General features: G+C 49.9%; 1 pseudogene across 1 annotated transcript; it reads right to left on the reverse strand.

Annotated features, from left to right (window-relative positions):
• Positions 1 to 26,716: 26,716 nt before the first annotated feature.
• LOC307063520 (developmental pluripotency-associated protein 2-like) lies at positions 26,717 to 60,139 on the reverse strand (annotated as a pseudogene). The gene is made up of 3 exons: positions 59,486 to 60,139; positions 28,448 to 28,647; positions 26,717 to 26,884 (listed from the first exon to the last, which is right to left on the reverse strand). The product of its transcript is annotated as a developmental pluripotency-associated protein 2-like (transcript).
• Between the last annotated feature and the right edge of the window lie 809 nt (positions 60,140 to 60,948).

The raw sequence follows: 60,948 nt of genomic DNA on the forward strand, positions 1-60,948 counted from the left end.
CGGTCACTGTGACCCTTCCTCCCCATCTAGCCCTGCGCGTGATGCCACTCCCCCATCCTCCACCAATTCCAGCCATGCTCTAGGGCTGCCGGGGCCTGTTCCTTCTGCCTGGAACACTGTCTCCCCAAGAGAAAGAAAGATAAATGAGCTGGATGACAGCACCCAGCCCAGAGCCGGCACAGACAGGATGTTTTTTGAATGGTGTTTGAATAAATGAATGACTCAGTACAAAGGGCCTGGTGCCCAATATTTTGCCTGCTAGGCCGCACTCACCCTGAGTGTGCCCCTCGAGGTCACCCCCCATCCCCAAAGGTCACCTAGGCCCACATCCTGCCCTTCCCACGAGCTCAGCCCAGGTTCACCTGGGGTCTCTGGGCCATCTCCCAGGATGGGTGGGCACTGGACCCGTCCAAACCAGGAGGCCCTCACCTTGGGTTCTCAGACACCTCACCGGCGCCCAGGACACAGCCTGTGTGTGTGCCAGGAAGCCACAAGGATGCCCAGCCAAGGCGTCTTGATGGGCAGGGAGAGTGGACCCTGCAGGCCATGGCTACAAGAACCAGTCCCCATCTCAGCTCAGACGCAGGTCACCTTCCCACGGGGCTCCGGCTGCAGGGCCATCGGCTGAACTGACACTGCGGATGGAACGCTGTCTCCGCGTTAAGAATTTTGACATCCACGCTCATGTTCTGTGCTGTGCTGATAAATGCTTAACAACCGGCTCTCTGGGGGGAGGTGTGCCCATAAATATATGTACATACGTTTAGTATAAATTTTACTACAAATAAGTGCTTGATTACCATCCACCTCAGCAAAAGAAATCATTCACGTCATTGAACAGAGAGTGCTGTTCTGACATGGAAGTTGATTAATATTTCCACTTATATTAATGCATGAGGAAGAGTGAAACAGTGAAGATATACATCGGAACTTCACTTTTTTGCTGAATTGCATCACAGTGTTTGAACACAGGAAGAATACGTCCTTAATTGTTTGTGCTCTTCACGATGCAGTGACCCGAGACACAACTCACTTTCAAGTTTAACCTGCATTATTACCATTTTTCCCATCACTTTCTTAAACCTAGAAAATCAACAAAACAACAAAGCAAGCCCTGACTAATAGAGTTTACCCACTTCCCTGGTGTAAAGCTTCCACCAAGGCTGATTCCAAGCCACTAAGGCAGTGTCACTGACCATGGAGTTGAGAAGAGACACATAGCAGCCGCCGTTGTACAATGTTTCCACCATGCAGATGCAACAGACATAAATAACCTCCAGAGCACAGACAATAGTAAAATGTAGTAAAATAATGAGGAAGTGATGAGTTTTGAGTATTTGCTTTGTTTTTAACATAATTTATTGAATTGTAAGTTTGTAAAACTGAATCGTTCACGATGGCCATAGTTAACCTCTGGCTCACGCAATTCCTGAAAACCGACGATTCCACCCTCATGAGCCGGTCCAAGCTGGCTCCAGCAATCCAGTGAATGCACACCTCATCCCCCTACAACTCTGAAAGGGTAGGATTTAGTCTCCCTGCTTCACAAATCAGGAAGCTGGGGCTCAGAGGCCACAGGACAAGGGCTTGTGCCCAGGACCGTCTGATGCCATGGCTCAGTGGGGCTGACGTGAGCAGGGACTGCACAACAGGTGTGTCTGGGGAGTTGCTATTGTGTCAGGAATCCATGAACACACTCCTCTCAGTCTGGTGTAGCCTGCAGACGTCACAGCCCCAGCACGTAGAATCCACTAGAACAAAGTTAACAACAGGAGACTTTCAAAAGAAGATAACATGGTGGCAGATTTTTCCTTTCCATAACACAGTACAGGAGAGCTTTGCCCATCTATTTCTAAAAAGAGGGGTCAGGGGCTTCCCTGGTGGCGCAGTGGTTGAGAGTCCACCTGCCGATGCAGGGGACATGGGTTCGTGTCCCAGTCTGGGAGGATCCCACATGCCGCGGAGCGGTTGGGCCCGTGAGCCACGGCCGCTGGGCCTGCGTGTCTGGAGCCTGTGCTCCGCAACGGGAGAGGCCACAGCAGTGACAGGCCCGCGTACCACAAAAAAAATAAAAAATAAATAAAATAAAATAAAAAGAGGGGTCAAGTCTCATAACCCAAATGCTGAAGCTCTTCAGCCAAAAATATTGAACAGTTCAAAAGCATGGAGTCAGGCCTCAGGGTTCCTCAAGCTCAGGACTACTGACATTTGGGGCTGGTCATTTCTTTGTTGTATTGAAGGGAGCTGTCCTGTGCATCAGAGGATGTTGAGAGGTATCCCTGGCCTCTACCCACCAGATGCCCTAGCACCCCTCCACACCCAGAGTTATGGCTACAGCCAAAAGTGTCTCCAGACATTGCCAGGAGAGGAGGGAAGAACCATCCCCATGTTGAGAACCGTCGGGCTTGGGAAAGGAGGAGCAGGGAGAACCCAGCTCAGAGTGGACACTTTGAGGGCGCAGACTGATGAATGGGCTACATGTGCCCTGGGCCCCAGAGTTGGCCTTGGTTGCTGGCTGAGCAGCAGGAAGGCTTGGCAAGAGTGGGAGGACCCCGGCATTGGGAGGGGCCAGCAAAACACCCTCCGACATATCTGCCATCCTGGAGTCATGAAGTCTGGGCTTTTTCCAGAATGGCAGCCATAGGGATTTGTGGGAGAGAGAGGCCTGGAACAGTGGACTTCTTTCAGACTCACCCACTGTGTCTCTGATTAATTTAAGAGCTATGGAGTCCACTGGGTGCCTGGCACTGCCAGATGCTGGGGATACACAGCTGAGAGGGGAAGAGACCCTGCCCACTGTCCCCTGCTGGAACAAAAGCTCCACGGGGACAAGAATGTTGGGTTTTGCAGAACCCATAGTAGGTGTTCAATATATACCTGCTGAATGGAGGAATGAGAGATGGGAGTTTTCAGCCTGGCTGGGGGACGGATACATAAACAGATAATTATACGGAGCCAAGGAAAACTTTGCGGACCCCTGAGCGGAATCAGGAAGCATTGGAAGAAGCCAGCCAGCTAAGAGTGCCAGGCAGAAGGCACAGCATATGGGAAGACCTGCAGGTGAGAGAGAGAGAGAGAGAGACAGGGCATTGCTAGCTGAGTGTATTAGTTTCCTACTGCTGCTGTAACAAATTACCACAAACGTAGGCACTTAAAACAACATAAGTTTACTCTCTTGTAGTTCTGGAGGTCTGAAGTCTAAAATCAGTCTTGCTGAATGTTATAGACTAAATTGTGTTCCTCCTCCCAAATTCATATATTGAAGCCCTAACCCCCAATGTGACTGTATTTGGAGAGAGAGAGGGTCTTTAAGGAAATAATTAAGGTTAAATGAGGTCATAAGGGTGGGGGCCTAATCCCATAGGACTGATGTCCTTTCTCTTGGCCACGCTGCACGGCTTGCAGCATCTTAGTTCCCCGAGAAGGGATTGAACCCTGGCCCTTGGCAGTGAAAGGGCAGAGTCCTAACCACTGGACCGCCAGGGAATTCCCAGGACTGGTGTCCTTATAAGAAAAGGAAGAGATACCAGAGAGCTCTCTCATTTTTTCTCTGTATGCACAGAGAAAAGGTCAGGTGAGGGCACAGCAAGAAGTCAGTCATCTCCAAGCCGGGAAAAGAGCCCTCACCAAAAATCAAATTTTCCGGCTCCTTGATCTTGGACTTCCAGGCACCAGAACTGTGAGAGAACAGATTTCTGCTGTTTAAACCACCTAGACTATGATATTTTGTTATGGCTTACCCAGTAGACCATACCTAAGGCTAAAAGCAAAGTGTCAGGGTTATGTTCCTTGTGGAGGCTCTAGGGGAGAATCCATTGCCTGGCCTTTCCCAGCTTCTAGAGGCCACCTGCATTTCTTGGCTCATGGCCTCTTCCTCAATTCGCTCCAGCCTCTCTTCCTGTTGTCACCTCTCCTTCTCTGACTCTGACTGTCCTGCTTCCCTCTGATAAGGATCCTTGAGATTACAGGGGCCACCGGAATAATTCAGGATACTCTCCCCATCCCGAGGTCCTTAACTATAGTCACATCTGCCGAATTCCTTTTGCCATGTGAGGGCACATAGTCATGGGTTCTGGGGACTGGGATGTGGACATCTTTGGAGGACCCTTATTCTGCCTACCACACTGAGGTCAGCCAAAGAGAAGCTTGTGCAGTGTGTGTGTTAGGGGCTGGGGGTGCCATGAGGACACAGAAAGAATCTGGGTCAAGACTTTGTGTACCAGGTCCAGTTGTTAAAAAAATCAACTTGCATCAGTTCCTCCTGAGGACCCAAGCCATATCCAGCAGAGTGGCGCAGCAACAGTAACCCCTGTGGTCTTCTCTCTTACTTAATAGTACCAGAAACCCAATTCATTCCAGCTTAAAGGGGGAAAAACCTATGAGCTCTGATCTGAAAACTTCACGATGGGCCAGCTTCAGCTTCAGGTACATCAAGATCTATGAGGTCAAATGATGTCATCAGGTCTCCATCCTTCTCTAAGATAAAGTCTCTCTAGGAGCAGATTGGGGGGGCATGGGGGCACCTGAAACCTAAAACTTGCCGTTTTTCCAATTCACCTGCCCTCACGAGCAGGAAGGAGAGCTCCTGCCCAGCAGAAAATTCCTGGGAGGGCTCTCATTGGCCAGCTTGGGGCATGTGCTTATGCCTAAGCCAATCACTGCAGTCAGAGGTGTGAATGGGTACCTTGATTGGCAGGCTCTGAGTCATGGGCCCACCCCTGAGGAGAGGAGGCCGGGTCTTGGAAATGCTGGGAACAGCGTGATAGTGGGCTGCTGCTATCAGGGGATGGGAGGGGTGCTGGTCGTGCAGAAACAGCAGTGCCCCCTGGTTGGGGTGGGCTTGTTGAGGCTCCTCCCAGCTTTAGCTGTGCAGTCATCCTTCCAGTGGACCCCCCTGTCTCTGGGGACCTTTCTGTCCCTGAAACCAGAAGAGTCTGATCACAGCACGTAGGGTGGTTCAGGCCTCCTTCCTCTGCCTTCTGGGTCACCACCTTGTCCTGGGTGAGTGGCCACCTTGTGGGTTCTGCTACTGATTCTGGGGCACCTTGGTGTCTGAGGCCCCCTCGTACCACCCACAAGGATGTTAGAAATACAATCTCAACCTAAAATAAACGTCTAATAGATTAAAGGGAAGTCGCTAAGGAGTTTTACTTAAATTCCAACACACCAGGCCTAGACAGGAGGCCAGGTCTACAGAGCATCACTCCATCCCCTGAAGGGCCTAAGACGTAAGAGACAGCATCGCTCCAAGTCTAGGCTAGAGGTGAGCAGTGGTATGACAGAGGTTTCCTTTGAAAACAAACCATATATTCTGCATCCAGTAGGTGATTAGCAGATGTTTTCTGATGGATGTAGGCTGTTAGAGAATGGAACCAAAATAATCTCCATCACTGAAAAATAAAAACATGGCCATGCCCTGTGCCACATCCCCTTGGGCCTTGGGGAAGAGCATCTATTCTACAAAAGTACTCTGAAGTTCCTCTGTGTGCCAGGCTCTGGAGGGCAGTGCAGAAGGCAGTGCTTGGGTGCTGCGTCCCTCCCTCCCATGCCTGCTCTGGTCCCTGGTCCCTGGTCCCGAGCCCAGCCTCCCCACCCTGTCCTCACCCTGACCCAGCAAGCAGGGCTTGGCTGGCCTGACCTGTTTTGCCTTCTAAGTGGAAACAGTCTGCTGAAAAAGAAAGTCAGCTCAGGGCAGAACCCGGTAACTCTTGATTCATGTTCACCTCTGACCAAGACAGAAACCCAGCTGTGGTTATCATAGAACAAGTGAGAGGCTGGGAGTGGGGGTGGGGAGCAGAAGGAGGAGGAGGGGTACGGGGAGGGATGTTGGGGGGAAGAGAGAAGTTCTGAATCACGGGATCTTATTCATGGGGCAGACGTGGCCACAGGATGGGATGGGGCGAGAGTAGGGGGTCCGAGTCCTATGCCGAGGGCAGGCTGCACGGAGCAGGGCTTCTGCATCCCCTGCCTCGCTCCTGCCCCCCTCCCCAGAGTGCACGGCATCTCCAAGGAAGAGTGCAGGCAGCAACTATCCCTGAGATCAAGGGGGTGAATCAGTCAACAGACACCTGAATCCTGCTAGCAGATTACCAGGGGACCAAGGAGGTGGCCTTGGCAGAGCCCTGGAGCAAACGTCCCCAACTGAGCAGGGCAAGGCCGGGCAAGGCCCAGCAGGCCCGGGACCCACAGAACCCCCAGGGCCAAACCTGCCTGATTGGCCAACCCATGGAACTGAGATGGAAACCCCCAGCCTGTGGCCAACAACTGCCAAAACCATTTGAAAGGGAAAGTCTCCCACTGGCTAGAAACTTCAGACTTTGCAAAGGTCAGGATTAATTAGCAAATCAGTTGCTTAGAGATCCTTAGAAAGGCAGTGGAGGGAGAGGACCAGGACCTAGGGGCCAGAATGGAGAAGGTGGGCCTGGGGGCAGCCCTTCAGCAAGCTGGTTCCCGGGGGGCAGCTCTCAGGTTGGCGGTGGTGGCCTCACCCTAGCCCGAGACTCCATGCAGGGAACAGCTCTCGTCCCTGGAGCCTGAGCCAATGTCCTAACTCTTCCCATAGCCACAGGAAACTTCCAAGGAACTGGGACCTCCAAGCCCAGAGAGAAAGCCTCCAAAATTCCTTGGGATTTTTCTTTTCTAGTCAACCGAGTGTCTATTTATAGACGTGGAAATATGCATGGAGAAAGGACTGGAAGGAAATACGTAAAATGTTAACATGCTTGTTTTCTTCTTTTTGGTGCTGTTTTATAAATTTAAAAAAAGACTCTCAAGATAAGAAAAAAGATTTTTTTTAATAAAATTAATCTTGATATAAGTATTCAAGCTTGTTATAGAAAAGTGGAAAGGAGAAATCAGAAATCACCCACGGCACAGTCAACCATTAACACCTCACTGTGTTTTCTTTCACTATTTCTCCTATGCAGACATGTCTGATGTAAGGCTGTTGTTTGTTTCACATAGCCGTGATCACCTTACATTATTACAAACCTTTTTCATGTGACCACAAAATCATCAAAGCACCTTTTAAAATGTCTATCTAATATTTATGCAGTAGATAATACCATTACTCCTGTAGCCATTCTCCCATGTTAGCATATACAGGTAGTTTCCAGTTCTTCGCGGTTATAAATAACACTGCTGTGAACATCTTCATCTGGAAAAGCCTTTCATTTTTTGGAGGTTATTGTCTTCAGATTCTCACATTTCCAGATGTGGGATTACAGTGTGAAAGGTGGCCACACATGAAGCAACAGGGTGAACTTGAACCCAGTTAGTCTCCCTCCCAACTCCCCAGCCTTTAATCCTAACAAAGGGTGTTGAAAGAAAAATAGGAATGAGGCTCCTCTGGGGACAGGGCAGGGGTGGGATCTCTCCTGCCTCCCCCATGCCCCCTCCCCGACCCCATCCGCCCAACACGTGTGGTTTTTATCATTAGCAGTGGTGTCGGCTGTGAGTCCAGCCCTGCCACATTTGACAGGATGCTGTGGGGGGTGAAGAGGACTGAAAGACTCCCCAGTAGAGTTGGGGAGCTAAGATCCTAAGAATGAGCAGCTTGGGCCACGAGGGAGAAACCCCTTGTGCCACAAGTGGGAAGGCTTCTCACACTTGATGCACCAGCCACATCTTCCAAGGTGAGTAGGGTTCCTGCTGACAGAGTCAAGGAAAGCACACTCCCAGGGCTGGGGCCCCGGGGCCCCGGCTTGGCAGTTAGTTAGGGCCCATGCAGAGGAACCCAAGAGGTAAGAAAGCAGTGAGAGGCCAGGCTGACATAGGGGCAAGTCAGTTCCAGGTGGGCACGTACGGAACTTATCCCCCAGTACATCCCCGGGGACGTGAGACAAAGCCCCGCCCCCCCTCTTCAGTGTCTTGGAGCATTTCCGAAGTTTCTTCACCTTGCAAGCATCCCAGCCCCTGGTCTCCCCCACCCCACTCCAGGCCTATCTCCCACCCCACCCTCGCAGCCACTGCCTCCCTCAGGTCCCTCCCTGGTCCCCGTTGTTCTGTGGAGACCACAGCATCCTGTCCTGGCCCAGGAGGGCTGCTGCATATGCTGAGGGTGAGCGACTTCCTGTCCCAGCCAGGCTCCGTGGGAGGTCCTGTCTCCTGGCTGGCCCAGCCACAGAACAGAGGGCAGGCTCACACTGACACACACACACTCACTCCCACCTTCACACACCCTCTCCACCCTCCCCGTGGCTCAGAACACCTGGCCCTGCTGCCCCACGAGAGAAGGGTCCTGGTCAACGGGACCAGCTGGCTGGTGTCCACTGCCCCCAGCAGCTGCAGCCCCCGCCTCGGCTCCTGCCCCCTCCATGGACACAGGGGGACATGCCCAGAGGAAGGACCCAGGTCCCAACCCCGGTCCCACCACTTGGGAAGAGACTGGGCTCGGAGCCTGTTTCCCTGCCTGCAGGAAGCTTGGGCAACTAAAGTACGTAACGTGTGCTAAGGGCTGGGCATGGTGAGAGCTATGCGAGTCACACGGCTTGGACTGTAAGTGGCAGAGTTAAATATCACCACCATTAGAAGACCTCACACGTTAGGTACCAGGCCGGCGCCAGGGCCCCGGGGCTGAGCGCCCTGCCGCTGCTCTCTGTGTCCCACGCTGAAGCCCAAACCCAGCAGCCCGGGCCCTGCCCAGCTTTCTGCCAGCCAGACACACCCAGACATCACTCATCCCCAAACTGGGGCAGCTCCGCCCTCGATCTGGGGACCCCTCGGCCCCTCCCGCCCAAGGGCCTTGATCAATAAGCATTTTATAACTCCCCTCGGCTCTCCCTCTTTGCTCTGATCACCGTGGTGCTTTTCTTCCCTCTAGCCCTGGGGTGCACGCTGCCCCCTCCCCCTTTTCTGGCCTCAGAGCCCCTTTCTGCTCCATCTTTCCCTGTCCTCTCTGTCCACACCCCACCCCGAACCGCTTCGCCACTTCACACCCATCCCCGCCTCCCTCTCCCCCCGGCTTCCTCCACACCTGCAGCCTCTTCCCATGACCTCCTCCCCGTCCCCTCTGACGGCTGACCATCCTCACCACCTAATCAGACCAAGCCAGCTCCCTGGAACCCGGCCCAAATTTCAGCCCAAGAGAGTCCTCTCCTTGGAGCAGTCTCTCCGCAGACGAGGGCTGCGGTGGGGAACGAGGTGATTCCAATGGGAGCGTCAGGAGACCAGAACTGGACGTGACCAGTGTGAACCGGGCTCAAGGGCCACACCTGCGTCCATCCTGCCGGGAGCCCCAGATGGCTGGGGAACTCTCGTTGGATCTGCCTTCCCTCTCTCTGGGGCCAGGCGGTCATCCGAGAGGCGCATGTTGGCGCAGACTGGGCTGAGGCCTCCTGTGCCTGTCCTGGAATAGCGCTCCCGCTACACTTGGAGAGATGCCCACAGCCAGGGACAGCGCAAGCACCCAGCCCCTCCTGCAGAGCCGTGAGCCCATCCCAGGCTGATCTGGCCCATGGCAGCTGGGAGGCCCGGCTCTGCCCCCAGCAATCTCTCCAGGACCTTCCTGTGGGCTGCAGGTGGGGATCCGTACCTTGGCTGGGAAAATTCTACCCTGGCCATGGTGCCCAGGGCACACTCACATTGGTGGCAGGCATTTGAAATTCATCTGCCCAGGATGGTTCACCTCGTGTGGGGCTGCTTATCATGAATTCGGTGCCACCAGGTGAGAAACACAAATGCAGTTCACTCTGCTTCGCACTCTGTACAGCATGGAAGCCAGGTTTGGGACCAGACAGACGTGAGTCTGAGGCCCAGCAACGCCTCTTCTTAGCTGTGTGACCCCAGCAAGTTACTTAACCTCTCCGAGCATCAGCTTCCTCATCTGTAAAATGGCGACTGTCAGAGAACGTACCTCTAGGATTTGGAAAGTGAAATCAGCTCGTGCTTCTAAAGCCAGGCACAGGGTGGGCACTCCAATGTCTCCTCGGAAAGAAGTAGAAGTAGCTGCTGTCATTGATATTATTTCTCAGCTCGGAGTATAGGAAATGAGGCATTGTCCCAGACACCCAGGCGGGGACAGCAGCCTCAGAGCCCCAAGCCAGGACCAAACGGTGGAATTTGAGCACGAGGCCTGACCCAGGCTTTCCCCATCTTTGCAACCTGGAGCCCAGCCTCTCCCACACCCCAGAGATAGAAAGGGAAAATGAGTCCATACCCGGTTTGTTTCTACTCGCCCTCAAAGGAACAGCAGGCCAAGCTCTGCTAGCTGCCCATTTGCTTTTGCCAGCATTGCTGTTCTATAAGGCTGTTGTCACTGGATGAAGCATCGCGGTAACCCTGCTGGTTTCCAGGGCTTGCGGGGGAGATAACACCCGACTTCCGCTCTGCTTCTCCTGCTTCCAAGAGGCCTGTTTCCTTCCATCCTTCCTTCATCCTTTGCTTCTCCAAGAGGTCCCAGGTGGGAAACGGGTGGGTGGATAGACATCACAGTACAGGTGGAAGCGGGAACCGATTGCTGTGAGAGATAGAACCGTCCTTCTAGTTTCACCTTCTTTTCCTATGTGAGCCTTTGCCCGGCAGAATTAGGTATGAGAAAACCACTCCCACCCACCACATACACGCACCCCAATTTAAAAAAAATTTTTAACATCTTAATTGAGATATAATTTACTTACAATAAGCTGTACCCACTTAAAGTGTACAATTCAATGAGTTTTAGCAGATGAATACGCCTGTGAAACTACCACCACAGTCAAGATAAAAACCAAATCTATTTAATTGGCTATGGGTGGCCCATTTGTATTATTCACGGCATTTTTACTGGCAGATGGCAGGAGCTCAACTCACACTACCTAGGCAAAGAAAGGGGAATGCTGATTTGTGTAACTGGAACATTCAGGAATAAATCACCTTCAGGTATGACTGGATTCAGGAGTTCAAGTGACATCATGAGTGTCCCTTTGCTCACTTGCTTTGTCTCTAAGAAATCCTCTCCCTGTGGCCGACAAGATGGCTGCTGAAAGCCCCAGAATAACATACTATCTCTTTATCAGTGCCAAGGGAAAGAAGTGGTCTTCTCTGATAGCCCTAAGAACTCTGATACAGCACCTCTGGGTCACGTGCCCATCCCCGGATGGGGCAGAATCAGCACCACTGATGTGCCGTGAAGGTTCAGTGATGACATGTTTGTAGCTTGAAACTGGCCATGGTGGGAGCACAGGCAGACCTCAGAGATATTGCGGGTTCAGTTCCAGACCACTGCAATAAAGCAAATATCACACTTAAGCGGGTCACGTGATTTTTCGGTTCCCCAGTGCATATAAAAATTATGTTTACACATAATTTTTATATAATTATGTAGTCTATTATAGACTACATAATTATGTAGTCTATTACGTGTGCAATAGAATTATGTCTTTAAAAACAATGTACAGAGAGAGGCATGGACATATATACACTACCAAACGTAAGGCAGATAGCTAGTGGGAAGCAGCCGCATAGCACAGGGAGATCAGCTCCGTGGTTTGTGACCAGCTGGAGGGTTGGGATAGGGAGTGTGGGAGGGAGGGAGACGCAAGAGGGAAGAGATATGGGAACAGATGTATATGTATAGCTGATTCACTTTGTTATAAAGCAGAAACTAATACACCATTGTGAAGCAATTATACTCTAATAAAGTTGTAAAAAAAAAAAGTACAAAGCTTAATTTCAAAATATTTTATTCCCCAAAAATGTTAACCATCTTCTGACAACGCCAGGTTGCCACAAAACTTCAATTTGTAAAAAACACAGTATCTGTGGAGCGCAATAAAGCAAAGAGTAATAAAACGAGGTGTGCCTGTATTTACACCATGGAAATTGGCAAACGCTAGAAATCAGGGCTTCCCCACTCCACCCCCCACAGCCGGCTGTTGAACACAAACACGCCACGGAGTCGGCCTACCTAAACCAATGAAACAGGTTCTCCTGAGGAAAGACACATTCTGTTACCGAAAGAGGGGAAGTAGAGGGGGGTCAGAGAGAAAGAACAGAAGAACTCCACTTTGTTCATGCAGAGCTGCCGAGAGCAGATTTCAGAAAGGAATCTTCCAGGGTTTCCTCCCACCCAAAACCCTCGTGAGAACACTGACCAGGCCAAGGCTGGACCCGCCACAGAAACAGTCCAGCCAACGTGCAGGAGAAGTGTCCAGGCTCTGTTCCCCAGCCTCCACCTCCCCTCACCACTGCCAGTCATGGAAAATTCAGGAACTTTCTGAGCCCGCCACTTTCTGCAAAGCCATACCAGCAACCAGACCCATGATTTTCAGCTTGTTCAGCTATTTTAAAACAACTCTTTCAAAGCAGCCCAGAGATGGGGGCTGTGGCTTGATTTGAGGTTAAACAAATAAGTGCCCTTTATCCAGTGACACTCTAGGAATGAGAGATGTCTTAAGGCAAATTCCCCAGCTATGTGCTCCAGAAAAACTGCTACCCCAAATTGCTGGGTTCTAGTCCACTGTTCTCCATTTCTGAAGATATTTGGGTTGCTTTCGGCTGCACTCTGCACAGAGCACTTGGACTGAGGGTGGGCTTGGCAGCCAGGCACACAGCCTCTAGGCTGTGTCAGCCTCCCACCCAGTGCCCACAGGACCCTGGAGCTCTGGGGTATTTCTTGGCCCGCTGGCAGATGGCTCCCCTCCAGCCAAGGGAGCCAGGCCAGACTGCTGGCTATTTGAAGCAGACTGCTTTTCTTCCCATGTTTTGAGGGTAGGCAAGAATGAGAAAAAGGAAGAAGAGAAAAAAAAAAAACCAACAACCACATTCTCAGACAAATAAAACTCAGCTCTACGAGACAGGAAAGCCGAGCTTCTCAGCACATAGGGTGCAGGAGCAACTCAACAGAGAAATTTTCCTTTTCTCTCTGAGAGATACCAGTCTTTGGGCCCTTGCTGGAAATCTGGGTCAAGAGTTTTCAGCTCTCCCTACTCTACACACGAAGTACCCGGCAGCAGAATCAATGGTGCTCCCCAAGTATGCCATTTGCTCCCCTGCCTTTTCCAGCTGTGCCGTGTGACTAGTTTTGGCCGATGAAATTGAGCAAAAGGGATGCATGTCATTGCAGGCTGAAACAGTAAAAAGCCCAGGCCGTGATGTCTAGTCTGTCTTTCCTGGCCACTCTGACCACGGAAGCCAAGTGTTCCAGATAGTGTGGCTATAAGATGATGGAGATTCCGCCCACCTGGGTCCCTGAGTGAGTCTGTGGAGCAGAACTGCCTGCTGATCTGCTGGGAGGTACAGCGTGAGCAAAACCCTTGTTGTGTTCAGCCACTGAGACCCAGGGTTGGTTTGTTATTGCAGCATTACCTGGCATGCCCTGACTGATCCAAGCTCTGGTGTACTTTGCCATGTTGTCACTGGGAGAGCCCAGCATGCAAGAGGTGGAAAACCATACTTCCTCCCTTTCTGGCCAACAGCCTTCACCCAAAGGATTGCTTATATTCAGGGGCCCACGATTCCCTGTCTCACCAAAGATTTAAGGAACTTCTCTGAGGCTTGGGCCTGGGTCTGTGCCTTCCTTTGAATTTCTGTGCAGCACTTGGATGAACACAAGCACAGAAATGGTCATCTCTCACATTCTCTCATTGAACAGGAAATGAAGCACTGTCAGTGGTGATCGCCCATGAGGAAGGTGGGACTGCCTTAATTCCTATGTTAAAGATGAGAATATTGAAGCTCAGAGGGAGTTAATGTCCTCCTGAGGTCGCACAGCTAATTAAGGAACTTGAACCTAGGTCTGTGGTTGTCATCACAACACTAGTATTTCTCAAAATGTAGCTCACAGACTCCAAGGTGGGGCCTGGGAATCTGCATTCTCAGAGCCCAGCGTGCTAACCATTACACCATGGAACTGCACAGGATTCTGCATTTTCAAAGCTCCTCAGGCAATAATGATGCTCGCTAAGTCTGAGAACCTTTACACCACCTGCTTCCGTCAGACAAAGCCACCATCAGAGCAGTGGGGTTTGAGGGGCGCAGCAAAGGACCACCTCTCCAACTAAAACAACATAATGTCTCCCCTGCCAGACAGCTCGTGAAATTCTCCCCAAAGAGCCCTTCCTTTGGGTTCAAATACAAGTTGTCCTAGAAACACGTGAGGCTTTCTCGTGAATTAACTCAGATTCCCCAGCTAGGAACAACCGTCTGTAAGACGTCACTCTGCAAGGGAAGTTTGTGCAGGGAAACAAGACCTTGCTCTGGAAGCGTGCATCCAGCTGGAGGCTGCAGACGGGGATGTCCTGGACTGCAGGAAGAGGCTGAGCCTCATGGGCTTGGGGGTGGGAGGAGGACTCCAAGGAGAAGAAAGAAATGCAACTGCAGGAGATGGTTAAACCCTCACACACGAGAAAGAGTCAGAAAGAACTGGAGTAAAGTCTCAGCCTTACTATTTACTACCTGGGTGAACTTGCAAGTTACTTCATCTCTCTGAGCTTCAGTTTTCTCATCTGTGAAATGGAACTACTCACAGAACCTACCCGTAGTTAGGCTGCTGTAAGAATCAAATGCATTTGCACATTCATAAGAGTTATCATTTATCCATCCCTTACCATCTGCCAGCAGCCGTTCTAAGTGATTCACATATATTAACTCACTTAAACATCACAACTATCCCATGATGTGGTTATTGCTTTACCCATTTTATAAATGAGGCAACAGAGGCACAGAGAGGTAAAGTAACTTGCCCAAGGCTGCAGAGCTCATAAGTGTCAGAGTCAACATCTGAACCTTGTTGGTCAAACTTCAGAAGCAATGACCCTGGGGACTTCCCTGGTGGTTCAGTGGTTAAGACTCTGAGCTTTCAATGCAGGGGGCGAGGGTTCAATCCCTGGTCGGGGAACTAAGATCCCAAATGCTGTGCAGTGCGGCCAAAAAAACCCCAAAGAGGCAATGACCCTAATGGCTACATTCAGGGTGTAAGTGGAAGCCTTATCTCAAAGGGAAGGATGCCGCTGGAGGAGGGCTGGAGTGGAGTCTGTTGAAGGCTGGAGTCCCTGTTGCCCATGTCCAAATGCAGTCTGAATGGCAGCAATAATTATCAACACAAATACCAGCACTCTTGCCCTGCCTCCAAACCAGGCAGTGTCCTGGGAACAATGTTTTGGTTGTTGCTTTATCTCTTTTGCCTTTTTAGTGCATCCCCTTAAATAAACTGCAGTGTTGCAAGTAGAAAAGCGAACCAGCATCTCTTGAGCAGTTACTACAGGCAAGATTCCATATCAGGCGAATCCATGTGTCTCATTGGGCCTCACAATTTCATGAAACAGATATTATTGTCTCCATTTTACAGATGAGGAAAGTGGGCCTAGAGAGGTTAAATGACTTGCAGCAAATCAGTAGCACGGTGCTGCTTCAAACCCTTGTCTGTTGAATCCAGAGCCACTTATGAGAAGTGATGGCAAGCCAGGGCTTTTAGATCCAACCCCTGAAGATGAAGTTCTCTGTTCCTCATCCATCCCTCCACGTGCTGAGTGTTTTTGAACGGCTGCTCTATGCTAGGCACCGGCTTAGTGACCGTGGCAACCCGGCTTCGGCTTCATTCTATTCAGCAGGGATGCAGGTCTATCTTAGTAGTATATTTGGGGCTTCCCTGGTGGCGCAGTGGTTGAGAATCTGCCTGCCAATGCAGGGGACACGGGTTCGAGCCCTGGTCTGGGAAAATCCCACATGCCGCAGAGCAACTAAGCTCGTGCACCACAACTACTGAGCCTGCGCGTCTGGAGCCTGTGCTCCGCAACAAGAGAGACCGTGACAGTGAGAGGCCCACGCACTGCGATGAAGAGTGGCCCCTGCTCACTGCAACTAGAGAAAGCCCTCGCATAGAAACGAAGACCCAACACAGCCAAAAATAAATAAATAAATACATTAAAAAATATATATGTATATATATCTTTAAAAAAATAGTATATTTGGAGAGATTTCTATTGTCCCCGGGATCTGTGAGGGCCGACCATCAGCCCAGGGGCTGTTTCGTGGGGCTAGGGGGACTCAGCCTCCTCCTGGGAGAATCCAGGCTCTGGGTGTTTCAGGAAATGTCTGACCTGCCAGGTTTCCGTGTGACTGATCAGTTAGAGCTGAGGAAGGGGGGTCGGCGGCCGGGAGGGGAGGTTTCCCGTCAGCCCAGCTTTTGTCTCTCACATGAGCCCGAGACAGACAAACCACAACCACAGACTCGACCAGCTGTGGAAGCATCGAACAGGAAACCCAGAACATCTGGTGCTGCACTTCCTCTGAAGGCTGTGCAAGTCTGGGTGTGTGTGTGTGTGTGTGTGTGTGTGTGTCCCTGCCTGTGTGCACGTCTGTTTTCTCTCCCTCTGTTGTTTAGTGGGATGGGGATGCAGACAGTGTTGGAAACCACAGGCCTTGTAGTAACAAGGGAGCCTGACACCCGCTCCCCAACCCTTACGGTGCCTCATCCCCCCTCAGACAGTGACCCAGGATCTGACCCACCGTCACAGGCCACCCTCCAACACCTAGCTTCAAGTCACCACGCACCTTAAGAAAAGGATTTTTTTTCCTTTTGGATTTGGGTGGTTTTAGTGGAACTTGTTTGGGGATGAGGTGGGAGGGCTCTGCTTAAATCTAATTTGGCCTCGGCACACAGACTCACAAAAAGCAGCGTCTGGATGAAGGCTGCTTTGAAAACAATTTGAGGAGAATCTGTGGATGACCTCTGAGGCTGTGTGCCGGTCAGGGGGCTGTTTTCCCACTAGTCGTGTTGTCCTCTGTGTAAGGCCTGAGAAAGACAGGCACTGAGAGGGGAAGAAATGTAAGGAAGTGGAAAGAATACCCCCCCACCCCCCAACCACAGCACAAAGCTTAACTCTCACATCTGTCATCTTTAGGAGGTAGGATTATGCTCATTTTTACAAATCATGAAATTGAGGTGCAGATGGAGTTCATAACTCACCCAAGATCATTCAGCAAGTAAAGAGCAGGGCCAAACATCAAGATCAAACCTGACTCCTGGCTGCACCGTATCTCCTAGATCTCACTTCATTCTTTCAATGAACAGTAATCCTGCCCCACACACAACTGGTGTTCAATGAATGTTTCTTGAATGAATCAATGAAATGAGCTGTCACGGATGGCAGGAGCTGGCCGCATCACTGTGTCCCCAGGGCTCAGCACCAGTGGGTGTTTCCTAAGTTCCAGAACAGTGACACTTCATTTACCTGGAGGTCATTTACTTAGCCAGGTCAACTGCTTGGATCCTGGCTAAAAGTCTGAAAGAAGGTAAAAGGAACCACAAGCTGTCCACAGAAGTCGCAAATCCTTAGAAGTTCAAACACTTGGCTCGGAGACCTTCTCAGGCCCTCAGTCGGAGTCTGGTTACCCTTACTTTACAACTCGTGCTAAAAAGTTTGCTTGCTGACCTTACAAGCGTTGGCTGAAAAGCTTCCTGCTAGAGGAAGCTTGCTGGCAACACAGTCTGGGAATTCAACTAGCATTTTCAGACTAGTAGGTGGCATTATGGATGGAACAACGCACCAGGAGAGGTAACAGGCGAGACAAACTGCCCGATTCTCGAATATCTGCTAGCTTTGAGAAAGCCAGTTGGAACTATAGCATCTCTGACGATTTCTCTGGTCAAAATTAAAGGAACAGCTGCGAGAGCAAGCAGACCTCAACTGTGCTCGCTCACGACTTGGTGTTTAAGAGCTACACATGCGCCAACCTGAGATGACACATGTGCAGAGTCCGAGGCCGTGCTCGTTTTCATACCTGCTGGTCGTCAGAGCCCACTGCTGAGCTGGGCCTGACGTCATGCAAGCGCCGCGGGGGCATGACGTCATCAGAGTGCGCCTCCCACGGTGCCGAAGCCCCCGGGCTCCTACTAAGGTGTTGCAATGGAGACTGGGCGTCGAGCCCCACCCCCGAGACGGGATTGGAGGAGAGCTGGTTATCTGACGTTGGTGAGGTTTCGAAAGCGCGCGGGAGGCGCTGTGGGGAGCTCTGTGCGCGGGTTTTCCTGGCAAGTCATATACTTTCCCGCAGTTCTGCCCGGCAATTTCCGGGAACGCCCCCCCCAAGTTAAGAGAGCCCAAAATTCAATTTGAGGGGCTTCTTGACTTACGGTAGTAAATTTCGGATGTACCACTTGTCCAAGTAAAGTACAAATTCAAGGTGCCCTAGACCCTATTCTGCGTGGGGCAGGAGGCCCCGTTAAAGCTTAAGTTTATCACTTAAAACAGCGTAGGGATGGGAAGAAGAGTCTGGACCATAAGACTTAGTCCTAGGGGTAACCTAACCTTTTTTTAAAATAAATTTATTTATTTATTTTTGGCTGCGTTGGGTCTTCGTTGCTGCACGTGGGCTTTCTCTAGTTGCGACGAGCGGGGGCTACTCATTGTTGTGGCTTTTTTTTGTTGTGGAGCACGGGCTCTAGGTACACGGGCTTCAGTAGTTGTGGCTCATGGGCTCTAGAGCGCAGGCTCAATAGCTGTGGCGCACGGGCTGAGTTCCTCCGCGGCATGTGGGATCTTCCCGGACCAGGGCTCAAACCCGTGTCCCCTGCATGGGCAGGCGGATTCTTAACCACTGCACCACCAGGGAAGTCCCAACCTAAACTGTTTGAGTCTCAATTTCTTCTCCGTGAGATCTTTCCCATAAGCATATAAATATATTATTTCTTCCTTCCTAAGAAATCCTTTCCTTGACTCCATTTCTCCCTCCAGCTCACACCTCATCTCTCTCCTTTCTCTGAATATCAGCTCCTTGAAAGAGTGCCTACAGTCACCGTCTCCAGCTCTCCCCAGGCTTTGTCGAATCCTCTTCCTGCATACTCACTTTCTTCCCCATCTTCTTCTCACCTGCTCTGTCAGCAACGTTTGAAACAGTTTATCACCTCTCCCCTGAGAAAGACTTTCTTCACTTGCTTTGCAGGACTGCACACTCTTGGCTTTCTTTCTTGTACTTCTCAGTCTCAATTTCTGGTTCCTCCTCATTCCCCTGAGCTGTCAATGTAACAGTACCCCCAGGACTGGCTCCTTGGATTTCTCTCTCTTTTCACTTAATATATCTTGGTGACCTCATGTAGTTTCATGACTTTAAAGACCATCTATATGCTGATGAGAGCCTCTCCCCTGAATCTCAATACCTGAGTTTACAACTACCTATATGACATCAAAACTTGGATGCCTAGTCAGCTGCTCAAATTCATCATGTCCGAACGGAATTCCTGAGCTTCTCCGCCAAAAGATGCTTCACCCGTGCTCTTCCTTATCTCAGAGAATGGAGCCTCTGTCCTTCTAGCTTCTCAGACTCCAAAACTTGTGTTCTTCATCCCGCGTCCAATCTGTCAGCAAATCCTATTGGCTTTTTCTTTAAAATATACCCAGAATCCTACCTCCACTGACACCACCTTAGACCCAGCCCCTCATCTCTCACGGATTATTGTAAAAGGGTTGTTGTAATTGCCTCCAAACGGTTCTCCCAGATTCTACCTTTACCCTCTCTTCCTCAGTCGATGTTCACATAATGACAGCCTGAGTAATTCTCTTAAAAGTCATATCATGTGGCTCCTTTTGAGCAAAACCTTCCAAAGACTCCCCTCTCACTCAAGTAGAAGGCAAAGTTCAATCATGGCCAGAAATGTCCTCCACCACCCGGCTCCTGGAAGCTTGCTGAGCCACCTCTCCTAACTTCAACTCCCTCACTGCCTTTACTGCAGCCACATAGGTCATTTTGCCAGGCTTCCTTATGCCTCCAGGACACTGGACTTGCTTTTACCTCTGCATGGAGCTCGTCATCAAATAGCCCCAAGGCTCCCTCTCTCAATGTAGACTCAGACATTCTCTGCTCAGAAAGGCCTTCTAACCTCTGATTTTAAGTTACACATCTGCCTCTGTAATCCCACATTCCCATTGGGCTTCATGGCATTTATTACATCCTAATATACCATGAAACTTACTTCTTTATCTTATGTGACATCCCTCTCCACATGAAGGCGATGATTTTGTTTTGTCATGGCTGCATCCCAAGTTCCTAGACAGAGGCCAGCAAGTGATAGGTACTCAAGAAGCATCTGCTGGGTGAATGGATGCATTTCAAGATCAGAGGGTTCAGTACTGGTTTCAAGCCAGAGCTTTAGGGGCTTGTGTTCCAGTCCTCCTTTGCCACTTAGCTGCTTTGAGGCCTTTAGGAAGTTTAACTGAATCTCAATTCCTCATTTTTAAAAATCAATCAATTAATTAATTCATTCATTTGTTTGTTTGTTTATTTTTGGCTGCATTGGGTCTTCCGTGCTGCATGCAGGCTTTTCTCTAGTTGCGGGGAGCGGGGGTTACTCTTTCTTGCGGTGTGTGGGCTTCTCATTGCGGTGGCTTCTCTTGTTGCAGAGCACGGGCTCTAGGCGCACGGGCTTCAGTAGTTTTGGCACGTGGGCTCAGTAGTGTGGCTCAGGGTCTCTAGAGCACAGGCTCAGTAGTTGTGGTGCATGGGCTTAGTTGCTCCGTGGCATGTGGGATCTTCCCGGAGCAGGGCTTGAACCCGTGTCCCCTGCATTGGCAGGCGGATTCTTAACTACTGTGCCACCAGGGAAGTCCTCAATTTCCTCTTTTTTTTTTTTTTTTTTTTTGCGGTACGCGGGCCTCTCACTGTTGTGGCCTCTCCCGTTGCGGAGCACAGGCTCCGGACGCGCAGGCTCAGCGGCCATGGCTCACGGGCCCAGCCGCTCCGCGGCATGTGGGATCTTCCCGGACCGGGGCACGAACCCATGTCCCCTGCATCGGCAGGCGGGTTCTCAACCACTGCGCCACCAGGGAAGCCCCCTCAATTTCCTCATTTTTAATGTCAGTGAAATAATACTTCTTTTACTCAACAATATGGAACCCCCCACATGTGACCAGCAAGCACTGTGCTAGTTACTGGAGACTCTACAGAGAACCTAAGTGCACATTTCCTCACTGCTCTGGAGTCTAGAGCCTGAGGAAGGGACACAGACAATATCCCTGTAGTCCTCCAAATAAGTGACTAGTTGCAAACTGTGATAAGTGTGACAGAGGAAAAGCAGTATAGTGCTGAAGGGGGAGGGGTGGGGAGAATCTCTCTTGGGGAGTGACTTCTTAGCTGTATTAGTCAGCTTGGGCTGCCGCAACAAATACCACAGGCCAGGTGGCTTAAAAACAACAGACAGTTATTTTCTCACAGTTCTGGAGGCTGGAAGTCCAAGATCAAGGTGCTGGCAGGGTTGGTTCCTCCTGAGGCCTCTCTCCTTGGCTTGCAGGAGGCTGCCTTCTCCCTGCGTCCTCACATGGTCTTTCCTCTGTGCACTTGCAACGCTGGTGTCTCTTCAGATGGTTCTAATCTCTTCTTATAAAGACTCGAGCCAGATCGGCCTTGGGCCAACACCAACGGCCTCATTTTAACATACTTACCTCATTAGGGGCTCTATCTCCAAATGCAGTAACATTCTGAGGTCCTGGAGTTAGAACTTCAACATATGATGGGGCGGGGGGGCACCATTCAGCTCATGGCATTAATTAAGATCCAAAGGATGTTGGGCTTCCCTGGTGGCACAGTGGTTAAGAATCCTCCTGCCAATGCAGAGGGCATGACTTCAAGCCCTGGTCCAGGAAGATCCCACATGCCACGGAGCAACTAAGCCCACGTGCCACAGCTACTGAGCCTGCGCTCTAGAACCCAAGAGCCACAACTACTGAAGCCCGTGCACCTAGAGCCCGTGCTCTGCAACAAGAGAAGCCACCACAATGAGAAGCCCGTGCACTGCAAAGAAGAGCAGCCCCCACTCACCGCAACTAGAGAAAGACTGCGTGCAGCAATGAAGACCCAATGCAGCCAAAAATAAAATGAATAAATTTTTTTTAAAAAAAAAAGGATGCATAGGAAGGAGAGATGGGACAAGGGGAACCCCAGGGAGAAGGAAGAATATGCACAGAAATCCCATGGCTGGAAGGAGTGTGACAGCTTGGAAGAAATGACAGGCCCATGTGGCTTGAGCTCGGGGTGAGGGGTCTTGGTAGGAGATACGCTGGGGTTTGGGGGAAGCAGCCCACACAGAGCCTTGGAGGCCACCTCGGCCTGTGGTTGGTGATGTGATAGGTGTCGTCTTATGAAAAGATTCCTCTGACCATGGTGGGTGGAGGGAGGCTGTCCCCAGCTCCAGGGTTGTGGTGTGCTGAGGACTACCCGATAGATTACACGGTGAGGGTCTCACTCAAGGGCTCAATAAAGGGTTAACTGTGAGTGTTTTTAATAATGCCCTCCCAACACAGTTGATGGGGAGACTGATGAAAAAGAGACAAGGCAGGGGCTTAATAAACTGAAGTGATAAACACACAAGCACAGTAAGGAGAAGCATCCAAAAGGACGGAATCTCCACATTTGGGGGCTCTGGATATAATACAGCTTAGACAGATGTGATTTATAATTAAAACTGAGAGGTTTTGGGCTTCCCTGGTGGCGCAGTGGTTGAGCCTGCCGATGCAGGGACACGGGTTCGTGCCCCGGTCCAGGAAGATCCCACATGCCGCGGAGCGGCTGGGCCCGTGAGTCATGGCCGCTGAGCCTGCGTGTCCGGAGCCTGTGCTCCGCAACGGGAGAGGCCACAACAGTGAGAGGCCCGCGTACCACAAAAAAAAAAAAAAAAAAAACCTGAGAGTTTTAGATGAAACTAACACAAAACAGAAAAGGTGTAGACAGAGCCACTGAATGCTTACCCCCTATGTCTGTCTCCTGGAAGCCAAAATACAGTGGAAATGATTTGGTGAGAAGGAACACTTGTCTTTTTTTTTTTTTCAGGCCTTCCCTTAGGTTTTACCTTGGGGGAATGGATACACAGCAGGTAATCCTAAAAGACTTGGAGGGAAGAAGAGGTGGTCATCTCCCATAGGCTCTCAGTAATGATGGGGGAGTGGGCGGTGTTCTCATTTCATTCCTAGAATTCGTATCAGGAAGTGAAACCCAGTGTCACTTCCCTCCCACCTTCAACTTGAGTGGTGAGTCTGCCCTCTGATGACTTAAGGCAGCAAAGACTCATTGCCTCTTTGCATTGGAGGGAACCAAGATGAGCATTTCATCCCAGTGGCGAAAGAGCAATAACTATCCACTTTGATACTCCGGACAGAGGGCCATCTGCCAGTGATTGGGAATCTGCAGGGCAGCCCATCCTAATCTGGGGCAGAATGAACTGTTGGAATCTGTTTTGTAATATGAGGCCACATCTATCTCTTGTAAGTCTTGGCCTGGCCTTGAGGAGCTGCACAGACCATGGTCCCTCCTCTCTATAGTGTCAAGTATTTGACAATAGCTGTATGGTCCCCTTCTGAGGCCTCCAAGGCTTCTGTCCCCAAACCGAACACCACCCTCCCCCCAAAAGTGTTCTTTTCTTAACAGTAATTTTATGAATATCCTCGTACATAAATCTTAACATAACTGTCTTTGGATACATTTCTATAAGCAAAACTACTGGGGCAAATGGCACATTTTATAGTTTTTGCTCTGTGTTTCCAGATTACCCTCCAGAAAGGGTGATTTTGTTTGTATGCTCTTACAAAAGAGCCTGTTTCCCCACACCCTTGCCACCAAACTGGGGAATTTTCATCCTTTTAATCATTGCCAATCTGATAGGGGAGAGTGATTATCTCATGGTTGCTTTAATTTGCATTTCTTTGATTAAGGGTGAAGTTGGACATGTTTTCCAATCGCATCCTATACTTTTGCAATCAAATTTTGGAGCTAGCCGCAGGAGCTTACATGTATTCCAGTTAAATTTTATCTTGCTGGATTCCACCAATCATTCCTTCCTGCTGAGATAATTTGGATCCTGATTCTGTGATTCCAACATATTGGCCTTCCCACACAGCCTTGTGTTATTTGCATGGTTGATAAGCAGTTATCTTTGGCTTCATCCAAGTTGTTGATAGAATGTTAAAGAGTTTAGGGCCAAGGATAGAACGGCTTGGCAGGTCACTGGAGAAAGCCTTGGGAGGACACTGTCCCATATGCTGTTAGGATTCTACCTGGCCACACCCAGGAGCCATGGCCTGTGGGTGGAGCCTTCACCTGGGACAGGGGCCAGGCACAGACTCCAGCCCGGACACTAATCGGCTGTATGGTCTTGAGCAAGTGGTGTCACCTTAAAGGGAGATGTCACACATGATCATCTATTTTCTCTTCAGGCTCTGGTGGCCTTTTTGTCACTATTTTGTCCATAAAGATTTCATGATACTCTTTCAAACTATTGTCAAAAGTCATCACTCTGGGACTTCCCTGGAGGTCCAGTGGTTAAGACTCCATGCTTTCACTGCAGGGGGCACAGGTTCAATCCCTGGTCAGGGAACTAAGATCCTGCATGCTGCACGGTGCAGCCAAAAAAAAAAAAAGGATATATAGATATAGATAGATATATAGATATAGATATAAAGTCATCACTCTATGGCAAAACGCTCACCAGCTTTACTAATCTAATGAAAGACATTCCTTCGATGATCAATACTGACCCTTATGCTCGCCCTTTCTAAATGCTGGTCAACCATTCATGTGATTATCTGCTTTAGAATTTTGCCCAGGATCAACACTAAGCTCACTGGCCTTCCATTTATCCAATTCGTAACTTTTTAAAATTTGGGACCTTTGCCTCTGTTCTGCATGATTCCTGAAAGCACTCTGAGTGTCGGAGTGTCCCGTGCTCCCTGCGGAGACAGGTCGGTTCTGCCAGCCTGGTTCAGTTTCCTTTCGTATCACGAAGGAGCAAGTCACTGGGATTGTCCCCTCTGCTCCCAGCATGGACAGAGGGTCCAGGGAGTCTGAGGAGGGTTAATAAATAACTTGGACAGTATTGACAAGCAAGCAGGCAGAACGGCCCAGTGTGAGGGGAAAGAGGGTCTTTGTGAGGCTGAGGTTTGCCAACTGTTCTCGTCATTGGCTGAAGAAACAGCTCCAGTGGGCCTGGGAGAGGGGCCTCTGGTTATCCAGCTCCAGGCGTAATGAAGAAAACAGGCATCAACAGAATCGTCTTGATGACACACGATGGCACTTTTCTTTGAGTGGCTTCTATGTCAAAACTCAGACCAGACTATTCTAAGGAAGGAACAGTAAACACCCCCATGTAACAGATAAAGAAACTAAAAGAGAAACTAGGTCACTGATTTAAGTGACATAATGAGTCAGTCCTAACTCTGGCCACCTGACTTCTTACAGCCATGTCTGCGAGGTAGTTGTTGATTTTCACCCTGTAAATTTACCACTAACGTACGTAAAAATGGTCATCCCTTGCCGTGTGTTCTTGCTCAGACTAATAATAACCATAAGAATGATAATAAAGACGGATACTTAGCTCTCCTGTATGTGTGCCAAGCACTGTCCTAAGTGCTGCACGTGAGTTAACCCTTTAATCCTGACAGCACCCCTGAAGGGTCGGTGCTGTTTTCACTTGGTTTCTTCACAGATTATGAGATGGAGGCACAGAACAGAGTTTAAGCGACCTGCCTGAGGTCACACATCCCTGAAGGGGCACAGCTGGGGTTGGGACTCAGGCAGCCCGGCTCCCCAAGTCAGGAGAGGTGAGTAAATGAGGGCAAAAATGGAATAGCTAGTGGAAGGTCTTTCTCCCCCAAATTATGAATGTCTTGCCAACAGTGGTCTCAACCGCTGTGGAGGAACAAACCGACTCTTTCACCCCCCGAACGAGCTGCGTGAAAAGGAAGGAGGAGCCACGTGGAAACAGGAGCTCGGGATGTGAATAACCTGTCGGGTGGGCGCACAGGCCCTGCGGAATCCTGAGGGGAGGGCATGAACCATCGGTAAGTGTGACCATGACGTGGGACACACAAACACCAGGACCCAGGGTTACAACCAAGCCAGATCCGTGAGACGGGGCCTCGCTTCATGGCCCCCCGCCTTCCAGCAACAGGATTGCGAGCGCAGTGACCACTGACGCAGGGGAAGGAACGGCTGCAGACCCGGCCGGGCCTGGGCTCTGATCGGCAGAGTCCCAAGATTGTCTTCCAGTTGCTAGACTACGCTGCTTTCCAGTACATGATTCGGGATATAAAAACTAAAATGTAAGGAAAGCATTTTCACACAAATAATTTCAACCGCAACGAGGCAAACTGGCTTCTGATGAAGTTGGCAAAGGGCAGGTGATGAACTCACTCCAGCTGACATATTGAGAGTCGCTCTCTCCAGATCCAATTGGCAGCCTCATAATTATGGAAACGTCCCTGTTGTTTCCACTTATCCAGGGTTAGGCCTGCTGGTATCTGATTCAGTGTTTACTTCATGAATGAGGTCAGTTCCCAGCACAGCTGGGGTTTCAGCAAAGGAACCAGAGCCGCTGGTCAGCAGACAGCGTTCCCGATCACCTCTGAGCGTGGATGTCAGGGCCGCCTTCTCACAGCTCACCCACGCTGGCCGCTCTCTCTGGCATTTTCTGGGGCTTGGCTCCCCTCCCTGCTCTGCAGACGGAACCCGAGCTGCAGCCTGAATGTGATGAGATCACATCCAAGTTTCCCACAGCCCAGCGGTTCACTCTTCAACCTGCCCCCCGGCATTGCGACATCTCGCCCCTTCTGAGTTTCAGAACTGCCAGGAAACCGGGTCGCTTTTTAAAATTATTTATTCCAGGATGGTTCCACTTGTGTGGCGTGAGAGTGACTCAGAGTACCTTGGAAGCCACCTCCAGAGGTAACTATGTCCCACAGGCCAGAGCGTTCTCTGGGCCAAGTCCCCACGCTGGTGAAAACAAGAACAAAAGCTCACAAGGGCTCAAAACACTCGTTTACGGAGTGACATCCCCAAAGTTCACGGAGGTGACAGGGAAACCTGCTGCGGGCAGAGAGGAGAGGCGGCGCTCCACGGCAGGGCTCAGCTCCAGGTGACTGCAGCGGCGGCAGCAGCAGGGGTCTTCGGTGGCATCGATCTGATCCCCTGCACCCTGAGCCGCAGCCTTGGGACAGCAGCAGCGACAAAGTGTGGAGTCCAAGTCTGAAGCGGCTCCTTCTCAGCTCTGGCGGGGATGGCTTTATCTCGGTGAGAGAAGGTCGTAGGAAGCTTGGGGACAGCGATTTGGTTTGGATTGCACAATGGTCATGGGAATCATAGGCTGAGACAGTTTCATGCAAAATCTGCGGGCTGTGGGGGGAATCTGGAGCAGGACGTGGTTTAGGACATGAGGCAAAGGCCGATTCAACAAGGAAGCTTCCTCCTTCTCACACTGAGAAGGCAGAGTATGTGCCACGCTCCACGTTCTCACCGCCTAACAGACCGAGGGCTGCTGACACAGATGCGAGAGAACAGCGTGGAGGAGCCGCAGTCCCAGATGTGAAGCGGTGAGCTCTCTCCTCCACTGACCTCAGCAGAGGGCGTTTTAGGATAAAGACTTCACTCTCTGTCTCATCCCAAGGGTTGGTCCAGCGGCCACAGGAGACTTCAGAACGTCTCTGCCCACCGGAGGGTCTGAAGAGCCTGTTCGACTCGAGTCAGATTCAGATCACTTCCCTGGCATGCTTCCTCAAGAGTACAACCTGCCTCAACCCCAAGATGCTCCGTCCACCGATTCCTGTGACCCAGACCCCCGTTACTTGCTGGCGATTCTGTTGCCCGTTGTATCCACCGTTGTCATGTCAACTTCGAATCTAAATGATCTTTTCCCTTGAATATGCTTCTGGAAGTTTTTGAAGATGAGGCCCTAAACAAAGTTCATTCCTTCACCCTCTCTGGCTTCATCACCTTGGCTCTCTGTCCACTTGGCTGCAGCTGCTGACACTTGAACGTACCAGACACACATGCACCTCAGGGCCTTGGCACGCGCTGCTTCCTCCGCCTGGAATACTCTCTCTGGGTTGTCCACGTGGCTCCATCAATCCCTTTCTTTAGGTCTTCATCCACATGCCTGCTGGCCAGTGAGACCTTCCAACCACTCTCCTCCCCAGACCCTCCCATGTGTGTCCACCTTCCATACATGTTTGTCCCCGGAGCTTTTAACGCCATCTCAGACAGCACCCACTACCTGTCTGTTCTCCACCTACCTCCCCCATTGGAACACCAGCTCCACACCGGCAGGGATTTTTGACTCTTTTGTCCACCGTCACAGACTCATACCTGTAACAGAGCTTGGCGTATCCACCCTGAAATATTTACTGAGTGTTCCCTGCACACCAGGCACCAGTCTAGACACTGGATGTTTTTGCACAAGTTTGTCCAGTGATTGAGGCATGGGCTCTACTTGAAGGAGCTCAGTAGGTCCTATAAGCTGAAAGAAGCTGTGTGTCTCCTGATTCCTCGCAGAGATTTCAGGACTTGGATAAATACTTTGCCTCTCTCCCTCTCCTTCGCTGCCCCCTTGATTCTGTATATTCTGCTTTCCCAACAGACACAGGAAAGGGGGCTCATTCCAGAGGAAAGGCAGAACCTTCTATGATTTAGGAACACAGGTGTTCGCTCTGCCGGGGCCAACTGAGCCTGCTTTTTACGAGCTTCTGAGGAGGAAATGCATCTGACGTGTTGTCACCTCCTGCTTGTTAACAGAGAGCCCTGGGACTGGTCGAGCTGTGGGCGAGGCAGCCACATGCAGGCGGCCGGGGCCGTTACACAAGCTTTCCAGAGAGATGGCGGGGGGGCGGGGGGTGAGGTTGGCGGGGTGAGCTGATGCCTCAGCCACAGCAGAGGGACGGAGGCTGCAGCCTGCAGCCAGCAGCCTGGCTGGAAAGTCTGCGTAAAGGACCCCTAGAGGAAGAGGGGCCTCCGTCCCTCTCCGCCCCGCTATAACCCTGCCTTTCTCACCCCCTCCCCACCCCAGAGATTTGCAGCCCAGGACGCTCACTGCATCCTGATCATTTAAAAGCTTGCTGGTTTCTCCCAATAAATCAGAACTTCTTTTCTTTCCTCCCTTTTGAAAAGCCTTTTGTGAGATTGGGAGTGACCCAAAAGTAACCTCTCTATTCCTGTCTGAAGGGAAAATATTTCCAGATCAGAGTGAGCAGTCTGCAGTGCCAAGCCCGGGCATATATGAATACTCGATTATGCCTCCTAAGCCCCCAGCCAGTCACAGTTTCAGAAACGAGCCATAAGCAGAGCAAAGAAATTGCAAATCAAGAGGTTTATTATTTTCCCCTATGAAGTATTTTGAAACCGAAGTTTCCACATTTTTAAGGGTTTGATGTCATAAAATTCCCATGTATGACTGCGTTTTGAAAAATAGAGTCATTGTGTGTGTGTCGGAATGTGAGAGGTTTAGCATATCGCTTAGAACCAGGAATCTGAGATGCACAGACAGGACAGGCCACTGGGCATTTGCTGTCATGAGTTCATGTGATGGTAAGACTGTTCCGGAACCGTCTGGAAGTTAAGTGTCAGTCTTCTGAAAAGAACTGGGACCTCTGAGTGCCAACTGTTGTTATGACAAGTGCAGTGTAAGCAGGTTTCTATTTAAAACGTTCACAGCTGGTACTCGACTATTTCTTGTTTTCCAAAGGGTACCCTCTCTCCCTGGGATTTTTTTCCACACTAGTCTGGTTTAATCCAACCTGCTGGGTTTAACCCAACCCAAAGGCATGAAGAGAAGGACATTTATAAAAGGAGCAAGGAAGCTGTGGTCTTGTGCTGCCGGAACCAGGCTCAGATGAAGACAAGACAGCCCTGGAGCCAGTGCTGGAGGGCGAGGGGTGGAGAGCGGCCAGAGATGGCGAGGAAGGAGGGTTTCCCTGGCTTTGCGTGAAAGAGGAGGCAAAGGCAGACACCCAGGACTCATCCCTTCACAGCCTGTCTAGTAAGGCCCTTGGGTGTCCCCTGGGATCCAGGACGCCTAATCTAAATAAACTCCAGATTTGTCGACAGCAGTTGCCTATGGGGGGCAGGGGACACTCAAGAGAGGAAGCAGGCGAATTGAGAAGCGGGGTGAGCGGGGCTGGACACGGGGAAATGGAGGGATCTGCAGCACAGGCCATGGAAGGCGGAGACCGAGGATGAGCTGCGTGTCAGGACGGGAGCCCGGAGTCTTTATTACCATTTAGGTCCCCCACCTTCCTCGCCTTAATTACGGAATGAAAAGTGGTGAGGCTCGGATACTCAAGGACCGGGGGTTTAAGGGTGTGGATTTTGTTCCTATATTTCACCAGTTGTGTCAGACTTCTCCCTTCTGATCTTCAGAGGATCCTCCTCTCCATCCTCTCACCTCCATCCTCCCTCTTCCCTCCTCCCTCCTCCTGCATCAGCCCTCCTCCCTCTCTTCTCCCTCCTCCCTCTCTTCTCCCTCCTCCCTCTCTTCTCCCTCCTCCATCCTCCCTCCTCCCCCTCCCTCCTCCCTCCTCCCCTCCCTCCTCCCCTCCCTCCTCCCCCCACCTCCTCCCCCCACCTCCTCCCTCCTCTTCCTCCTCCTCTTCCTCATCCTCCTCCCCTCCCTCCTCCCTCCTTTTCTCCATCTTCCTTCCTCCCTCCTCCCGCCTCCTCTCCCTCCTCTTCCTCCTGGGCACAGCCAGTCGCAAAGGGGCAGGAGTGACACCAGTGGGGACAGAGGTGTGCTGGAGCTGGGCCTGCAGTAGTCAGCCCTGGAACAAGGCAGCACTTGTGTATATAGAAGCTTTTCAAGGCGGTTTCACAGATACAGGGACGTTGGAGTGAGAGGAGCAGAGAAATTCCAGAGATTTTTCACGTGCAAGCGGATATTTCCTTTGAGAGTTCGTAGACTAAATACTACTCCTTGTGTCTGAGGGACAGTGTATACTGCTGACCTGGCAATGTTCTCTGCGCGAGGCAGGCACCAGGAGCCCCCGGCGGCCTGGAGGGAGATGGAGGCAGAGGAAGGTGAGGCCGCCTGAATAAATGTCTTTATGGAAGAACATCGGGGGTGTTCTCCCCCCGCCGGACAAGACATCCATTTCAAATATGGAGGAAGAACTTGTTGGCGGATCTTGGGAATGAAACGGGCTGGACTTCTCAAGATAAATATACCCAGGCCTCTCTATTAACCATTTTCACATATGTACATATATTTTCATCGACTTTATTTTTTAGAGCAGCTTTAGATTTACAGCCAAATTGAGTGGAAAGTCCAGAGAGTGCCCACCCACCCCCTGTCCCCACATGCACAGCCCCTCACCAGAGCGGCACGCTCATCACGCTCAACAAACCTACACTGACATCACTCTCACCCAAAGTCCATACCTCACATTAGGGTTCACTCCGTGTTTTGTATATTCAAAAATTTTGACAAATGTAAAATGACGTGGTGGTGTCACACGGCCTAAAAATCCTCTGTGCTCCCCCTATTCACCCCTCCCCTGCCTCCAACCCCTGGCAAACATGGATCTTTTCACTGTCCCCATAGTTTTACCTTTTCCAGAATGTTCTATAGTCAGAATCATGCAGCCTTTTCAGATTGGCCTCTGTCACTCAGTAATGCATTTAAGGTTCCTCCATGTCTTTCATGGCTTGATGGCTCCTTTCTTTTTCATGCTGAATAATATGCCATTGTCTGGATGTAGCCATTTTCATATATATTTAAGCAGCCAGATTTTTTAATGGGGTGACATAAGTTACTAATAACTAGTATTAGAATAAAATCTATGATAAGATAAAGGCAACAATTGGCTTAAATGGAACAACCTCTATATCAACCCTATTAATATGAGGGCTATTATCATCCTTCTGGTTGTAATAAGTAAACTGAGCCACAGAGAGGACCTGACAGTTAAGTTAGTGTGGGGAGATCCATAAAAAGAACAGAAGAGTCTAGAATCCCAGCTGTTTGCTCTAGCTCAAATCAGAGCGTAATAATACGTTAGTAGTGTGTTTTTTTTAATATAAATTTATTTATTTATTTTTGGCTGCTTTGGGTCTTCGTTGCTGCGCGTGGGCTTTTCTCTAGTTGCAGCGAGCGGGGGCTACTCTTTGTTGCGGTGCGCGGGCTTCTCATTGCGGTGGCTTCTCTTGTTGCGGAGCACGGCCTCCAGGCGCACAGGCTTCAGTAGTTGTGGCTCGCGGGCTCTAGAGCGCAGGCTCAGTAGTTGTGGCGCATGGGCTTAGCTGCTCCGCAGCATGTGGGATCTTCCCGGACCAGGGCTCGAACATGTGTCCCCTGCATTGGCAGGCGGATTCTTAACCACTGCGCCACCAGGGAAGCCCGTTAATAGTGTTTTAAGTTGATAAATGCGGGGAGCGGGACGGACCCTTACTCCCAGCTCTTCAGGTTGCCGGGCAAAGGGAATTCCTTAGAGTAACACTCCTTGCCTCTCCCCCTCCCCGTACCACTTCCTCCTTTCACCCCAGGGGAGGAGGAGCCATTTTCCCAGTTGGGCAGATGGGGAAGAACTGGGCATGCTCAGAGTATCCCCCAGCTCCTCTCTGGGATAGCCTGGCTGTGGAGCACGCACTGGTCAGCTGGTCAGCTCTCAGCCAGCCTGCGTAAGTCAGCAGGTCCAATTCAGGAAGGCGACATCAGCAAGCCCACTGGCCCACACACCCAAGCCATGTCCTACAAACAGGTTCATAAAAATAATGACACTAGCATTCCAATCTCATTTTCTCTGACTCCTACCTCTGACTGGTTGTCCTGATTTAAGTGGGGAGGACACCCACTTCCAAACCTATAATGTCATCATGAGTGGCTCTGACAGGCTTTTAGCACCTTATCAGCCAGATTCTTACTGGTGCCAAAGTGTCTCCACCATCACTGAATCTGGTAACTTTGAAGCTATTTTAGGCCCAAGGGACAAGATTTAGTGAACTGAAGTAGTAAATTACATTAACAGCCCTGAACTAGCCTGGAAGCACAGCCAGCCTACTTTCAGGTAATCATTTGATCCCTTAGAGAAATCCAACTGAAAACTAATTTTAGACCAGAAATTTAACTACTTACAGCCTATACAACAAGTCTATCTGGAAAGGTCTACATAGAACCAATTGCAAACTAAAATTTCCATGAAAGAAAACAGATATTAAGGCTACATCCAAATTTTTATCAGGAGTTGCAGAAAACTTCCCCTTTCTGCCCTAATGGGTTTTTTTTTCTTTTCCTAAATGATGTTTTATTTATTTATTTATTTATTTATTTAGGCTTCGTTGGGTCTTCGTTGCTGCACATGGACTTTCTCCAGTTGCGGCGAGCGGGGGCTAGTCTTCGTTGTGGTGCGCGGGCTTCTCATTGCGGTGGCTTCTCCTGTTGCGGAGCACAGGTTCTAGGCACACGGGCTTCAGTAGTTGTGGCACGGGGGCTCAGCAGCTGTGGCTCGCAGGCTCTAGAGTGCAGACCCAGTAGTTGGGGCACACGGGCCTAATTGTTCCACGGCATGTGGGATCTTCCCAAACCAGGGCTCAAACCCATGTCTCCTGCACTGGCAGGTGGACTCCCAACCACTGCGCCACCAGGGAAGTCCCCATCCTAATGGTTTGATACACATTTTCATGCCTTGAGTCCATCCCAGTACATCCAGGTCATTTGGTAACATCTGAGTTTTCTTGAGCCAAGGTTGAAATACCACCATGGCTTATTAACGTCGACAGCGACAGTAAAAAGTGTAATGTTTCTGTATCTGCCTATGTAGAGACTACACAAGAACCACGATGAGCCCCTTGAGAACAAAACCTAATTTATATATGTCGTGTGTCTTGTCCACACAGCATCATTCATGAGAGCCCCTTAATATTTGACAATTAGGAGAAGGAGGATGGCGATGATGATGGAAAAGGTTTTCCCGAGCTCGGTTACCATCTTGGCTGAGGTGGGCTGCTCAATGAGACAGACACTGACTCACTGTGACTAACAAGTTACCATTCCCAGCCCCCTCCTCCCTTGTCTACCTCAGCTCAGGCTGCAAGAGCCAAATGCACCTGGCCCAGTTCTACCAAAGGACACAGGCATGGACGTCTGCTGGAGGCCCCCTGCAAGAGGTTTTGCTTTTCTTCTATGAGATGGGTAGGACTGGTGATGCCCCTTCCCCTTCTCCCTGCCTTGACAGTGGGCATGATTCCTGGAGCTGCAGCAGCCAATCATGACCATGAGGTGACCAACCAACTCTCTAAAGCCGCTAGTAGCCTAGTGCACAAAAGCTACTCTAGCTGCCAACCTTCTCTCCCCGGGTGTAACTATGGCCATCACAGGACATCAGAAATGCCTGGAGCATCATTAATCCAAAGAAGACAAGCTGCACGATTAAAATTAACTGCTGGCCTACTACTCTCAGCTAATACGAATGGAACAAGATGTTAAAAAATGATTCTCTTTCAACTCTGGCGAAGGTCTTGAGGCAGTACCAGTAGGTCCCAACTACTCTCATGTTGCAAGGAGGCACTAGACCACGTCTGCGTGGCCTGCAAAGAGCTGTGACCACCCACAGGTTGGAGGTGGCAAGGCCTAGAGGGAGAGATTGGAAATTAGATGATTTTTTAAAAGAGAGTTGTTGGATGCTGTGGCCCCAACTGTGGACGAGAGGAGGGGGCCTAGTATGGAGGGCTTTGAGGAGGCCATTCACAGGGCTGACATACGTGCCCAGTAGTTTGGGGGACCAGACAACTGGTGTCTGTCACGTGCCCGAGAAATCTTAACAGCAAGAAGCCCTAAAGTTGGGACTTCCTTGGTGGTCCAATGGTTAAGAATCCGCCTTCTAGCGCAGGGGACTCGGTTTCGATTCCTGGACGGGGAACTAAGATCCCACATGCCTCGGGGCAATTAAGCCCGCGCGCCGCAACTACTGAGCCCGTGTGCTCAGGAGCCCGAATGCCGCAACTAGAGAGAAGCCCACGCGCCACAACAAAGATCCCGCGTGCCACAGCTAAGACCCGACACAGCCAAAGAAAGAAAGAAAGAAAGAGGCCCTAAAGTCATTACAAGGAGAGGTGGCTGCACAATTAGGGACAGAGTCCCACCCCTGGTTTTCCCACGGGGCAGAGCTGGCCCCAGAGGGCTGCCGGCAGAAAGGGGCTGAGCCACGAGGCTAAAACACCGGCTGAACGAGTCTCCACCCCCCTCGAGGGAGCCACATGTGAGCCAATCCCCCAGCTCATGGGGAGTCTCCAAGAAACTCCAAAGCCCCTCACAGCTTTGAGTGGCCAAAGCATGCAATGGCTGATTACATGGGGGCCCCAATCACTTCACCCTGGAGGGGCCCAGTGAGTGGGAGGGAGGCGAGTAGACAGAAAATGTGGAGAAACCAAGTGTGACCGTTCATTTTATGTGTCAATTTGACTAGGCCACGGGGGGCCTAAATACTGGGCCAAACATTATTTCTGGGTGTGTCTGTGAAGGTGTTTGTGGACGAGATTAGCACGTGAGTCCGTAGACTGACTGAAGCCGATCGCCCTCCCCCCAACCCGTGAGTGGGCCTCATCCTATCCATTGAAGACCTGAGTAAGAAAGAAAGTTCCCTCTCTGCCCGACTGTCTTCAAGCTGGGACATCGTCTGCTCCTGCCTTTGGACTCATGCTCACACTGGGACTCACGGCTTCAGCTCCCCCCAGTCTCCAGCTTGCTGTCTGCAGATCTTGAACGGCTCCACCTGCGTGATCCGTGACGGTCAGTTCTTTAGGGTAAATATATATCTCTGTCTCCTATCCGTTCTCTGGAGACCCCAGCCTAAAACACAGGGGGAACTTCAAGAAGGGCACCTCTGCCACCTCCCACCGCAGGCTGCTGGCGGGGCGCGGAGTTCTGGAGCTGAGTGGGAAGAAATTTAACCTCTATACATCCATGTTGCACAGAGACCCTGTGGACTTGAAATGACCAGAAGACTTTCTGCCATCCACCGGCTGCTGGAAGGTCACAGAGCTGCAGAGATTGCCCTGGGGAGGGGAGTGGCGGTGTCTAGAGAGAAACCAGCCCCCCAGGAAGCATGGGACGGGCCCTGGAAGCTAAAGAAGAGAGTTTCACTCTGCTGAATCCAAAAACCCCATCAGTGCCGCACCTCGTTTTCACAAACATGGTGCGTGATGCCTGCAGATGATTTGTGTTTAGGCAGAACCCAAACATTTCCCAGGTCCCTTCTCCCAAACACTAAACTCCTTTCTCCCTCCTTGGCAATCTGTGCAGGTTTTAGAGCACAATAACGTGTGGAATTGAGACCTTTGGTTTATTAAAAGTAAAAAGTAGCTTCAAGGAGCGTAGAATTACACAGTTCCGTTTTAAATGTGCTTGAAAAGCAACTCCTTTCAAAGCCGTATCATTTCCCATCCTGCAAGAATCCCACTGGAATTGGAAGGGTGGCCTCAAATCGAGTTCCAAGCTGTGTCTCAGCTGGTGAGAGACACGGCAGACAGTGTGTTGAAAACCACCAGACCAGGAGTAGCTGATGTTTATCTGTCTCTGTCGAATTCCCAGGGATATTACGGGGGTTTCCAAGCCCATGTGGGAAGCGTCATCAGCCTGTGTCCAGAGGTGCAAAAAGCATGAGATTGGGCAATTTCTGCGTCTTCACCCCCGTGGCCCTCATCTGGCTTGGTGCTGGCTCTCTCCGAGTCCTCTGGGCCCCTGGGCCAAGGCAGACTAGATCCAGCTGGATATTTATAGTGCTGCTACATGAGGGCAGCTAGTGGGAGCAGGTGGTTTCTGATATGGGGAAAGGAAGCTATTTATACCGGGAGTTGGATGAAAATTAGCCAGAGGGCAGGCTGCAGCCATAGTTGGTGTTCCTTGTCCTCGCTGGGGAAAGTTCTCGGGATCCTCAGGTGAAAATACCTCTCAGTCTCGCTGCCTAGACAGTTCAATTCAGCAGATGCTGGCGGAGCACCTGGTGCCGGGTGGGCCCTGAGATGAGTAAGACAGGCCCCTCTCCTCGTTACAGTCCAGGAGGGGAGACCTTGTGAAAGTAAAGCGTGATGATGTGGTCCATCTCTGCCCGCTGAGAGCGCCACGGGAACACAGACACCAACGTGATGGAGGCTGCTGGGCCTTGAGGAATGGAGATGGGGTGAGGAGAGGGGAAGGAGTGGTCAGGGAGGACCACAAGGCCATGACTGCTAACCTGGTGGGACGGACAGAAAAGGTCCAGGGAGGAAGGAATAGAATTCAAGGTGTGGAGGTTTTGCAGCCTGACCTGGTGCATTCTGGGAACATCCAGAAATCAGATGTGACCTGAGGGGAGAGGGGCTTCCTGAGGGATTTCGGAGGAGAAGGCTGAACAGGTGAGCAGGGCTGGGCCAAAAAGGGTCATTGTCAATGCCCAGGAATGCGCACTAATGCCAACGTCGCCTTCAGGCAGGAGGAGCTGGCAAAGCTTTCTAGGCAGGGAAGCGGTCGTTATTCCAGGGAGCAGGGGAAACTGTGGCTCTGTGAGCAAGTTCCTCCTGTGTCTCTGGTGGCACCACGCCTGGCACAGCCGGTACAGCATAAATGCTTGTTGAAAGAGCAGACTCACCAGTCTACACCCCTGTCTGGAGGTAATGTGTGCAGACCGTCCCTGAGATGAGTCCAGGCAGACTTGCTGGGCGCCAGATGGCGGCTGCAGGCACCGTCCCCTCCAGCCCCTTAGGCAGGTCCAAGCCTCCCCAAGGTTTCTTCCCATCACACTTCTCTGCCCCGCAGTCCAGCTCTGCCCTGCCCCCGCTCTGATTCTGCCTGTTGCTTTATCTCCACCTTGGCATCCACCCTGGCACGGGTGTGGCCTCAGGCCTTCTATCTGAAACCCAAGTAATAATCGTAACAACAACCAAAGACACTTCTGTGTGCTCTGGCTGAAGGTTTGGGGAGTTGAAGCAAGTTTACAAACGCTAACAACTTAAAACGGAGTATTAGCCTTCTGCTTGTTCTTAAACCTCCGTAAGCCATTTCTGCCTTCACTCCACTTCTTGCTCTCCCTCCAGGCTTCTCCCCTTCTCTCTCTTCCCAAAGGCCTGTTCTTTGATTATGCGGGATAGTTTAAGGGGTTTGGGGTTTGGTTTGGTTTCTTGGTCTCGTTTCCTGCGAACTCTGACCGGTTCGCCTTTCACCCTTTAGTGGTGTACTTTTGTAAACAAAGACCTTTTGTTCCCTAAGAAGAATGCTGGTCCCATAAGGTAAGAAAGTCATTTTTCCCATATCACAGCATGATGGAGCAGCTGTGTGATTTAGTTTATACCTGGCACCATAGGGGACGAGAAAAATAAGAACTGTCCTTGGGGCAAATGTTGGAAAAGGACAACGATTCTTTGCTTGACCAAATGTTTTCAGACTCCTGAACCTTCTAGGCCCATCTGTGCCCTTCCTTGTAAAATCCAGTTTTAGCAAGAACCCTGCTAAGTCAGTTCAGCAAGAGCCCCCCAACCCTTGGTATCTGATTAGTTTCTTATACCCCACTAGCCCCAAGGGCTGTCTGCCCACCCTGGCCTGTTTTCAGCAAGAATCCTCTGAGGTCCAGAACTCCCCTAACCCCTGATGTTTCCTCTTAGGAATTTTCCACCCACCGACCCCACCCCTGCTCCTTGGCTATAAATCCCCACCTGCCTGCGCTGTGTTCAGAGCTGAGACCAATCTCTCTCCCACTGCAAGACCCCACTGCAGGGGTCCCTGCACCCGTCGCCACGGCCCCCCTTTGAATAAAGTCTGCTTTCCCGTCTTCAACAACTGTCATTGAATAATTTTTTCTTTAGCAGGAAGAAAGACTTAACCTAGAGCACTTTGACTTGGTATTTAATCATATGTTCCATGGGTGGCCACACTGTGTAAAGTGTAGAAAGCAGAGGTGAAACATGCCCATGGTGCTTCGAGCAGACAGGAAGGGAAAAGCGCTCTTCCCCATGACCTTGTATGGGAAGAATTAACACTCCAGGGCAGCTAATTGGTTTTCAGAGATGGAGCTGATGGCGGGAAGAGGAGGGGCTCACTGGGTCAGCTCTGGGGATGAGGAAGAGTGGGGAAGGGCGATGACGAAATGGGGAAGGTGGAAAGAGAAGCCGTTTGGAGGAAGGAGAAAATATAAGTTTTAAATGTATGAAGTAGGAGAAGCCGAGAGGCAGCCACTCAATCTGTGAACAAGAAGTGCCCAGCAGCACCAAGGCCAGGGCTGGAGAATGCTCTGGACCAGCAGGTGTGGGCTGTGCTCGGCAGAGAATGTCTCCAGGGGCAGCACCTGGTCCTCAGCCCCCAGGGGGTGTCAAATTTTCGGTGTGCCTTGTCTTAGAGGGATTGGGAACTTGCTGAAAGTTCTGGTATGTTCCCGACCCTTCGATGTTTGACTCAAACTCTTGGTTTCTTCTTGGAATGCTTCAAAGCTTTTCAATGCAAATCCAGACTTTTCCTCCCTCACTTATATATTTCTGTCCCATATCCACTTGGCTTGGTCAGGGCTTAGCAGAGGAAGCGAGGAAACACACAAGCTGGGTGCCACCGGTCCAGCCACTCTGAGCAGCGCCCCCACCCACCATGATTCAAGGTAATGAGGCCACTTTGGAGGCGCCTGAGAGACGTGCACTAGGACAAGCACGCAGAGATGTGAAAAAGGCTACAATGCAAGTAAGTGTCTTTGTGATAAAGCAATGCCAATCCCACCAGAGGCAGACACAGGACCCAAGGTATAAGAGGACGGTAAGAGAGAGGCCCCAGGTCTGCAGGGCTTGCTGGGCCCTGAGGACAGGTCACAGATGAGCAAGGAAATGCAAAAACACCAGGGCAAAGGTGGCAAGTGTTTCATAAAGCAAACCTATATTTCATTTAAAGGCCATCTGGGGGCTTCCCTGGCAGTCCAGTGGTTAAGACGCCATGCTTCCACTGCAGGGGGCATGGGTTCGATCCCCGGTCCAGGAACTAAGATCCCACATGCCATGTGGTGCAGCCAAAAAAAAAAGGCCATCCATTGGTCATTCATTCTAAGAGTAAACAATTCCTTGGGAAGAGCTTTCGTTTTCAAAAATGATCAGCTCGGGGCTTCCCTGGTGGCACAGTAGTTGAGAGTCCGCCTGCCGATGCAGGGGACACGGGTTCGTGCCCCGGTCCGGGAAGATCCCACATGCTGTGGAGAGGCTGGGCCCGTGAGCCATGGCCGCTGAGCCTTCGCGTCCGGAGCCTGTGCTCCACAACGGGAGAGGCCACAACAGTGAGAAGCCCGCGTACCGCAAAAAAAAAAAAAAAAAAAAATGATCAGCTCAGCATCACTAATCATTAGAGAAATGCAAATCAAAACCACAATGAGGTATCACCTCACATTGGGCAGCATGACCATCATCAAAAAACCTAGAAACAATAAGTGCTGGAGAGGGTGTGGAGAAAAGGGAACCCTCCTGCCCTGTTCGTGGGAATGTAAACTGAAACAACCACTACGGAGAACAGTATGGAGGTTCCTTAATAAACTAAAAATAGAACTACCATATGACCCAGCAATCCCACTACTGGGCATATACTCAGAGAAAACCATAATTCAAAATGATACATGCACCCCAGTGTCCATTGCAGCACTATTTACAATAGCCAGGACACGGAAGCAACCTAAATGTCCATTGACAGATGAATGGATGAAGAAGATGTGGCACATATATACAATGGAATATTACTCAGCCATAAAAAGGAACAAAACTGAGTTATTTGTAATGAGGTGGATGGACCTAGAGTCTGTCATACAGAGTGAAGTAAGTCAGAAAGAGAAAAACAAATACCACATGCTAATGCATATATATGGAATCTAAAAAAATGGTATTGATGAACCTAGTGGCAGGGCAGGAATAAAGATGCAGACATAGAGAGCGGACTTGAGGACACAGGGGGTGGGGAGGGGAAGCTGGGATTAAGTGAGAGAGTGGCATTGACATATATACACTACCAAATGTAAAATGGATGGCTAGTGGGAAGCAGCAGCAAAGCACAGGGAGATCACCTCTGTGCTTTGTGACCACCTAAAGGGGTGGGATAGGGAGGCGGGGAGGGAAGCTCAAGAGGGAGGGGATATGGGGACATGTGTATGCATATGGCTGATTCACTTTGTTGTACAGCAGAAACTAACACACCATTGTAAAGCAATTATATTCCAATAAAGGTGAAAAAATATTTTTTTAAATGATCAGAATAGGGACTTCCCTGGCAGTCCAGCGGTTAGGACTCCTTGCTCTCACAGCCGAGGGCATGGGTTCAATCCCTGGTCGGGGAACTAACATCCCCGCAAGCGGTGCAATGCAGCCAAATTAAAAAAAAAAAAAAGAATAGTATGTGTCTGTTGCCCTTAAAGTTCTTACTTGGCAAAGCAAGAAGTCAGAAACATTAAGTCCTTCCAATTAAAAAGGAAAACAATGGCTCTGGGAGGCCGTGAACTTGAGGGCACCTCTCCTTTGCCCAGCTTGGCACCGGTAAGCGAGGCCCTCTGCAGGGAGAGCTCCAGAAGGTAGGCCTTCAGGGAGAAACAAGTTTTTCTGACTTCTTTCTGAGAATGAGACCGAGCTTCCTTTTCTCTCCACGCCCCAAGCCCCGCAACAATCACCACATGAAATCTCTGTTGTAAAAATGTCCCAGGGCAAAAGCTTGCTCAAACTAGGCTCAGGGGCATGGCGTGCGTGCACAGAGGCCGGTCCCATCCAGGCTGGTGGTGGCCAGAACACAGATCCCAGGGGACCAAGGGCCAAGCTGACCTGTAGAGGCGCTGTTTGAAACCAGAGCTGCTTTTCCCATCCAGGGCCCCCAGCCAACCCAGGAGTGGCCTGGGAGCTCTGCAATTAAAGTATTAGATTGTGACGCCTCCTGGGCCGTCCTCCCCAACGTTCTGGGCTCCCTGGAGCAGGTGGGTGGGGACCAGGTGGGAAAGCCACCCGTATTCAGCGACATGGAGCCCAGTGAGGCCAGAAACACCCATGGGTGGAAGAGGCACAGTGAGACCGGCCGCCTGGGGAAATAGAAACAACACAGACCCCCGGGCCAAGAACGTTGACTGCTCTAGGGCCTGGCTTCTGCGGCCCGAATGCGAACTGCACTGACGGGCAGAATGGGGGTGGGGGGGGAAGGCACCACCCCAGATTGCATCCTTGTGACTTTTACACACACAGGTGCTCACACAGGTGTACACACACCGTTTTGTGGTACGACCCCCTCCCTCCGCTCACCTGGTGGGAGAGTTGAGATCCCTCTCCAAGGACTCCTGGGCTGGGCTTCCCCAAAGAGTATCTGAGCAGTTTTCACTCATGGGGCCCATCACAGGGAGTACTGTGACAATGGAGAGTCTGTCCTTGGACACCCTCCCCTGGCGTCCCTGCAGAGGACTGTGGCCCACCCCCTGTGTGGCTGAGCTCTTCCGTCCTGGTCTCCTTAGAACAACCAACAGCAGCACCAAGAAGGAAAAGGTCTTGGTGTAGTTTCTCGGCATAGCAGCTGCATCCAAGATTAACAGGTCTGTAAACAGGCTCGTTTTAGAGAAAGGCTCCATTTTTTCAGATGTACTTTTTTCAGATCTCTTTACCACTGAAGATCCCAAATGGGGTTGATGCTGTCCTTGGAAAATGGGGAAATTATTCTTGAGTCATCAAATGGAATGGAAACGAAGAAGGAAACCCCGTTTGTGGTCTGTTGTTCAGTACAAGAGTTGGTTATTTGATCGAAGAGCCCTTGTCGGGTCCGCTGAGTTTTCTCTCATAAAATCGTCAGGCTCCCCAAGAGGCAACCTTGATGCCGGTGAGTAGTTTGCAAAATGGTGATTGTGAGAATCTGGAAGGCAGGTGCACCCACTTTCCCAAGCCTCTGAAATCTGGAAGCGAGACCAGGGTAGCAGTAAAGGAATGTGGCGCCCTCTGGCGAGAGCGGATCCAAACATCCCTCCCGAGTGCCCAGAGTGGGCGCCCGCGGGCTCGGGCCATCGTCTCCTAAGGCCCAGCACCTTCCCACCTTTGTGCAAAACCCAAAATGACTAGTTTTGCATGTGGCCCTTCGGAGTCTGCATCCTCGGGCAGTGTGGAGCTGACGTGGTTCCATCTTGGAAGACCTAATTCCGATTTTGGCCAAGTGGGGAGGGAAGTGTTTATCCCAGGGGAGATACACAGACCATGGAGGGGCTGAGATCACGGAAGGCCAGACGACTGAGGGGTCCAGGCCTTGTGGTCCCAAACGCTGCCCACAAGACTCAGGCAAGGAAGCCATAACCGGCCAGCTGTCACTACTGGGGGCCCAGGGTTTTCCTCCAAGATAAGGAAGGACCGGGCAGACACCAGGAAGCCTCCAAGTTGAACCAAGCATCTCTGTCCATCTGGGATCAGAGCACTTGTCAGATATGATTACAGAAATTCTCAGGGAAGATTCAAAACAAAAGCCACATGCTTGTTAAAGGGCCTGTTCTCAGAACAACCCAACACCCGGACTCATCTTCTGGGTCAAGTGGAAAAGTTTGCGAAAGGCCAAAGAAGATGGATTCTGTGCTTCCCAGGCCCCAGTTAAAGCCTAGAGGAAGTTATAGGGAGTGAGCTCTGGATGCAGCCCCGACACTGCAAGAGCCTCTCCAGGCTCAGATTTATACACCTGACATTTCCAGGTCCCAGACCGAGATTCCATTCAGGGGCGGATGATTTGATTCCCGTAAATAACATATGTGGCTGCGCAGCGTTGATCAGGGGATCTGGGCGTGAACCGCGAGTCACTGGGGATCCAATAGGAATTTCTCTCTCCACCATATGTGTTATTTGGAAGCTGAGCTCCTTCCAAGCATTCTGATATTCCTTGGAGGACTTGGCCACAGACTCAGAGCCAGGCAAGAGGGGCTTCAGTGGACCCTGACACGTGGAGGAGGCCGGCGCCCACCTCCTGCAGAGGGTTTGAAGGTCCTTGAGTCTGGACTCTAGGAAGGCCCAGAAGGGACCCTGAGAAAGAAACTCAGAAGATTCCTTCACAACATTATGGGCCCCACTAGAGACGGTCTGAAGCTTGCATGTACTCTCTGGCCTTAACATGCCAGATTTTAGATAGTTTTTTTTTCTGGAAGTACAAGAACACCAACGAGCAAACTTGAAAACATCCTTGTACTTTCAGTGGAGCAGGGAAGCAAAAGCTTTCTCAGATTCAGAGCCTTGGTGGTTGTGCTGGGGGGCGGGGAGTCTGCCCTCCAAGGAGGGACTTGGGCCTGGGGGGAAGAGGCCTCCACACTCCCTTCCTCCCTCTGATGTGTCCATCCATTCTTTTTGGGGAGGGGGCGTGCCGTGTGGCATGTGGGATATCTTAGCTCCCCAACCAGGGATGGAACCCGTACCCCCTGCATTGGGAGCACAGAGTCTTAACCAGTGGACCACCAGGGAAGTCCTAATCCATTCTTCATCTTTGTGATGTCTACAGCTCTCACCCCTATTCACTTTTTTCTTATTCTTACTTTGGTGACCTATACATTTTTTATTGAGATATAATTCACACACAATTCACCCTTTTAAACTTATACAGTGCAGTGGTTTTTAGTATATTCACAGAGCTGTGTAACCATCACTACAATCCATTTCAGAACATTTTTATCACCCTAAAAGGAAACCCTGCACTCTTTACCCATCATCCCCTAATCTTCCCATCCCCTCTAGCCCTAGACAGACACTAATCTACTCTCTGTCTCCATGAATTTGCCATTTTGGACATTTCATATAAACGGAATCATACAATATTCTGCTTTTTGTATCTGGCTTCTTTAGTTAATATTTCAAGGTTCATCCATGTTGTAGCATACATCATTACTTCATTTCTTTTTAGGTATGAATAATTTTCCATTGCATGGAAATACCACATTTTATTTATCCTTTCACCAATTGATGGCCATTTGGGTTGTTTCTAATTTTTGGCTATTATGAGTAATGCTGCTATGAACATTTGTGAACACAATTTTGTTTACACATAGGTTTTCATTTCTCTTGGGTAGATACCAAAGAGTGGAATTGCTGGATTATATGGAAACTCTATGTTTAATCTTTCCAGGAACTTCCCGGCTGTTTCCACCCCTAGTCACTTTACATCTAAGAGTTGGTCAGTCATATCTGGCAAAACAATAACAGAATCACCGGACCTTTCCAGAAAGATTCTAAACAAGTACTAGGGTTAAATTTCAATTTTAGCTAAGAAAGTTGGCTAACCGGCTGCTTTGGTTAGATGAAATCAATGGTAATACTTTTTAAAAATCCCATTTTGTTTTAACTTTTGCTGAGAAATATGCTAATTCAATTTGGCACGTTATAATTTCATCCCTTAGAAAGAAGGGAGCAGGGAAGATCATCTGACTTTCCTTGTCAGCTAGGATGCACCATCTTCAAGGATCGCTCATCCATTCACTAATATTTTTTTAAATGGAGTATAGTTGATTTACAATGTTGTGTTAGTTTCAGGTGTACAGCAGAGTGATTCAGTTACACATATATATACGTATTCTTTTTCAGATTCTTTTCTGCTATAAGTTATTACAAGATATTGAATATAGTTCCCTGTGCTGTACAGTAGGTCCTTGTTGTGTATCTATTTTATATATAGTAGTGTGTAGCTGTTAATCCCAAACTCCTCATTTATCCCTCCCTCCGCCCCTCACTAGCACTAATTAAGGGCCAGTTGCAGGTCAGGCCTGGGGGCTGGGTGCTCCAGATCCACAGGCGAACAAAATAAAAAGACAGTGTCTTTCCCTTCCTGGGCTAAGTTGGAGTATGGCAGAGAGAGTCAGACAAAGCAGACAAAATTATTTCTTTGAAGGTAACAGAGGAATGAGAGAAAATTACAAAGGTGTTGGGTGGCCGGGGGTAGGGGTGGGCTGCTTCAGACAGAATGGTCTGGGAATTCCCTCTGAGGAGGTGGATTAGTTTTGCTGCCATAACAAGTTACCACAAATTCAACAGTTTAAAACAATACCCATTTATTCGCTCTCAGTTCTGTAGGTCAGGAGTCTGGTTGGGCTCACCTGGGTTCTATGCTTAGGATCTCACACGGCCAAAATCATGGTGTTGCCTGGGCAGGGCTCTTCCCTGAAAGCTCTCAGAAAGAATCCACTTCCAAGCGCATTCCAGTTGTTCACAGAATCCAGTTTCTTGCAACCATAGGACTCTGTCTTATTCTGTTGGAGCTGCTGTAACGGAATACCATAGACTGGGCGGCTTACGCAACAAACATCTACTTCTCACAGTTCTGGAAACTGGGAAGTCCAAGATCAAGGCGCCAGCAGATCCAGGGTCTCGTGAGAGGTCACTTCCTGCTTCGTAGACATCTCTCTTCTGGCTGTGTCCTCACATGGCAGAAGGGAGCCAGGGAGCTCTCGGGGGGTCTCTTTTATAAGGGCACTAATCCCATCCCTGAGGGCTCCACCCTAATCACCTCCCTAAGGCCCCACCTCCAAACACCACCACACTGAGGACTAGGTTTCAACATCTGAATTTGGGGGAACACAAACATTTAGTCTATAGCAAGGACTGAAATGGGAGTTCCCTGGCAGTCCAATGGTTAGGACTCTGCACTTCCACTGTAGGCACCACGGGTTCGATCCCTGGTCTGGTAACTAAGATCCCGCGAGCCCCGTGGCTCAGCCAGAACAAAACAAAGGCAAGGACTGAGGTACTATCTTCTGGGTGGTGTCAGCAGAGGGTTGGTTACTCTCAGCAACTCTGCGGCACCCACATTCCTTCTCACGTGACCCCTCTATCTTCAAAGCAACAGTAGTAACCAGTCTTCCTCGTACCTTACAGCCCTCGACTTCTTCTGCCACCAGCTGGAGAAAACACTCTGCTTTTAAGGGCTCGTGTCTTCCCACCTTAAGGTCAGCTGTGTCATAGAACATCACACAACAGCAGGAGTGATGTGATGTCTCCTCATTCACAGCTTCCAGGGTTTAGGACATAGAATGGGGAAGGGCATTTTTAAAATTCTGCCAAGAACAGAGGTTTATTTGTTTGTTTGACCTAGAGATTATTATATATTTTAAATTAATTTTTATTGGAGTATAGTTGATTTACAATGTTGTGTTAGTTTCTTCTGTACAACAAAATGAATCAGTTATACAACATATATCCACTCTTTTTTAGATTCTATTCCCATATAGGTCATTACAGAGTATTGAGTAGGGTTCCCTGTGCTATACAGTAGGTCCTTATTAGTTACCTATTTTATGTATAGTAGTGTGTATATGTCAATCCCAATTTATCCCCACCCAGTCCCCCCTGGTAACCATAAGTTTGTTTTTTACGTCTGTGGGTCTATTTGTGTTTTGTAAGCAAGTGCATTTGTACCATTTTTTTAGATTCCACATATAAGCAATATCATATGATATTTGTCTTTGTCTGTCTGACTTACTTCCCTCAGCATGACAATCTCTAGGTCCATCCATGTTGCTGCAGATGGCATTATTTCGTTCTTTTTTATGACTGAGTAATATTCCATTGTATGTATGTACCACATCTTCTTTATCCATTCCTCCATCGATGGACACTTAGGTTGCTGCCTTCTCCTGGCTATTGTAAATAGTGCTACAATGAACATGGGGGTGCAAGTATCTTTTCAAATTATGGTTTTCTCTGGATATACGCCCAGGAGTGGGATTGCAAAAGCAGAGGTTAATGCTGAGACCTGGAGCAGGAGGAAGAGGTGAACATGTGGGCATTGGAGGCAGCATCCTCTCTGGGGGAGGAAGGTGCTTGGTCTGCATGAGGGATGGAAAGGCCAGCATGGGCTTCAGGAAAGCATGTGATGTGGAGCATGGCTTGAGAGGGGGTGAGCTGCAGGGCGAGACCCTCTCAACCATCAGGGTCGTGGTAGACAGCCATGGACAGGACAGAGCTGGAAGTAAGCCAAGCCCAGGACACTTGGAGGAGACTGCCTTTGAAAAGTAAACCCCTGAAATCGCTTTTTTTAAAAAAAAATAGCTTGATTAAGATATAACTGACATGCAATACACAGCACATAGTTAAAGTGTACAATTTGAAAACCTTTGACATACGTATACATCCACGGAAACGCCTCCACAATCAAGCTAATGAACATATCCATCATGCCAAAAAGTTTCCTCAGGCCCCTTATTAGTTCTTCCTCCTACCGCTTCTGCTCCCCCATCCCCAGGCAGCCACTGATCTGTCACTATAGATTGGCTTGCATTTTCTAGAGTTTTACATAAAAACAATCATACAGTATTTTGTGGAATGAATTGTACCCCCCTTCCCAAATTCATATGGTGAACTCCTGACCCCCACGACCTCAGGGGGACTTCCCTGGCAGTCCAGTGGTCAAGATTCCATGTTTCCACTGCAGGGGGTGCAGACTTATCCCTGGCTGGGGAACTAGGACCCTGCATGCCGCACGGTGCGGCCATTAAAAAAATATATTAAAACATAAAAATTGAACAAATGTAAAATATAAAACTGGGAAATAGTGTCTTTAAGAGGTAATTAAGTTAAAATGAGGTCATTAGAGGGCCCTAATCCAATATGACTGGTGTCCTTATAAGAAGAGGAGATCAGAATACAAACACACACACAGGGATGACCATGTGAGGACACCAGAAGGAGATCCATCTATAAGCCAAGGAGAGAAGCCTGGGAAGAAACCAGACCTGCCAATGCTATGATCTCAGACTTCTAGACTCCAGAAATGTGAGAGAATAAATTTCTGTTGTGTAAGCCACACAATCTGTGGTACTTTGTTATGGCAGCCCTAACAAATTAATATAAGTATGTGTGGGTTTTTTTCTTTTTTCATGAGGCATAATTATTTTGAAATTCATCTATGTTTTTGCATGTATCACTAGTTCATTTTTTTTATTGTTGAGCAATATTTCATTGTACAGATACACAATTAATTTATCCACTCACCTGTTGATGGAGGCTCAGGTTGTTTCCAGTTTTTGATTATTATAAATAATGCTGCTATGACCATTTGTTTTTGTAGGGACATATATTTCCTTTTCCTTTGGATAAATTCTTAGGAGTAGAATGGCTGGGTCATAAGGCTGGTGTATGTTTAACTCTTTTTAAAACTGCCAAACTATCTTCCAAAGTGGTTGTACTGGGCTTCCCTGGTGGCGCAGTGGTTGAGAGTCCGCCTGCCGGTGCAGGGGACGCGGGTTCGTGCCCTGGTCCGGGAAGATCCCACATGCCGAGGAGCGGCTGGGCCCGTGAGCCGTGGCCGCTGAGCCTGCGCGTCCGGAGCCTGTGCTCCGCAACGGGAGAGGCCACAACAGTGAGAGGCCCGCGTACCGGAAAAAAAAAAAAAAAAGTAAAAAGAAAACGAAGTGGTTGTACTATTTTTCATTCCCACCAGAAATATATGAGAGTTCCAGTGGCTCCTCATCTCCATCACTTGGCATGGTCAGTCTTTTTAATTTTAACCATTCTAATAGGTGTGTAGCCATATCTCAGTGGTTTTAATTTGCAGTTCCCTAATGAATAATGATTTTAGTATTTTCTCATATGCTTATTGACCATCCAATAAGAAAAATACAAGCTTATTAAACAAAATAAGCATTATTTATTTGTTCAAATATTTCACCCATTTTTTAATGGGTTGTTTTGTTAACTTTTGAAAGTTCTTTATATATTTTATCAGACATATGATTTGTAAATATTTTCGACCAGTCTGTGGCTTGTCTTCAGTCTCTAACAGTGTCTTTCAAAAAAATAGAACTTTTAAATTTGGATAAGCTCAGTTTTTTAATTTGTTATTTTATGGATTGTGCTTTTGGTGCCATATCTAAGAAATCTTTGCCTAACCCAAGATTACAGGGTTTTCTCCTGTGTTTTCTTCTAGAAGTTTATAGTTTTAAGTTTTATATTCAAGTCTGTTTGAGGTTAATATTTTTAAATGATGCAAGTTATGGATCAAGGTTCTTTTTCTTTCTTTTTTTTTTTTTTTTTTTTGGCATATGGATATCCAGTTGTTCCAGAACATTTGTTAAAATGACTATCTTTTTTCCATTGAATTGCCTTTGAACCTTTGTTGAAAATCTGTTGTCCATGTTTGTTTGGTTCTATTTCTGGGCTCTCTATTCTGCTTCACTAATCTATTTGTCTTTACACTAACACCACACTGTCTTGATTACTGTAGCTTTACAAGACTTATAATCAGGTGGTGTGAGACCTCCTCCTTTGCCCTTCATTTTCAAAGTTGTTTTGGCTATTCTAAGTCCACTGCATTTCCATTTGAATTCTAGAATCAGTTTGTCAATTTCTACCCCAAAAAAGCCTGCTGGAACTTTGACTGAGATTGCATAAAATCTACAAACCAATCTGAGAATTAAAAACTTGACAGTATATTTTAAATTAAGATATCATTTACATACCATAAAGTTCACCATTTTAAAGTGTACAGTTCGGTGGTTTTTAGCATGCTCACGACATTGTGTAACCATCACCACTGTCAAATTCCGGCACATTTTCATCACCCCAAAAGGAAACCCTGTACCCATTAGCAGTTAATTCCCATCACTCCTTCCCCCAGGCAACCACTAATCAACTTTCTGTCTCTATGAATTTGCTTCTTCTGGATATTTCATATCAGTGGAATCATACAACATGTGACCTTTTGTGTCAGGCTTCTTTCACTGAGCAGATTGTTTTCCAGGTTCATCTAGGTTATAACAGACATCTTAACAATATTGATCCACAGCACCTAAATCAACGGAGAGGTAGACCAACTTGGGACAGTTTGCAGAAACCTCTTTAAAAAAAATCATTCGTTTATTATAAGAAACATGGAAATTATTTACACGATGAAAAGATATCAGAACTTCAGTGGAATGGGCAACTTCACATGATGCCACTTCAATAGTGAAGTATTTCAGTCTACATATTTTCCAAGAACGTCACCATCTCTAAATAAGAAGTAATCCTTGTCATCTAGAACTACTTTGGTGCCTCCACATTCTAGTAGAACTTTATCTCCAACTTTAACGCTAACTGGTTGTATCTCTCCACCCTTTCCTTTAGAGCCCAATCCAACAGCTACTACTGTTGCTTGCAATACTTTCCCTTGAGATTTTTCTGGAAGCATAATGCCTCCTTTGGAGAAAACGCTTTTTAGAATGAACCCCCTGGAATCAGCTTTTGTAACATATATAGCTGCTTATATAGCTTACTCAAAGTAAACCATGTGATTCGTTTCCGGTTAACTGAGGGGACGGCTGGCTGGTTAAATAAAATCATTGAACTTTAGAACTGACGGGAAACTTAGAAATTGTGTAGTGAAGAGGTTGCAAACTGGTTGCCCAGAGGCCAACTTGGCAACCAGAGGTGTTTGTGTGGCCTATACAGGATGTCCTTAATTTGTGAGCCAACATTTCAGAATTTGGGAAGTTTCACAAAAAATTCTTTAAAAAATCAGACGTCTGGCAGCCCAGGGCCTGCATTTTGCCTGGAGGTGATGGGCTGGCTGAGGGGAGGAGCCTCTTTTCCAGGTCTCCTTGGTCGTCACCATCCCACAGGCCACCTGTGTCCCCAGACCTGCCCCCTTCCCTGTCAGGTTATCTACCCTGCCTGTAAAGAGTTGAGTTTGTTCCTCCCCTAATAGTCAGTCTCTCCTTTTTATAGATAAACCCCGGGGAGGTTACCCCATTTTGCAAATAGTGAGTTAGGGGCAAACTATGAATGCTGACATTGAAGCCTGTGCCTTTTCCTGCTGTGAACACCCCCTCCACCAAGGTGACCGGCTTATCCCAGTTTTAGAACATAAAGTCCTGTAGGCCGGAACCCTCTCAGTCCCAGATAAACCGGGATGGTTGGTCACCCTCCCTCTCATTTCCCATCCTTCTCTCCCAACAAAAAACGTAACACGAGGGAATTCCCTGGCGATGCAGTGGTTAGGACTCAGTGCTTTCACTGCCCGGGTTCGATCCCTGATCGGGGAACTAAGATCCCAAAAGCCATGCCGTACGGCCAAAAAAATAATAATAATGATACGACATAACACAATAAAGTGGAGGTTTTTTGACCTAAGACTTCATCTTTCCTCTGGTCAGCTTACTGGGCCAGACATGGTGCTGCTGTCAGCACCGCCAACGCTGGCTGCTTCCTAGTCCAAGCGGTGTGCGGTGGTGCCATCCTGACAACAGTGACTGCGGGGGACAGTCTGGGCTTCCAGGGGCCGCGCGGCTGACACCAGGCCTGGTGATGGAGTCCACCTGGCACTGAGGGGCCTGGGTCCCCGCTGCCAGCAGCACGGTCACCCTTGCTGCCAGATGGCAGCGCGCACCCCTGTTTATGATTAGGTGGCTGCCTGCACTGGGAACCCAGCACGTCGATGATGAAAGCTGTGAAGAGAACATTGTTATTTGACTTCTCATACTTTCCCAAGTAAATATGACACTCACTGCTGCTTGAATTACTAATGCCTTGGATGTGAGGGCCGAAATCTGTTCCCAAACAGACTCCTCTTTTTTTTCCTCTGTCACCTAGGCGCTCGGCATTGTTGTCGAAATGTTTTCCTGGTCTCACCCATCCTCGTAACTCAGTACATTCCCTTGGAGAGAACTTGGCACCCGGGAAGCCCGGATGGCCCAGCAGCCTCACTGCCCAGCGCCTCAGCTCCAGCTCCGTCCACATCCAGCAGGCACCTTGCCGCGGGCAGGTGACCCCACTGTCCTGTGATCAACTGCAAAAGGCAGCGTTGGAGAGGCAGACACAGCCCCTTTCCAAGGAGACACTGCCTTGCACAGGCAACTTCAGGTAGAAAGGAAAGGACCCTGCCGGACACGCGACCTCCAGGCCCCACTCTGGGGCACTTAACTCCTTCCTTGGGCCACCTGGGGACAGCCAGAGAAGGTTCCTGGACCCAAGGGGCTCTCGGATCTCTGCTGTCTTTAGTACTGCTTAGAAAAGTTAGTAAACAGATGGTTTGGTTTAGAGAAAATATGCAGCCAGGGTTATTAAAAAGAAAAAAAAAAGCAGAAAAATGAGGAGAGGAAAGGGAAAGGCAGGAAGGCTTGTACACAGCAGGACCGGTGACAGCTCGTAAATCCCAATGCCACTGGTTCTGCGTGTGTCTCTGGCTGGGCTTACTGGGTCCTCACTGAGCCCACCTGTCCCAAAAGAAGCCCCAACAAAACCAATCGCAGGTAGAAAACGCCCTCCTCCCTCCTCACCATCCCACACGTACCCATGACACTGGTCGGATGGGGCTGGGGGCTCTTAGAGCCAGAGAGGTCACGTGGGCTGCCCTCTGGAGGGGCCGGTCACACCGTGGCTGGTCACAGGGAAGCTGTCCCTCCACAACGGTGAGGGAAGATGAGCAGCCTCGGACATGTCCCTGAGCGAAAGGAACTGAGACCACGGATTTCCTGTGGGAATACCGAGGACGTAGTGGGCGGAGGGCTTGGTTACGTCCCTGGTGGTGACCTCAGCCGGGATAAAGCTGCCAGCCCACTTGGATCCTGAGAGCCTTCCCTCAAGGAAAAGCCCAAGACGTGTGGGCTCAGGATTGAACCACAGGACAGAGACTCTTAAGCGAGGAGGGGGCAGAGATGCCCCGTACCCCCTCCAGGAACCCCCTTCCCATGCCCTCAGCATCTCCCGGAGGGTGACATCGGGCTGCCAGGATACAGTGGGTTGGGGGAGGGGGGAGCACAGGGAAGAGGGAGGATCCGGGTGAGGCGCCGTCTTCATGTCAGCCGCGTAGTATTCCAACCCAGCTCCAGAGGAAACTTGTCCCACATCTAAGGCAGAGAAGCCACGAGGTGCCAAAAGAAGCAAGGTGCAATTCCTAAGGATCTGTAAGGAACTGAAAAGAGCGAGGCTTCTGCACTCAGGGTCTCATACAAGGTGGGCAGAGGTTTCTCTCTCTCTTTTACTTCTGCTAAAGCAACATACACGGGAATAGGAAGAGGACGGGACCTGCAAGGAGCTGGGAAGGGGGCCCCAGGCAGATGCAAACAGCAGGGACCACTCCAGGTCAGCCCAGGGCGGGGCAGAGGGCGGTCTAAGGCAAGACTGCTCCCAGTGTGGCCCACAGACCTGCGCTGGTCAGCGAACAGCATGCCCACGACCCACAGAATAAGTATAGAAATCGAGAGTCAGCACTCAGAAACTTCTATATGCCTTTTGCCCCTCGTTAGGTTTGTCCTGTTAGATTTTGTGAAATGCAATTTTGTGACCATTGAGTCTAATAATAAGAAAAGAAGTGGGAGCTTGTATTTTGGATGGCTTTTATTTCTTCCATCTCTTTTTCTCACCTGTGTCACGGCTATTGTATTTCACAAAGGCAGCAGTCTGTGATGGCTTGGAAATGTTGAAAACTGGTCCTTCTCTTCAGATACTCACTGGCCCAAGGGATGTGAAGCACCAAGAAAAAAACCCTCCTCAGGACTTCCCTGGCGGTCCAGTGGTTAGGCCTCTGCACTTCCACTGCAGGGGGTCCGGGTTCGATCCCTGGTCGGGGAACTAAAATCCCGCAAGCTGACCCCCCCCGAATAAGAAAGAGAGAGAGAGAGAGAGAGAGAGAAAGAATCCGTTCCTCAATCCTGGGACAGAGAGTGAAATCCGCGTGGCACCAGGGGCTACACAGGGGTACTGAGCCCAGGACTGCCAACCCCACCAAGACACCCAGGTTAGGGTCATCCCTGCCCTGCCCCGACCAGGCATAAAAACAAGGGCGATCAGAGCCAGCCCTGCAGTGGCAAGGTTCACTGGACAGTAAAGAGGAGGTGGGTGCCCCCAGCGTCCTGCCACGAGACACGAGGACTTCTGGGAGTGGGGCTCTGGAGACCCACTGGGCAGCTTTGTTGTGACCCTGCAGCCCCCTCCTTTCTCCCATCATGCACGTCAGGTGGAGACTCGAGATCCACAGCACAAGGGAAAAGGATGCTGTGGCTTTTTTTCTAATAACAGACCACCCCCACCCCATTCTCTACATGCTCTCCGTCCCTGTCCTGACACCCACATGGCCTGTGGGACAGGGAAGGTGTCTTCTCCTCCTCTGCATTCTCTCCTCCCCAGAATGGTGGTGAGAAGGGCCACGGGAACCTCCTAGAACCTAAACATGCTGTTGGCTTCAACCCAAGATGGAACATAGCGTACACTTCCCTCTATGTGAAGTACAAAAACAGGCAAAACTGTGAGCCGCTAGGATCCTGGTCACCCTGGGGGTATAGTGACGAGGGGACAGGGGACCTTTGTGGGGGCTGCTCTTGTTGGGGTGCTGGTGAAAGGGAGAGTTCACTTTGCGGAAAAAAAAATTGGACCGTTATAACTTGTCCACTTTCCTCATGCACATTATGCTTCAATAAAACGTTGGAAGAACCTCTCGTTTCCAACCATAATGGCGAAAACAAAATAAAATATCGGGGCAGAGTCTTGCTCAATTCTCTTCCTGTTGTGTGAAAAGCGCCGAGTCGTAGGCCCCCCAAAAAGAACAGTTACCCTGTAAGAGAAGCTGGGATCTGATTTTTGGGTCACTGTTTTCCCAGGTGGTCGGGGGTGGGTGGGGGGACGGTTGACTCATTTTCCTTGCTCCCTTCCTGCCCTAGTCCCCTCCATGTGGGGCTGGCCGGGGGCCGAGGGCTGGGAGATTGGGGCTGTTGCCTTGGTAATGTTTAAATATTGGCTTCAGGTTATGATGGTAAAATAAATAAGCAGAAGCCTTGGGGAGCTCTAAGTGGCCCTGCCCGGTGTTCCAGATGCCTGTCAAAGCCCTTGCGAGGACTTGGACTTGGCTCACCAGCAGAGAAGCATGGAGCTCTCTCCTGGGGTACGGAGCACAGGTTAGGGGCTGCGTGTGCCCCGGATACTCAGGGACCCTTCACCATACTAGACGCCCGGTCTCGACAGACTGTCCTAAAATCCTTGCTCACGGTCGTGTGGTGATACAGAGGCCAAGAGCCCCAATCCAGAGCCTCGGGAACACTTTCTCTCTGAAGGTGGAGTGGGCACAGAGGAAATTCATGGAGCTCAAATCACTGCTGAGGGTAAGATATACTCACTTTCAGAAGGTGAGGGCCAAGAAAATAACAGTTGTTTCTAGAGCCCAGAAGCCACGATGCCCTGACTCGGGGGTGGGGGCGGAGGGGGACACCTCCAGGACCCAGGAGCAGGTGTGCCGAGATTTGCAGCAGTGGCCGAGAAGATGACGACCCTGGTCCCGGAAGTAGAACGGAACTTTGCCCAAGATAAATTCTCCATTCCAATTCCGGCTCTGTTGCCGAGAAGCTCCTTGACTTGGAGGTGTATAACAGGTCCTTAGCAGCTCTGGGCCTCAGTTTCCCCATCTGTAGGCCATTATTTTTATAGACGGAGGAGAGAGAGAGAGAGAGAGAGAGAGAGAGAGAGTGGGACTCCAGCCCAGGGAACTGTCCCTGCGAAGCTCATCCCATCACACTCTCCCGGGGCAGCTGTGGCAGATGTGCAGTGCGTATTCCAGGATTTACGATGCGGCTGCCCTCGGGGAAGTGGAAACTGTTCGCCTCGCCCATTCCGAAGCATCCAAATAATAAACCTCCACTGAAGTCTTGGCTCAGGCGGTCTGCTTGTCCTGCTGTGTGTGCAAGGGAGGGAAGAGCACACAAGCTTGGGCAGGGGTGGGGTGGGGACAGCTCCCTCTGGGCAACGTTGAAGCATGGGGGCGGTGCTGGGAGGGGCCCTGAGTGTTTGACACCAGCATTAGGTCACCACTGTCTTGCCCCTGGGGTGTGATATGTCAGCAGGCAGCCATTGGCCCGCACGCCATGATTCACGGGGCTGCATTCCTCGCCCTGGGCCAGGGCTGCCCTTCCCGGCCCTCTCCTTGGTGCTGCTCCCTCCCGGCTCCCTGCCCAGGCTCCAGCCTCTGGAAGCCAGGAGGGAGTGGAGTGAGGCAGTGCACCAGCAGGGCCGGGCCCCGGACACACCGGGGAGGCTCCTTTTGACCGGTTGGTCCTCTGCAGAGCCACGGGCTGCTCCCTGAAAATTTATTGCCCTCTCTGCTGTTCCGTCTACACAGTGATTGAGCCCCTTCTGTATGCTGTGTGTCAAATGCTCGAGGTGATGACTGTCCTTTGAGGGAGTGTTTTTGTTTCCTAGGGTGCCCATTACAGATGACCATGAACGGGGTGGCTTAAAGCAACAGAAATTCTTTCTCTCACAGTTCAGGAGGCCGGAGGCTGGAAATCAAAGTGTTGGCAGTCCATGCTCCCTCTGAAGGCTGCTGGGGAGAATCCTCTCTGGCTTCCTCCAGCTCTGGGGGCTCCAGGCCTTCCTTGGTTATGGCCACATCACTCCCCTCTCTGCCTTGTCTTCACATGGCCTTTTCTACTCTGTGTATCTCTCCGTGTGTCCTCCTCTCCTTTTCTTTCTTTCTTTTTTTAAATTAATTAATTAATTAATTTTATTCTTTGGCTGCACTGGGTCTTCGTTGCTGCGCGGGGGCTTTCTCTAGTTGCGGCCAGCGGGGGCTACTCTTCATTGCGGTGCGCAGCCTTCTCACGGCGGTGGCTTCTCTTGTCGCGGAGCATGGGCTATAGGGTGCACGGGCTTCAGTAGTTGCTGCATGCAGGCTCAGTAGTTGTGGCACATGGGCTTAGTTGCTCCATGGCATGTGGGATCTTCCCAGACCAGGGCTCGAACCCGTGTCCCCTGCGTTGGCAGGCGGATTCTTAACCACTGCACCACCAGGCAAGTCCCCTACTCTCCTTTTCTTACAAGGACACCAGTCATCAGACTTAGGGTCCACCCTAAATCCAGGCTGATGTCATCTGGGGATCCTTAACTAATGACATAGACAAGGACCCTGGTTCCATATAAGGTCACATTCGGAGGGCCTGGGTGGACATGAATTCCGAGAGCCCCCTTTTTAGTTTTTTTATTTTTTTACTTTTTGTCTACACCGTGCAGCTTGTGGAATATTTGTTCCCCCACCAGGGACTGAACCCGGGCCCTCAGCAGTGAGAACATGGAGTCCTAACCACTGGACCACCAGGGAATTCCTGAGGGACCCCTTTTTAGAGATGAGGAAACCGGGGACCAGGGAAGCAAGGTGGTTGGTCTGGAGTCCCCCCAGCTGGAAAGTGACGGAGCGGAGTCAGGATTCAAACTCAGGCCCCATGGCCCCAGGAACCACTGTAATATTTCTGCCGGAGACCAGCGTCTGCAAGAATTCCTACCCTGCACGTCCAGGCAGGGGGTAAAACAAGTAGGAAATCCTCAGCTTTGGGGAGCAAAACACTGTCCCATCCTCCAGTCACTCTCTAACTTCAGCTGGTGAACAAATCCCCGAACGGAGTTTGTAAAATCCCCCCAGAGGTTCTGACCCAGTCAGCTGGATCTGCATCGTAAACAGGACCCTAAACCCCAGATGACCAGGTACACGTGATGCAGGTGGGTCCAAAACCATCCATGTCCTGAGAATCCCCGAAGCATCACTGAGATCAGACCCTGGGGTTAAGATCAGCCCGTCACAGCTCAAGGCAGGAGCAGGGAGCACAGCTCAGCCAGAGGGACCGCTCCCCATGTCTGTGCCAGATGAGCCCAGAGGGCCAGGCCTGCCAGGGACCAGAGGGCCTCTTCCCACCACAGCCAGCTGGTGCCGAGCAACCCAAGGAGGAGTGTTTGGATTCAAACTCCCATTCCTGAAGGACCTAATGCAAGCTCATTCTGGGAGAGCCCCAAGGCAGCTCTGGGCTCTGCCCAAACCCCAGCATGGAGGATTTGGAAAGGCCCAGAGAATGAGCCCAAACCCTCTTTCCCCTTTACAATTCCAGCGCCAATAGCTTTTCCCCAAGACCAGCCCTTTCATAGTGGCGTCATCTGTGCACCCTCAGTGCCAAGCGATGATGGAAATCCGGCATTCCAAGCCTTCCCGGCCAATTGGAGCTGCAGCCTCGTACCCTAGGGAGTACAGCTCCTGTCCCCCACCCAAAGCGGGGAGGAAAACAGGTACAGCTGGTGAACAAGACGTCCTTGGCACCTCATTAGAGCCCTCGGTACCAGGTCTCATGAAAAGACATGAGCTCAGCTTTTGGACCAACCACCCAGGTCTCCAGGGCCACTGCAGTGGGCAGTGGCCACACCCAGAATCACCTCTGGCTTAAAATTCACTGCAAGTCCCAAACCCTCTGAGGTTTAAGAAGGGAAAGAACAGGGAAAAAAGGAAGGAAAGGAGTCACACCATCCAGGCGGCCCTGTGAAATAAGGAAGCATCCCAGGATGCCCGGAGAGTAAACATCCACTGTGTTTGGGGTTCGTTTGTTTGTTTCTAACAAACATTTTTTTAATTGAGGTAAAATTGGTATATAACATTATGTTACAGATGTACAACATAGTAATTCGATATGTGTGTACACTACAAAATAATAGACCACAATAAGTCTAGTTCCATTATTACCATACAATCACACCCCTTCGCCAATTTCACCCACCCCTCCCCCTTCCCCTCTGGTAACCTTTTAGTTTGTATTAAGACATGGACCATCTATGTTCCTTTTTTTTTTTTTTTTTTTTTTTTGCGGTACGCGGGCCTCTCACTGTTGTGGCCTCTCCCGTTGCGGAGCACAGGCTCCGGATGCGCAGGCTCAGCGGCCATGGCTCACGGGCCCAGCCGCTCCGCGGCATGTGGGATCTTCCCGGACCGGGGCACGAACCCGTGTCCCCTGCGTCGGCAGGCAGACTCTCAACCACTGAGCCACCAGGGAAGCCCTATGTTCCTTTTTTTCTTTAACTTCCTTTTTTTTTTTTTTTTTGACTGTGCAGTGAAAGCACCAAGTCATAACCACTGGACCACCAGGGAATTCCCAACATGGACCATCTAAAAGTAATGATGGTGGTATGTCCAAACCAGGTTTCTTCCTCTTCCCCATTGCAATTTATCTTTTCCTAATTTTCTTATTCCTCTTAGCACATTCAGGGTATAACACATTATCTTCTGGGTCTGGGGAGGGGAAAGTGCAGGCAAGTAACATAAAGAGAGATCATCCTCCAGGGAGTGTCAGGCACCCAGGCCTGACCCGCATGGAACTGCAGGCAAATCCAACCTTCTGTGTCTGCCAAGAGCGGTCTGCCAGGGACCACACACCACTGGACAACTGAGGCTTGTGGCAGAAAGGACTCAACAGAGGTGGGAAGGAGCTGTGAATTCACAGCCTTAGGTTGAACGTTCTTGCAGCAATTCTTGACCATGCTGCCAACGTGGCTTCCTGAGCTGAAGTTATCACTCCAACCACAGTAGACCTTTCCTGCTCTCCCTCATCCTACTTTTCCGAACACCTGTTCTATTGGTCACCATCTTACGTTTCCTTGAACGTGACTGCAATCTGGACTCCTGTGATGACTGAGGAATACACTGATCTTTTGCAGGATAAGCATGTTTCTGGAGTCTCAGATAAATCCCTATTTTCTGGCCATCGGTACAGTTCCATAAGGTGTCCCAACTCACTTTATTAATTGGAGGCATCGTGGTCGGCAAGGGATAAACTGGTTTACTACAACTAGATTTGGGGCAAGCCTTGAGCTCTTCGTTTGTTTGAGGAGGATGAGCTTGATCATTTGTATTCGGTGGCTCCACACTGACTTCTTTTTTTATATTTTTATTTATTTATTTATTTTGGCTGTGCCGGGTCTTAGTTGTGGCACACGGGATCTTTGTTGTGGCACGCGGGATCATTTAGTTGCGGCATGCAGACTTCTTAGTTGCGGCACGCAGACTTCTTCTTAGTTGCGGCATGCATGCGGGATCTAGTTCCCTGACCAGGGATCGAACCCGGGCCCCTGCATTGGGAGCGCAGAGTCTTACCCACTGGACCACCAGGGAGGTCCCTCCACGTTGACTTCTGAAGTTAAAGAAACACCTGGTTCCCTTTGATGGTCTTCAACAAGTCCCTCATTCACTGGAATCAATATAAGAGTCACATTTTCCTCATCTACTGCCTCTTCAAAGAAATTCTTCTCGTAATTTGGGTATGCCATTTTTCTGTGGTTTTTAAACAATTTTTTATTGAGGTGGGATTCACATAACATAAAATGAACTACTATAAAGTGAACAACTCAGTGGCATTTAGTACATTCACAGTGTTGTGCAAACACCACCTCTATTTGGTTCCAAAACATTTTTATCACACAAAAAGGAAACCCCCTGCCCATTAAACCACGATCACTCCCGTTCCCCCTCCTCCCAGCCCCTGGCAACCACCAATCTGCCTTCTGTCTCTGGATTTACCTGTCCTGGACATTTCATATAAATGGAGCCATACAATATGAAACTAG

The sequence above is a fragment of the Hyperoodon ampullatus genome (genome assembly GCF_949752795.1).
Source record: "Hyperoodon ampullatus genome assembly, chromosome: 2".
Lineage (NCBI taxonomy): Eukaryota > Metazoa > Chordata > Mammalia > Artiodactyla > Ziphiidae > Hyperoodon > Hyperoodon ampullatus.